At 37.8% G+C, this 60,123-nt stretch overlaps 2 protein-coding genes across 3 annotated transcripts; one reads left to right on the top strand and one right to left on the bottom strand.

Moving 5' to 3' along the window:
• Window positions 1-5,319: 5,319 nt before the first annotated feature.
• On the top strand, window positions 5,320-19,747 carry slc25a32a (solute carrier family 25 member 32a). 2 transcript variants are annotated; one of them, XR_013795143.1, is made up of 8 exons: window positions 5,337-5,749; window positions 6,731-6,881; window positions 10,632-10,717; window positions 13,061-13,215; window positions 15,287-15,400; window positions 16,078-16,223; window positions 18,074-18,460; window positions 18,846-19,747. XR_013795143.1 is itself a non-coding variant. In XM_079591533.1 (7 exons), the coding sequence occupies exons 1-7, from the start codon at window positions 5,554-5,556 to the stop codon at window positions 18,198-18,200; spliced, it is 975 nt and encodes a 324-aa protein (XP_079447659.1). In that variant the 5' UTR covers window positions 5,320-5,553; the 3' UTR covers window positions 18,201-19,474. The 2 variants fall into 2 exon arrangements, 1 of the variants encoding a protein (XP_079447659.1); XM_079591533.1 differs by having other exon boundaries at window positions 5,320-5,749; window positions 18,074-19,474.
• Window positions 19,748-21,020: 1,273 nt separating this feature from the next.
• Window positions 21,021-27,886, bottom strand: cthrc1a (collagen triple helix repeat containing 1a). The gene is made up of 4 exons (XM_079591534.1): window positions 27,615-27,886; window positions 25,520-25,738; window positions 23,243-23,459; window positions 21,021-21,995 (listed from the first exon to the last, which is right to left on the bottom strand). The coding sequence occupies exons 1-4, from the start codon at window positions 27,732-27,734 to the stop codon at window positions 21,853-21,855; spliced, it is 699 nt and encodes a 232-aa protein (XP_079447660.1). The 5' UTR covers window positions 27,735-27,886; the 3' UTR covers window positions 21,021-21,852.
• Between the last annotated feature and the right edge of the window lie 32,237 nt (window positions 27,887-60,123).

Below are 60,123 nucleotides of genomic sequence, written 5' to 3'. Positions count from 1 at the left end.
TCCAATGGCGCGGCGCACGATCCCTTATTGCGGTTATCGGCGTCCTCGCTCGCAACCTTCCCCACGATTCCCTCCTGGTTGCTGCTGCTAACTCCAAGAGATTTCTTGAATGCACAAAAATGGATGCGGTAGGGGAAACGGTCTGATAGGAGAGCGAGGCGGAGCGACGGTCTTACGTAGGATGAAGATCAGATGGTCCAGTCTCGCGGGCGGGGGCAACGGAAGTGCGCGCGCCCGGACACATTCATACATTCATTGACAGGAGGCGCGAGAGGCGCGAGAGGAGCTGGAGCTGTGATGTAGGCTATGGTGACAAGTCATCATTTTTTATGGTTAATGTCTCAGATAGTAATGGATTAAATACTCTGTCTATTAGTTTAAATTCAGTTTTTTCCCCTCAGACCTCTCTAAGAAGCATGTTAGTATACTTAACTGCATCAAATTAATGTTAAACCAAATTCTGGGAAGACCATTACGAAACTGAAAAACCCCCAAACTATTTGATCTCAAATTTGCTGTCAGTACGATTAATGTTGTTGTTTTTTCAGTAGGGATGCATTATATTGATCAAAAGTTACAGTAAATACATTTCTGATATTTTAATTCGTAATTTGAATCTATCATCAAAGCATCCTCAAAAAATGTGTCAAGGTTTCCAAAAATAGGTTTCCAAAAATATTATGCAGCACAACTGTTTTCAACATTGATAATAAAAATAAATGTTACTAGAGAAACAAATCAGCATATTATAATGATATCCAAAGGATCATGTGATCCTTCCAAAACTGGAGTAATGACTAATGAAAATTCAGCTTTTCCATTACAGGAATAAATTACATTTTAAAATATTTACAGTATAAAACCGTTTTTTAAAATTGTATTAATATTTGTTTTCACTGTATTTTGTATATAAAATTAATAAATAAATGCAGCCTTGGTGAGCATAAGAGACTTCTTTCTAAAACATTTTATTACTGACCCCAAACTTTTGAATGGTATAGTTTCATACAATTTAAACAATATTAGCTCACTGAGTTAATAAAATAAGAAACAATGTAATTATATTATATAATGCAAGTTTCATGACTGACACTGGTCAAGCTATTTGGTGACTTGTCTGTGCCATTTATTTCTTTACCACCAGATAGTATTGTAGTCAAGACCACCTAAACCGAGACTAAGACAAGATCAAGACCAGTGTGTGTTGAGACCAAGACTTTGAGGGGTTGAAAACAAGACAAGACCAAGACCAGTGTGTGTTGAGACCAGGACTAGACCAAGACTTTGAGGGGCTGAGACCAAGACAAGACCAAGACCAGTGTGTGTTGAGACCAAGACTAGACAAGACTTTGAGGGGTTGAGACCCAGACAAGACCAAGACCAGTCTGTGTTGAGAGACCAAGACAAGACCAAAACTTTGAGAGGCTAAGACCAAGACAAGACCAAGGCCAGCATGTTTTGAGACCAAGACAAGACCAAGACTTTGAGAGGCTGAGACCAAGACAAGACCAAGACCAGTGTGTGTTGAGACCAAGACTGGACCAACCATGTTAGGGGTTGAGACCAATACTAGACCAAGACTTTGAGGGTTGAGACAAAGACCAAGACTTTGAGGGATTGAGACCAAGGCAAGACCAAAACGTTGAGGGGTTGAGACCAAGGCAAGACCCAAACTTTGAGGGGTTAAGACCAAGACAAGACCAATACTTTGAGGGGCTGAGACAAAGACAAGACCAAGACCAGTGTGTGTTGAGACCAAGACTAGATCAAGACTTTGAGGGTTGAGACAAAGACCAAGACTTTGAGAGATTGAGACCAAGACTAGACCAAGACTTTGAGGGTTGAGACAAAGACCAAGACTTTGAGGGGTTGAGACCAAGGCAAGACCAAAACGTTGAGGGGTTGAGACCAAGACAAGACCAAGACTTTAAGGGGTTGAGACCAAGACAAGACCAAGACTTTAAGGGGTTAAGACAAAGACTTCGAGGGGTTGAGACCAAGACTTTGAGGGGTTGAGACCAAGACTTTGAGGGGTTGAGACCAAGACTTTGAGGGGTTGAGACCAAGACAAGACCAAGACTTTAAGGGGTTGAGACAAAGACTTCGAGGGGTTGAGACAAAGACTTCGAGGGGTTGAGACCAAGACTTTGAGGGGTTGAGACCAAGGCAAGACAAAAACTTTGAGGGGTTGAGACCAAGACAAGACCAAGACTTTAAGGGTTTGAGACAAAGAGTTTGAAGGGTTGAGACCAAGACTTTGAGGGGTTGAGACCAAGGCAAGACACAAACTTTGAGGGGTGTAGACCAAGGCAAGGCGAGACTGAGTCAAGACCAAGACCATAATTAAATGCATATTTGGAATTATGCTCATATTTGTGAAAACAGCTATTTTGCTTTTGTAATATTGCTTAATGGTTATAATATAAAAATCAATATCTCGTACTTTTTTGCAATCACATCTTGAATTTTGTGGGCATTTGTACTACCATTGGTGAAATTTTTGTCAATCCCTTGTTGATTTCTGACCCAGCACATCAATAAAAGTAAGAAATCAATTCATTAGAAATAAGTTATTGATTCCATTTGAAGCAGGAAGTTTTACATCCAATCACATTAATGATGTTAACAAATAAATCAGACAATGCATTGGCAATTAAGTGATATCCCCGCAGTTGTGGTCTTGACCAGTCTTGAAATCAAATACTGAGTCCTCTTAACCCTTAAAGGACAAGTTCGGTATTTGACACTTAAAGCCCTGTTTACAGATCGTATCTGATGAAATAGAACGGTTAATATTAAAATTTGGACACATGCTCCTGTCCTGAGAATTTTAGGTTTATTTCGCTTCCCCCCCCCACCCCACCCCCACAATGGTTGTCTATGTGCACTGGAACATTCCTTCCTAAAACACATTAAACTTTCGTTTACAAAGACGTGAAACTCACCGAGTGGTCAGGGGTGTTCACTGGTATGCTCACTCAAAAATCACTGAAAAAGATGCATTCCAACAGGTTTTATCATAGTTTTTGTCCAACTCCATTGAGTTGTATTGGATTCGCTGTGTGAGGTACGGTATTACTCCGCCGCGGGAAACAGAAATGGGGTTGTTTGTATGCTTTTTGTAGTCTTATGCAGTCGCGGACGCGGTTTCATAGGCTAAGCTATCTAAACATTTTTACAAGATCGAAGCTATCTGTGTCAACTTAGAAATGGATTCCGAGACATTTCTATGGGAGGATGACTCCGTTGTCAACTGTCGTTCAAACTCTGCCTTTCTTTGCAGAAATTCCTCCTCTGAATATTCAGGTTCAAACCTGTAACCGGATTTTGATGGACAGGGTTACAGGTTTGAACCTGAATATTCAGAGGAGGAATTTCTGCAAAGAAAGGCAGAGTTTGAACGACAGTTGACAACGGAGTCATCCTCCCATAGAAATGTCTCGGAATCCATTTCTAAGTTGACACAGATAGCTTCGATCTTGTATGGAATGTTCCAGTGCACATAGACAACCATTGTGGGGGTGGGAAGCGAAATAAACCTAAAATTCTCGGGACAGGAGCATGTGTCCAAATTTTAATCTTAAGCGTTCTATTTCATCAGATACGGTCTGTAAACAGGGCTTTAAGTGTAAAATACCGAACTTGTCCTTTAAATCCATGAATGTTTCGCCAATCATAATTACATATTCAGGTCTTTAGCGACCCGGATCTATATCTAACATGTCATGGATGGATCTCTACTTGTCACGATAACATAATCTTATGCAATTTTATACCATCATCACTGTCCTCGTCAGCTCTTTTCCCAGTACATTCAGCTTCTGGCTCGAGATCTCAAACATATTCTCAAAACTATCATTTTCAACTTCTTCAAAATCAATATTTTTATCGCTGACAGCTTCTTCACCAGATCCACCATCAAGTGACAGTGACACTAATGTTTGATTACGTTACTTGCTCTGCAGTAAATCTCTGAGCCATTTCATTGATTACTTATTGTGGCTTGTCTGGTATTTCTGAATGTATATTAGCTTTATATTAGTCTTTCTTTTATACTTTGTAAAGCACTTTGGTCAACCTCGGTTGTGTCTTAAACGTGCTCTATAAATAAATGATTGATTGATTGATTGATTTCAAGTTTTGCTGATGGTACTTCCTATTCTTTTGCTTTCTGCCTGCGGTAACTATGAGTAAAACATCACTTCATCATTGTGTATCAGACATTGACACCTTGTGAAATAAAGGTGAACTACACTTATTCAGCCATCAAAGATACTATTATTGTTGTGCAGATAAAATATACTTGCACTGTTACACACCAGGGTTCCTTAGTGACTCTATACAACTTTTACAAAAAAATGAATGGGAAAACAGGCATTATTTTATGATTTAATTGTTTTCTTGTTATATTGTTTATAATGAATTGATTGAGGAATACTAAGAGGGTTGATGTCTATCCTTAAAAAAATGAATGAAGAGGAGAGTAGAGAAAGACGTCCCAGGTCTGAAGATGTTTAAGGGTTAATCTGAGACCCAAACAAGATGCAGTGCAAATGCAGCTGAGACAGTGAAGACCAAGACCTTCAAAAAATGGTCTCAAGACCAGTCTCAAGTACTACAACAGTACCACCAGATAGATACAGTAATCAATGATCACTGACCATGTTTTTTTATATAAACAAAGAAGATGTACAGGTAAGACATTAATTCTCTTAACATGAGGTTCAAATACGGGATGCTTTTAAGGAGTTCATCTGGTTATTAGCAACTTTTTCTTCTCTCCATTATCATCAATTAAGAAATGAATACCACTTTAGTTTTCAACTTAAATTAATTTGTAATTTATAGCATAATTGTAGCCTAGCCTATTTATTTAACTCATTTTAAACATTGAATAAAGGTCAAAACACATCAATGGTCAGAGGAAACATAAATTCTGTAAAATGTGTCCAAACCTGATGTAGCCTATATTGGATATTTATTTCAGATTTATTTGTTTGTTTTTGGTTTTCATTTATTAATCATTAATTTATGAGTAGGCTACGTAATAGCCTAGGCTATGGTGTCGTATTAGAATATAATACAAAACCGTATGCATAGTTAATTTACATATAAACATTTAAATAGTAGGTTGTGATAAATATAGTGTAATAAGTCGTCGTTAAATATAGTCGCTCACGCTTGGTCTCAAAACAAAGCTCACATGCACAGATTTGTAGAGCCCGTGGAGTGGTCTGATCTTTGAATGACGTCATATGACATGTGATGGAGATCCGCTGCTGGGATGCGTGCGTGTTGCTCCGCCCACTTATTTGCGTCATCACGCTTTGTTATTTACCTTCTCTCACAGTGGAGAGGAGTGGAGGTCAGACGTTGAAAGAAATGATAGCGCTCAATAATGGCCCAGCGGTGGTGGCTATTGAATTTAATAGGGGAATTGGTTACTTGACATTTTTTCTTTAACAACTGGGTTAGTGTATCGCTGTCTGCACTTACATTGTTTTTACTGCCTCTTGCGCACGCAGGGTGTCCGTCTTTAGTACGTAAACAAACATGACTGCTACCATTTCTAGGCAGAGAAATGCTGCAGTCGCTGCAGACTCCTCTGGTTCTTCTTTTTCCATTACAGCAAGCCTCCTGCGACTCTCTAAACACATCAAATATGAAAATCTTGCAGCTGGACTCAGTGGGGGTGTTATTTCCACAATGGTGTTACACCCCCTGGATCTGATCAAAATCAGGTTTGCAGGTAAGTAACGTCCTTTCTCCTTATATAATTGCAGTGTTTCTCAAAACCTATAGAGCTGCCTATCTAGACAGCATGTTAAGGCATCATTAGGTGAATGCATTATTGGAAAAAAAATACTGTTTTTTAATGAAATTACAAAATAACACAATAACTGGTTAATGTTATATGTTATAACAGAGCACACTCAGAAAATGTTAATAATATAAATATATTTAATTAATGAAATGTAATATAAATATGTACATCAAGTTTTAGGAACAGAGAACAAGGCACTTGCTTTTTCACTGAATAATAAAATTAATAAATGTTCCATCACTATTCCAATTATTTCTAATAATGAATGAAACATTTAGAATGTTAAGTTGGGTTGAGACTTTTCTTCCCTATTTATCCATATCTGAGTGAAATAGAGTATCGAACAAGAAAAAATACAGGGCTGGACTAGATTTTGGATGGGGAATTGATTGGATCATTTTGGTTTGTTATTGCTGTGATCTCATGTGAGTGACAGGTTGTCCTGCCCTCTCATCGATAAATGTCAGAGAAGAGATGTTGTCGCAATAGGGAGGGGAAGATGTTTTTATTTAACATTATGGAGACGAAAAATAATAATAATGATGCACAAATAAATTATTTATAATAAATACTGCGGTATTCCAAAACAATAATTGTCAATTTTGATTTCATGGTTACTTAACCCAGTTGTGCTTGTCATCAAAAAAGTCTATACAAACATTATAGGAATAAACGAGCTGTTGATCCAGTTTCACAATCACCCAAAAAAAGCATGTTGTTTTCATGCTCAGTAGGTTTTGAGACACAGCCAAAAAACACTAGAAAAACAAACACAGAGGCCACAACACAGGTAGTTGTACTTTTGCACTGGCCTCAGTGGCTTTTTAAGGATATTTTTAGATAACATTGAAGCAAAAGTGGGAGTGTGTTGTTATCCCCACCCACACTGTTTCTTACTCTTTCCAGTAAGTGATGGTTTGAAAATGCGACCCCAATACGATGGCATGGTGCACTGCATGAAGACCATCTGGAAGCTGGAAGGAATTAGAGGTCTCTATCAGGGTGTGACCCCCAACATCTGGGGGGCTGGGGCATCATGGGGTCTGTACTTCCTCTTGTAAGTAGTCGAAGTTGTGTTAAAAGGGAAGCACAGAATGGAATTTCCTGTTTGAATCTACTTCTAGCTTCCGTATTCACTACCATTCAAATGTTTGAGTCAGTACCATTTTTAAAAAAAGGAATTAGTACCTTTATTCAAAGATATTAAAGATGCATTGAATGGATCCAAAGTGACAGTAAAGACATTTATAATGGTACAAAAGAATTCTATTTCAAATGCTGTCGTTTTAAAGGGCACCTATTATGACATTTAAAATGTTCCTAATGTTGTTGTGGGAGTCCCCAACAACAGTTTTACATGCATGCAATGACAAAAAACACTTTTGTTTTCGTATAATATGCATTTATTTTTACCTGATTTGCTCACCGACTCCCAAATGATTCGTTCAACGACTCGTTTTTCAAACCCCTCCTTTGCGCGACGCTAATCTGCGTTGATTGGTCAGATGACCCAGCAGTGTTTACAGAGATAATACTTATTTTTAACACGGAGTACAATGATGCTTTTATCAATTAAATTGTATCATAATAATGATTATAGTCCACTGCTTTATAGTTTGTAGTAAAAAACGAAAAATAAGATAAAGAATTTAATGTTATGTTAGCGAGCATAGCCCAGAGTTCATATTGTAAAAGCACAATCAGTCTTTGTTTGCGTTAGCCCGATGCATAAACACGTTTTTACAAAAAAAAAAAATGCAGTTACGTTACTACGAGGTATTACTCTATTCTTTAGACAACTCCGAAAACAACGACAAACACTTCACATATCTCAATACAATTGTCATTGAAGACCTAGAAGCTAAACGGTGCTTACACAACAAACTAAATCATTATTAAGCATGCTACATAAAACATAAAAGCAACAATTATTAATAACACTTACAGGTGGTGATACGGAGGAGGAAGCTGATGCAAATACACTTGGAACTGAACCTTCCTTCAATATCAGCCCGGCTCGCGAATCCAAGTTTGATTGCATTTAAAAAGCAATCGTCTTCAAAATGGCGCGAGCAAAGCACATGCAAGGCTCGGACTATACTTCTGTGGTATAGTGAATTGTAGCCACTTAGTCTTCAAATGCTCCTCCTTGGGCAGATGAAAAAAGTTTGCTTTTGAGCCGCACTTCAGAACACAGCGTCTCGTCGCCATGATATTTTCCCTGGCCTTGGAGTGCAATAAGTGGGCGTATCGTATTCAAATAACTTGACAAGTTGACGTCATCTAGTCAGAGAAAAAGCTTCGGTCTTCTAACGATTCATAAAAATGACTCAGAGTCGACTCTCACTTTTGAAAGACAATAACTTTATATACGGTGCACTTTCATATTTCAAACTTTGCAGGATGTTTTTGTTCACTTAGATCTATGTTACACACTACATGAAAGGTAAATTTCAAAATTCCATAATAGGTGCCCTTTAAACTTTCTATTCCTCAAAGAATCCTGAAAAAACGTATTGTATTTTCCACAAAAAATATTATTAAACTGTTTTCAACACTGATAACCAAATCATCATATTAGAAGGATTTCTGAAAGAACATGTGACACAGAAAACTGGAGTAATGATGCTGAAAATTCTGCTTTGCCATCACATGATATTGATATTATATTGGAATAATATTTCACAAGATTACTGTGTTGCTGTATTTTAATCAAATAAATGCTGCCTTGGTGAGCATGAGAGCCTTTAAAAACTTAAAAAAAAAAAAAAAAACTTTCGATCAGTAGTGTAAACGGCATTGATATTGACTATTTTCACAAAAAAAAAAAAAAAGAATAAAGAATAGAAGTTAACTTTTTTTGAAAAGGCATCATGTTCACAGGCCAAAAAAAGAAGCAGCCAACAGTGCTGTGTCAGTTGATACTGTACGAGTTATGAAGATACTCCACAAAGTTATCTGACCGATTTTGAAGGGGAACGGGAGAGCTTCACTCCGACGAGGCGAGTGAAGATTATCTATACTACGGAGAGTATAGAGGTTCGCTGTTTGTTTAAAACAGCAAAAGTGAAACGTGCTCTGTGGGGGCCCAGTGGGGCAATACTGGTGTGGTACACCACCCCAGCAGAGGACGTCCCTGGATTGTAGGTCCAGTGGCACCGCAAACCTGCTCAATCGCTTCCATCTCAGACACGGTTTTAATTATTCTTATTTCTTTTGATTATTTTAATTTCTTCTATGTAAAGCACTTTGAATTACCACTGCTTAGCTTTGCATTTACTGAATGAGCACTGTGCCACTGTTCGTCCGACTGTTTGCACCGTATTTTATTTTCTAAACTGTTTTAATTATTCTTATTTCTTTTATTATCTATGTAATTATTTTTATTTTTATTTCTTCTATGTAAAGCACTTTGAATTACCACTGTGTATGAAATGTGCTATATAAATAAACTTGCCTTGCCTTGCCTTGCCTTGACCTAATTTCAGATCAGGATCACTAGCAAACAAAGTGTGCATGTGCAAGAACATTATATGGGTAGCAACACTGAAATATAAGTAGCAAGAGCCTTGTTGATTTGTTCTTTGTCCTTCAAAATCAGTTGAAAAGTACGCTTTTCTCCTGTGTGTAAGAAAAATTAAGCAAGGTCATATTACTCAGGAGGTAAAATCAGGCGATCTGGCCATAAAAATAAATCTGAAAAGATTTAACTCCACAATCTTCACAATCAGTGTAATCGGGTCCTTCTCGGCCTGCTCCGAGTGGGATTCAAAGCAGGGTCTCTGGTGTGGGAGGCGGGCGTGCTAACAAGGATACTAAAGACCGCAGCTTCTGGCGCCAGTTGCTAGAGCGTCTCTTGAGATCAGGGGAGTGAGGTTTACATGCACAGCTATTACTGGCCTACATCCGTTACACTCACCCACCTAAACCTCACTCCCACATGGGTCACGGCACCAAATGTAACCGGTCCCACTCAACCCACTCCGAGCGGGATTCGAACCGGGGTCTCTGGTGTGGGAGGCGGGCGCTAAAGACCGCTGCCTCTAGCATCAGTCGCTAGAGCGCCTCTTGAGATCGGGGAGTGAGATTTACACGCATGGCTCTTACTGGCCTATGTCCGTTACACTCACTCCCTCACTCCCATATGGGTCACGGCACCAAATGTAACCTGTATTACTCACCCCTCCCCGAGACGGATTCAAACTGGGGTCTCCGGCGTGGGAGGTGGGCGCTAAAGACCGCAGCCTCTAGTATCAGAGCACCTCTTGAGATCAGGGGAGTGAGGTTTACACACACAGCTCTTACTGGCCTACGTCCGTTACACTCACTCCCCTAAACCTCACTCCCATCCGGGTCACGGCACCAAATGTAACATGTCTTACTCAGCCCTCTCCGAGCGGGATTCAAACCAGGGTCTCTGGCGTTGGAGGCGGGCATAAAGACCGCAGCCTCTAGTATCAGTTGCTAGAGCTGCTCTTGAGATCAGAGGAGTGAGGTTTACATGCACAGCTCATACTGGCCTACCTAAACCTCACTCCCATCTGGGTCACAACACCAGCAGCGGTTTAAATACAGTAGCATTGACCCAAAAATAAAAATTAAATGATGTGATGATTTACTCAAGTCATACAGGGAGTAAATGATAAAAATGAACGTAAGCCTTCCCTCACTAAAATCCCCTTGTGGATTCAAAAACAATTATATAAAGGATGCTCATTGTACAGCACTGTATTGCACTGTACAATAGATATCCATGTGCTATATGGCTCTCAGGAATATAATGTGGTCCCTTTTCATCTTCCCACAGTTATAATGCTATTAAAGCGTACACACAGGAGGGACGGCAAACAGAGCTGAGTGCTGGCGAACACCTGGTGTCTGCAGCGGAGGCGGGTCAGTATGAGAAAAGAGCCACCTGTGAGCTTGACAAAACTAAACACAGCTAAATCTGTAGCTCAGTTATGAGACTGGAACAACTGGAATGTCAGAGGCCTTGGAGACTGTGTGTTCTTCTGTGCAAGCTGGCTCGTTCCTTTTATGGCTGTTATATCCCGTTCCTCTTGGATGTGCCTTCCACTCTGTAACTACCAACTGTGAAATGAGTATGCTCCATATAATATTTACCAGGCTGTATATCAAACCCGGACACTTAAACTTTCTTAATTATAACTTAATTTGTACACAATAATAAGAAAACAAAGAGGATGGAAATACCTGTAATTTGCCACTGCTCATTTACATCTCCTGAGGGCATTAAGTTTATTTTAATGTAAAATAACTTCAAGTTCGTTTTGATATTGTGTTAACCACTTTTTAAAATGTTTTTGGTAATGTGGATACATTTTTATTTTTAACAGGATATAATATTTTGTTGACATAAACCAGATAATACCATAAAACTTTAAATTCACTTCTTCCTGGAGGATGTTGTCATTAAGGAAGTTTAAAACAAAGGAAATGTTACAAAATACTAACAGAATGGAAAGTGATATTGTGGACATATACATTATTAACCAACTTAAAACAATATTCCCAAAAACTTTAGAGAAAGGTAAAATATTAAGAAGCACCTGGAATATTTCTTAATACATTTACCCTTTGCTATGCCCTGTCTTGACAAACATTCTTGACCAATCCTACCTAAGCAAATGTTGCTTAGTTGCAATTAGTTAACAGTTTGGGGTGAGTAAGATTTTGTTGTTGTTTTGAGAAAAATTAAATACTCAACATTTTTATTCAGCAAGGATGCATTAAATTGACAGTAAATACATTAATAATGTTACAAAAGATTTGTATTGCTAAATGCTAATATTTTTAATATTCGTACTGATATATTAGTAATTTGATAATTATTAATCATTTAATTAAAACAAGTGAACAAATTCTTAATTACTGGTCACAATATAAATATTTTATTGTCCACATGTCATGTGCTAGGCTACGTAGTTTTTTTTTTTTCACTGTATTTTTGATTAAATAAATGTAGCCACTTCTATCAAAAATCTTTTTTTTTAAATCTTACCAACCCCAAACATTGAACGTTAGTTTAATTATATGAAGGATTTGTGTGTTTGGATGGTTTTAAACCCAGTTTTACAGAAATTATCCAAAAGTATGGTAAAGTGTTGTTGCCAGGTCACTAACTTAAATTTAACATTCATTACATATTGATTCAGGTAACAGCAGAGGAAATAGTAACTCAAGAGTTCAGAGTAGCATAGTAAACTACGTTCTCTTCACTCACACTAACGTCATGAGCTTTCAGTTGAGACTTCTCGGTTTTTAGTTGACTGTGTGAAGAATTGGCCTTGATTCTGATTTGCAGTCTCTGCGGATTTTAATCACATTAATGCGTCATTTGATTTCTTTGAAGAAATATGGTAAAGATGCTTTGCAATGTCACAGTTCATTCCAGCCCATGCAGGAATAATATGCAGTCAGTTTTGCCACTCAATGAGCAATTTTACTGAAAATAATGCCGTTTCAGATCAATCTTCAAAGCCTTCAACAGTCTGTAAAGTGTGTCCTAGCGACTTTCCTTTACAGTTAACCTGTATGTTGAATTAAAGTACGGAAATCTGTTTCGGCCTCAGATTAAAACAGTAATCACTACTATTTCAGGTAATTGCAACTTTATTTATTTGAATTGCATCTTTATATCTTGTAATTGGGACTTTATATCTCTTAATGTGATTTTATTTCCTATTTTAAATTTGCCTCATAATTATCTTGCCTCACAATTAGTTTTTACTTGAAGTTTGGAATGGGCTTTAATATTTGATCCTGTATATTGAGATACACATAATGGGGATATGGAAATATATTACATAACAGGAATGTACACCAACATCAAAACTGTTTTCTATGTGGATATGTTGAAACTGACAAAAAAAAAAAATTGTGGAAAATAGAGAAGCAGCAAAACTGTGGTCTCGACTCAGGAAGTGAAACAATCAGCTTTTTCCCAATTAAACAGCAAAGATTGAGGGACAAAATAGTCCTACAATATCAGTACAATACAATGTTATCACTAACTAATAGGAAGTTAGCACACTTCAACCTTCACAATATTACCTAAACACATTCTATATTAACCTCAGCCTGCATAAAATAATACGGGTCCGAATTATTATTCTGATTGGTATCTTTTACACGTAAAAAGATCTCATACAGAGCACTAACGAAGAATGACTTCGTTAAATGTTGGTGTGAAGGTCCCCTGTTCCATGTTTCCAGGCATTCTGGCGCTTTGCCTCACCAACCCGGTCTGGGTGACAAAGACCCGGCTGGTGCTGCAGTACAATGCAGACCCGTCACGGAAGCAGTACAAGGGAATGATGGACGCCCTCGTGAAAATATACCGTCACGAGGGCATCCCGGGACTATACAGGGTACATCTACAGATTTTAAACTAACCTGAGATCCTGTTACAGGTGTAATAGAGCTTTCATGTGTGCTAATCTCAAGATTAAAGTCAACATGAAATCAAAATGTTACTGTCTTAAACCAGAGGTGTAAAGACATGACAACATACAGATACCTTACAGTGAAAATAACTCACTGTATCACTGTAAGTTACAAGGCACAAATTCCAGTAAAATCTTACACCCGGTTTCACAGACAAGGCTTAAGCCTAGTCCCAGACTAAAATGCATGTTTGAGCTGTTTTAACTGAAAGCAACAGTATTTTAAAATAAGTCCGTGCCATTGTTTTGTCACAAGATGCACACCAGTAATGTTTATAAAAGCTACTTAAATGTCCTAATTGAACTAAGGCCTAATCCTGGCTTAGTCTAAGCCCTGTCTGTGAAACCGGGCCAGTGCAAAACAAGAAACAAAAGATTTGTGAAGAGAGCAATCACAATATTATTTTCTAAAATCAACTCAACACCTCAAAATTGCAATAAATCAAGGTTGTCTCTTAAGCGTCTACAAACACTCAATCTCAGTCAAGCTCGAGTGCTCAAAAAGGGAATGAGTAAACCAACATCCTTCAAAAAGGTCTTCAATATAACGGATAAATAAAATAATGTCAAAAGCCTACTTGCACTGGACACTGGTTTCGGCCTCGTTGCCGGCTGCAGGCACGTCCTCATCTCATTTATAAAACTCAAATATGCACAAGATATAGTATTTTAAGTGCCCTGTAGATGGCTATCACTTATTTTTCAACAGAAATAAACTGTAAAATATAACTAGTAATTGCATTCCTCATCACAAATGTATTGGAGTAAAGAGTACATATACTTATTAAAAAAATATAGTCAAGTAGAGAGTAAAAGTTGCTAATATCTTAGATACTCAGTAAAAGTAGCCAAAAAGAAGTGATGGTTAAAGTGTGCTGCCGAATGTAATGACAAACATTTAAACTAAAAGATACTTTAGCATCATTTGTATTGAAACTTGGGTTACACTTATTTTTAGGTGACTTAGTTACATTGTACTTATTCAAATAAGTACTGAGTAATATTAATTAACTACACGTAGCCTACTTACTATAGAGTTACAGTTAGGGTTTAGTTTAGGGTTAGTTATTTGTAATTATGCATAATTTACTGTTATTACTATAGTAAGTACATGTAGTAACGTGTAACTACGTCTCCTCAAAATAAAGTGTTACTGAAACTTGTATCATATGTTTTCAAATACATTTGTAATAATACTTTTGTGATGATGAAGTTGCAATTTAGTACATTTAAAATACAGTAACTTTAAATTAAATTGTACACTCTGCAGTTAAAATGATAATCAAGTACTTTACATGTACTTTAGTATGTTAGTCAACACATCAAAATAAGTGTACTTTAAAGCACAGCAAAAATATGAAATCATAATGATTTATAATGTACTTTGAAGTAAATACAAAGACTTGTTAAATGTATACTTAAGTGTGTTAGGAAAACAGTCATGAAAGTGTACTCTCTTTAAGTACACTTAAGTGGCCTTTTATTTCATTAATATTATATTATCTGCAAGTCCAGTTTTTAAATAAGTTTTCAAGCACTTGAAGTACAATTCAGCGCGCTTCTTTTTCATGTGCAAAGAAAAAATATTTTCTTTCTTAATGTTTGTTTAATAACTTGGTCCCTTATTTTTATTGAATATCATGTTAACTGATATAAGTCACATTATGGTCTTAAATGTGTTTCATGTTGACTTTAAAATAGTGTAGTGATCCATCCTTTTACATTGTAGTTCTTTGTAGAGCCACAAGAGGGTGTGATTGAACTATATTTGACGGATTGATACAGCTTTTAATCGGTGGTTCAAGCTAGCCCTAAATACAGTATAAGCTAAAATCTTTGTGAGACTCGCCACATTGTCCTAACATTATTACATATTGTAGTAAAGTTCACTCTAGTTTAATTCTAGTCAAGTTTAGTTGCTCTTAGACTATGAGGTAACTGTGTGATTGTGGCTTTGTATGTTTGTGAGCCTCATTTTGTTGTTCTGCCACTGCAGGGTTTTGTGCCTGGGCTGGTGGGGACTTCCCATGCTGCATTGCAGTTCATGACCTATGAATGGCTAAAAAGAGAGCAGAACAAATATAAGAAGATGCCGTCTGAATCCCTGCTGGTGAGGAAATAAAACCAGCCTTATGTTTTCAGGATATAGAGGAGGAACAGCACTGCATGACTTTCATATCTCTTTTTCTATACCTGTGGTAGATTTTCTTGCTTATTCTGCCCAAGTACTGACCAATTTCGACAGGAAAGGGTCATGTGACTGTAAATTGTACAGTACATTATGTACACGCACCGGTTTTGACCAATAAATTGAAATGGTCCAGTCCTTCATGATAACTAGAAATAAAAATATATGATATATTAATATATATATAAAAATATATGATATATTAATATATATATATATATATATAAATTAATAAATATTGCTAAAGCAGTTTATAGCTGATTTTAATAGTTTTGAGTTAAACAAAATATACATCATATATATCCATGACTTTTTCAGGTTTAGATATATAACATGTAACATTTTCAGACCTGGAAATCTTTTTAGAATAATAACAGCCAGAATCCCAAACTCTTGAGCTCCACCAGTGTCTTGAACTATACATTAATTCATTTTATAAGGTGGAAAAGCACCACATCCAAAGAATGACCCGCACGATTATGTGGCTTTTGACTGTATTGTAACCTTTAGAAAGAGAGGTTTATGTGTACTGGAACCAGTAATGATCTTTGTTTCATGGATGTGAGTCAGTCTCTCCTTCCTGTCTGTCTCTGCTTCAGTCTCCACTGGAATACATCACCATGGCAGCCATTTCCAAAATATTTGCTGTAGCAGTGACCTACCCATATCAGGTGGTGCGCGCGCGCCTGCAGGACCAGCACAACAACTACAGTGGAATCGTGGATGTCATCAGGAGAACATGGAGGTATGAAACCACACGGCACATAAACTCCCTTCAAACTCCATCACAGAGCACTTAGAGATTGCCTTTACCAATATGCCCTACCTCATCTCAGAAAAAACATGTAACATAAAATAAAATGAAATTAGATCAATTCGTTCTGAAAAAAAAAATTCACAATTTATTTGAATCCCTGCTGATGAGGAAATAAAATCAGCCTTATGTTTTATGTTTTCAGGATAGAAGCACAGCATGACTTTTATATTTGAAAACATTTTCGGTAACACTTTGGAATAAGGTTCATTAGTTAACATTAATTGATGCATTAACTAACATAAACTAACAATGCATTTTTTACAGTATTTAATAATCTTTGTTAATGTTAGTTAATACAAATCCAGCTGTTCATTGTTTGTTCATGTTAGTTCACAGTGCATTAACTAATGCTAAAAAAGATGCTCTATACAGTAAGTATGGTTCATTCTTTGTTCACGTTAGGTACGGTAGTTAACTAATGTTAACTAATGAACCTTATTGTAAGTGTTACCACTTTTTCAATGCCTCTGGTAGAATTTGCAGCGTATTTTGGCCAAGTACTGCCCAATTTGAATGGAAAGCTTCATATGACTGAAATTGTACTGAACATTATTTGTATATAGTACATATTATTTGGATATTGGCTATTTATTAGTACTTATAAAGCAATTACTAATGCCTTATTCTGCATGACCCTGTTCTACAACTCTTAATCCCACCCAATTCCTTCACTTTACAACTACCTTGCTAACTATTAATATGCAGTAATTAGGAGTTTACTGAGGCAAAAGTCGTAGTTAATCACTAATCTTAAGCCCTGTGACCCTTCATGATAACTGGAAATAAAAACTTAAAGCTTGCTAAAGCAATTTCTAGCTGATTAAACTATTTTATTAAAATTGAACAAAAAACAAAACATTTATATTCAATATAGACATAATCATTAATTGAATTAGATGTTTAATACATTGGTTTGACTTGTTTTTTACTCTCCATAATTAAATAAATTCGTTTATATATATATATATATATATATATATATATATATATATATAGTACAATTCAAAGTTTGGGTTCAGTAAGATGTTTTTAATGTTTTTGAAAGAAGTCTCTTATACTCACCAGGGCTGCATTTATTTGATCACAAAAACAGTAAAGTTTTTTTTTTTTGTGCTAGAATAGATTATTACTTTTTTGAATATTTACAAGTCAGTGATTTATAAGAGTATTCATGATAAAGACGATAAAATAAATAATAATAAAAATAAAAAATACAAGTTCAAGAAAAATATATTTTTTAAATCTACCGGTAGTTTAAAAAACATGTGCCAAGTTCATCGAAATATATTCTTTATATTCATTTTGGTTCCCCATAATTTTGAAAAAGAACATTTATTGACTCCAAAAATGTCATGTGGTGTAATCATCAGATCAAATAAATATTGTATATAAATATAAATAATATATTTACTGATATTTTTCTTACAGCTTGAGTACATTTGAGAATACACATCTTAATCATTACTTTATGAAAAAGTTATTAAATACATTTTAAGGTAAAATGTCATTATGTTTTTGGGGAGCCACACCCCATGACATTTTACAACCTAAACTAACCTTGTATTGTCATAAAAAGGTCAGACTATTAGATATTTTTAGAGGTTTGACCATGACACAGTCATAAGGGTCCTCTCTATGCTGTAATTTCCTGATTTAAGAAAATTGCAAATCCGCATGTTGGTTTCACCATATGACTTTGTTTTGGCATCTAATTATTTTTTATATATCATTTCTAATAACAATAATAATAAACATGTTTTGTGTTTGTCTCTCTCTAGCAACGAGGGGATCGAGGGCTTTTACAAAGGGATGATCCCCAACTTGGTGCGCGTCATTCCATCGTGCTGCATCACCTTCTTGGTGTTCGAAAATGTGTCACGCTTACTTTTGGGCGAGTATCACTAAACCTTCAGGAGTCACATGCGGGACCAAAACAACACAATATGCCAGGACTATGTATATGTGTTAGAGACGAGCAGGAATATGAAACATTTCCTGTTTAACTCTGAACTCAACAAAACTAGAATTTTAGCGTGTGCACTGAATGAAAAAAAGAAAATAGAGGTGCATATATATGAGATTTAACAGTTGTTGTATTGTCGAGTTTATTGAGAGATGTTAAAGCAGCACTAGGTTACTTTTCAACCTTAATAATATATTTCCAAGTCTCTTGTGATGGTACATCGACTTGCAATAGGTTGAATGACACGTCTGCCATAGCCCGACGGGGTCTGTAGCGTTTTTAATCGTACTTTTAAACTTCGGGTTTCGGGTAGTAACCGGCGAACAAAGAGAACTACAAAATTCGACTGCTTTACGGCATATACGTCACTTCCACCACCACCCCCACTTCCTTAAAGTCGGACGTGCGAGCCAAACTAGCGTTTGTTTGCCAAATGTTATAGTCATAGCCGAAGCAGACAGAAAAGCAAGAAAGCAAAGGTTTTGTCAGAGGAAAGCAACAAGAGGAAACGAGAAAGTGATCGTATTAAAGGCAGAACGAGGATCAACATTGGGCCAGCGTTTCCTCGCTGGCGTGAGCTGAAGGAGGAGGAGGGGTGCCCGATTTCAAAATTTGAATTGATGTCAAGTAGTCAATGGCAAGAACTGATTTTGTGGATTCAAGCGGATTCAAGCCATCCTGTGACAATGCAACCAAACACAGTGTTCACCAAACACAAATCTTAAGATGTTTGTCTTTTTTTACGGTATTTTCACTAAACAGCTGCTATATTTGCTGAGCTATGCGAGAGAATGAACCCATTTACCTTTACCCATAAGCAGATCTCCGCTGGCTGTAGTCCCTGGGTTGAAACTCACTGGGCATGCTCAGGAAATGATGTAACGCTACAGGATAATGGCACACAGGCCCGGGAGAAAACGATACTTTGCTGGAGGATAGGAGCAGATTTTAACCAGATGTGTGTATGTAGATGACATCTACTGGAAGAGAGGAACGCTTTAACTGGAATGAAAGGAGAAATATGAAAGAAGTAGTGTATGTATATAGAAATGTGCTGTTGTCAATGACGCACAAAGAAGAGCTGATGTATGTACAAGCCATTTTTACACATCTAATAAAGGAATATATGTAACAGACAAAGGACCCTGAGCTATTGTACACACTATGTTTTTAATAAGAACCAACAGTGACCCTATAAACTATTTGGACACTTCTAAACTGTTTGGGCTTTTGACTTTTTTAAAATGTCTTATTGTCATAGCATTCAATGCAAAATGTCAAACCAATTTCAATTTACTCTCAAATACTGCTGGTGCAATCTGCCACTAAAGTGTGCTTGATTGTATTGATTGTGCACTTGTAGTGTACTTAAAGAGATTAGTACACTATTAAGTACACTTTTAAAAATGGGTTTTAATGGGTTTCAAATTAATGGGTTTATTACAACATTCTTTTGTCATGCTTTAAAGAAGCACTTATTTTGATGTGTTGACTAATACTAAAGCACATGTAAAGTGCTTTATCATAATTTTTACTGTAGTGTTATTCAGTATTCTACTTAAAGTTAATATATTTAAATATATATATATACTAAATTGCACCTTCATTACAATTGTGCAATTAAATCTTGTTTAAATGGATGATTTTTTTTTTCATAAATGCTACTCCTACTTAAGTTCTATTTAAGTAGGTCTGAAAAATCCCTCTAAAGTTCAGCTAATTGCATTTAATATCAATTTAAAATATAATGACTTTCAATAATTTGGTGTTTTTTAGTGAATGTATCAAGTCAGGTCTCAAGTGCACACTGGAGTCACAGCAGATATACTAAATCATTAGCTATCCACATGATCCCCTAATCTTTGAAAACCACAAAGTGTCAAAGACGATACTTTTTCCTTTTTTTTGCCATTTTTTATGCAATGACAGCCATTGACACATTTCTAAGTGAGTATAATGTTGTGGGTCAGTGTATCTTAACCTGCTCTACCAGTAATCTGATTTCTCTTTATATTGAGTTCTCAGCAGCACAACAGCTGCAAAACTACTTCAATACCTCACCAGACATTCCAAGCCTTAGTCATGCTACACAGTGCAGTTCACTGCATTTTCCCATCTACACCCCATTTTATGTGGTGCTTTTTGGTCTCAACTAGTTTTATTAACAAGCCGTTTAATATGTATAAATCTGTTTTATTTTTTCAACGTGTGTGTATATGTGGAAAAATGTGTATATGGTGTAACGGGTTAATCAATGTCAATTAAGCGTATTTCTTATTAATATAATGCAAAATCAGACCCAATGGTTTTGTAGACAAAATATATACCATGATATATACTTATAATTATATTGTAATATATATATTGTGTGTTGGGGGGTGGGGTAGCAATAGCAAAATATATGTAATGAGCAATATATTTTTACAGCATAAAACTTGTCATACTCATGTTAGTTCACAGTGCATTATAATGTTAATAGATACAACTTTGGATCTTAAAATATATAAGTAAATGTTGAGATTAACATTAAGTATAATGCTGTAGAAGCGCAGTTCATTATTAATTCATGTTAACTAATGTAGTTAACTAATGTAAACAAATGAAATCTTATTGTAAAGTGTTACCTTGGTTTTTAACGTTTTTGAAAGAAAGCTCTTATGGCTGCATTTATTTGATTAAGAATACATTAAAAGCATTAATATTGTGAAATATTGTTTTAATAAAAAAATATTATTAAATATCTTAAAATGTAATTTATTTCTGTGATGGCAAAGCTGATTTTTCAGCATCTTTACTCCTGTCTTCAGTGTCAAATGAGTTGATATTTCTTATAGTTATCAATATTAAAAACAGGTTTGCTGCTTCAAATTTTTGTGGAAACCACATAACATTGTTCAGTATTATTAGATGTTTCTATACATGTAATGCCTCCTTGCTGAATGAAAGTATTAATTTATTTTAAAAAGAAACAACTTTTGAAAAGTAATATATTACATTAAATGAATTGAGATTTATTTCCACATTCAATTTTTTAATAGTGAGATGAAACATGACCCTGACTTTTCTTCATATTTTTTAGTCATGTACACACACACAAAACACAATGGATACAAAAAATATGTTGAGTTCTAGTCATCCAGGCACAAAGAAGAACCACTAAATAAATATTAGCAAAGCACGGATCATCTTTGTTGGACTCTACGTAAAAAAATTGATGGCAATAACATGGTACAGTGATGACATCTTAGGGTAACAACATGGTACTGTTTCAATACCATATTCATTTACCATGATATATACATAGTACAAGGTACTTTTTCATCATTCAAATTTGTATCATGGTATTGTCCAAAGAACCATAGTACTAACATGATACTTATTCCTCTCTAATTGTCTGTACTATCTAAATTGAGCATACTGAATCCCTCTGAGCCGGGGAATCATAATCTAATACATGAGAGTTGCACAGACTCAAAGCAACACTATTAGCTTTAATTTGTCCAATTTCTATGAGGAAGGTCCTTTCTGTGAAGGGAACATGATGTCGCTGTCTTCTATTGCCATGGTGACAGCGACAGTGATCAGAAGAGATGCTCATTTTGGAAGCTCTTCGATGATCACCCTGGATACAGAGTTCCATCCTGTAGATGCGTCACCACGAGGGTAGTCGGCACAAGTGCCCACCCATATCCCAACATCCACCAGACCAGCCTGGATCCCATCACAGAGCCCCTCGACTGGCAGAAAAAAACACAAGCAGTAGCGCTCATCAATACTGTATAATGGAATAAATGTTGTTATAGAGGCAGATGCAAAAAAAGTCCTTGGATTTTTTTTATCATTAGTATTTATTTGTAATATAAATGAATTATATAGGCATAATAATTAAACTTAATTATAAACACACAAACATATATAGCGCAAACAAATATTTAAAGAAATACATATATAATATAATAATAATAAGACAAAATTGTTCACTGGATTGTGTGTGTGTGTGTGTGTGTGTGTGTGTGTGTGTGTGTGTGTGTGTGTGTGTGTGTGTGTGTGTGTGTGTGTGTGTGTGTGTGTGTGTGTAGTTTTGCTAATGAATTAAAATCGCTGTATATAGATACGATGAGTTAGTGTATGCTGAGATGTGAGCTGGTGAGAAACCACAAAGAGCTTCTCAAATTCCTCTGGTCTCTCTGTAATTGCAGCATAGTTATGAAAACTGCCAAACTGCCTTCGACCACACACAAGAATATACTCAAAGGAATCCATGTGACAACGATATCTGCATGAGAGTCTTTTTCTGCGTTCAAAAAAATGAAATGTGTGAATCTTATGTGTACGATAGTGGATTGTGGTTATGAAAGAATGGTATTTCAAACAGAATAGTTTTTTTTTTTTAAACAGTCTGTGATCGTTAGAAAGTGTCAGTCATGTGATTAATGAACGTGGTTCAAAAATTACGTTTTAAATAAACACATTCTTGTAATACACAATATATGTGGAGTGTATATTTTAATGGAATGTATATATTGGTGGTGTTGAGTCCATTTTATGTTTGCTATGTGCCATATTTTGGAAACCACAAAGCCATAAATATATGTGAAATGTATCTGCATAATTGCAGTGTCTGATTCACACATGCAGCCATAAACAAGTATAATGGTTTAAAATATTTTTTATAACATCAAGCTTTTTATTTTAGAATATATGGGAATTAACAAGTATATGTATATTTAAGTAGATAATTATAAGATCCAAGCGAATAAGTTTGAAATATGTTATTAATAATTTTACTGGCTACATTTTACAATATTTCTATCGCACAGATACATTTTAACATGTTAAGTTTCTTTTTAAGTGTCTAAGCAGTGTTTATCTTATTTGTCTATGTAAATGTTTTTTATATTTTTTGCAATTTACTGACTAAAACTAAACAAAAAAGAATGACCTTATCTTACGGTAAAGGATGCGGATATTTTGTAAATGATACCTGTGGACGTCCTGTGTATGTTTATGGTGGAGTTGAGTTCAGGGCTGCCCTGGTCCAGGTAAATGATGGACTCTATGGGTAACGGTCCAGTGCATTCTGCCCCGTTAAAGGTGAAGTACCAGCGCTGACAGCAGGCCGTCTTACACTTAAGCCTGAGCGAACCGCTGAACAGCACACGTAGAGCACTGTCTGGACGCTGCTTGGTGAATGTGCACTCCTGTGACAGAGAAATCAAGACATTTCCATTGTTAAATCACTGAATAAATGTCTGAAGAGGCAAAAATATATGTCTAGTATACTATGTGTTATAGACCATTTGGGTTTGGCAACAATAGAGTGCTGCATGTGTTAATGTAGGTTAAATCTCGGACACAAATTTCATTTCACCACTTCCTGTTCCAGCACCTTGAAGTCAATGAGTTTTTTAATGGATTTTTGGTAAAATGACTGAAATGAGGTCTGTGTTTAATCCAAACTCAAGATATTTTCACATGTTAGTCCATGACATTAAATACACCAGTAAGACACCAGTTATTAAATTTAAAGCTTTTACTTGTCTCGATAAAGGCAGTTGCTAACAAGTGTCTAAATGGGACTACAGAGGTTGTCTGAGACATTAAAGTCGGCATGAAATCAAAATTGACCATATTTAATTTGTTAGTGTATAGTGTATGTAGTATGTCTTGTGGTGAACAATTAATCCGTGCAAGTTAATACACCGGAAAAAATTGTTTGCCGTGGTAATCTTTAATCAAAATCTGAAAAGTTACTTCCGGTCTGGAATGGCGTTCCTTTTCTGATGACATCAGCTTGACGGCTTGGGTTGAAAACACTTAACCACTTCCCTCAAACCGTTAGTCTGCTATGAGCAGAGATGGAGAGGAGGAGCGCTAAAGTAAAACCCTGCCCTCTGTTCAATATTCCCTTTCACTTGGAAATACGTCACAACACTGGAGAAAAGTCGTTTGCAACTTCTAGTTCACGCGGACTTTAAACATCATCATGCTAGTCTGCTTTCACAGCCTTATTATGTTTATGCAAACAATTCTAACTCAAACTTTTAGAGAAAATGTTTTTAAAGAAAGTCTGAAAGAGCTGTCGGAAGCTTAGAGATGGTGACGCTGAAGTCATGCGAATGTAGTCAGGTTGTTTATAGGCTACATTTTACTTTTAACTTCTGGGTATTGTATTTCAGAATCCCCCAAAAATGTGTTCAATTGTGAAGATTATCATGATGAACAAATTGTGTAAGAATCATAAACTTTCGTTGGTCACATTGCTTATTTTCTGCAATATTCCAAAAGCCAGTTTGCAGTTCAGTCGGATGTCAATGGCAAGAAAGTAAAATGAGGCATGTATTATTAACGTTAACTGACAGTATGTATGTATATATATATATATATATATATATATATATATATATATATATATATATAGAGAGAGAGAGAGAGAGAGAGAGAGAGAGAGAGAGAGAGAGAGAGAGAGAGAGAGAGAGAGAGAGAGAGAGAGAGAGAGAGAGAGAGAGAGAGAGACTTCTCTCTTCTATTATACACTTCTATTGCATGCTCTGGATTGCTGATCGTTCACTCAGCGCACGTGTCATTTGGATTCAAACTAAATTGTATATGTAAGTAAAGCATGAACTGTTACCTGATTATGTGTAACGATTGGATCCCTACATTATTACAGGACGTTTGCTGTTCAACAAGTTTCATGAACGCAAAGATCCGTAGCGCACACCCCAAAAACACTCGTCTCAAGACAGCACGCGAATACTGAATTGAATTCTCTTTCACGTCTTGTGCTTGGTACAGATGAATTCACATAAAATGATGTAAAATCACCGGTCTTGGCGAGTATCTTAGTAAACATAGTCGATTACATAATCTCAAATTAGTCAAGTTAGTACACAATCTCAACTGCACATAGACAGTTTTCATATTATACCCGTGCATTCGGTCTTAAAGGGACAGCAGCCTAATAAACCTGCAAAGAAATCACTCACTGCTCTTGACTAAATACCTTTTGTTAGCCATGTTAGCCCCTTCTTATAGCTTTTTCACTAGCAAAGGTTTTCTGTTTATGTTATTCCAGGGTTAGGGTTAGCCAATCAGTGTTGTGATGATGTCATTTCCTGAGGTTTCAGAGTCATTAGTCGCATACCATTTATGACTGATTCAAAACAACATGGCAGCAAAACTGAGCACCCATGAGCAAAGTACATTGAGAGAATATAAGGGAGTTGAATAGCTCTTCCTTTAAGAACATAATACTTACAGCTATTTTGCCTAGATCAATGCCGTAGTTCAATGAATTCCAAGCACACTGTTTGAAGTTAGGTTTCCAGGGATCATCAAACCTTTCTGTCACACACTCTCCCTTCTCGCCTTTAAATCCATCTCTCCCAGGGATTCCTGGTGTTCCTGGAATGCCATTTATCCCCGGGTTCCCATCCCTGCCTTGCACTCCAGGTACACCCTGCATGCATGGCTGGTACTAATGACAAAAACATGAAGAAAAGAGCATGGAACTATTTCAGTACTTTTCAGAGTCTTTTGGCTTGTTAATGAGGATGACAGTGATTCACCATGATGCACAGTCTGCTGTGGGTGGGAGAGCACCATGACCCTGTTCTTGAAGACGGATACATTTGTGCCGAGATGGCAAAAACAATGAAAACATCAAACTGGACGAATAACTTGTGTTAAATCCCCTGACCACAGTTACAGCCTGTTCACTTGATTTAAAGGGATAGTTCACCCAAAATTATTTTTTAATAAAATTTACTCAACCTCGAGTTGTTCCAAACCAGTATGAATTTCTTTCTTCTGCTGAACACAAAAGAAGATATTTTAAAGGGAAAGTCTGTAAACAAACAGTTAATGGGCCCCATTGACTTCCATATATATATATATATATATTTGCATTCTATAGCAGTCATTGGGGCCCATCAACTGTTTGGTTACCGACATTCTTCAAAATATCTTCTTTTGTGTCATACAGGTTTAGAACAACTTGAGTGTGAGTAAATGATGGCAGAATTGTAAAAAAAAAATCAACTATCCCTTTAAGCTCTTATATAAGACATTAATATTTACAGGTATTCTGGCAGACTTTTGAAAAATTTTAGGATTTTTTCTTACACTGTAATCCTATACAGTATTACTGTTTGTTGAAATAATAATAACAATAAAATATCGGAGTTAAGACCTGTTCACACCAAAAACAATAACTATAAAGATAACTATAATAATAGCTATTTGCATCCACACCAATGGACAATAACTTCTGTTTGTTATAAGTTGTATGCAGTTAAGCTGTCTGCCGCTTTAAATGTTCAAGCTCCTTAAAATCAGGTGGATTCTGATTGGGTAAATGTTTGTATAATTCATGAGCAGGAAAAAAAAGTGCCCTTTTTATTATATTTACACTTGGCCATTGTGGAAATTATACATTGATACAATGATACAAATGTACATTCTTACAATCGAGTCGTTACAAACGGTTTGCGAATCGATTTAACTGAATGAATACCGAATCAATAACATGAAGGTTAGTTAGCGATTCGAACATCACTACAAAACCCAGACAACAACATTGCGTTACATGTGGATTCCATGCGTAGGCCTACCAGATATGGGCCAGATCTGGACCGACACTAAAGTTGCAGTCTGGGACGCCATTAACACACCAGTGGGGCTTCACGTGTCTGTGTGTGTGTGTGTGTGTGTGTGTGTGTAGGTTTATATTACATGACCAAATGAAAAACCTGAGATCACCTACTTTGTGAGGAAATGGATTAATAAACATACTAAATCATATTTTTTTGAAAATGTAAAAATGCAGAAAGTTTTCTGTGATGGGTAACGTTAGGGGTAGGCTATGGGTAGCTACCGTTAGGGAATAGAAAATACAGTTTGCAACGTATAAAAATCATTACGCCATTATTATGGTGAGTCCCCACAAATTTTGCGAAACCGAGTGTGTGTGTGTTAGAAAAAAAAGAAAAGAAAAAGAAAAAAACCCCACACAATTAGGCTACCATACATTATTTAATTATAAACATATTCTCTGAATCCATTAAGAGGCTGAATTCTGCCGTTCCCCTATGAGCTAAACTTTTATTTAAAATTTCAATCAAACGTAATCAAACTAATCATAAGAAAATCAAATTACAGTCGGTAAAAATGCACTTTACCAATGGCAATAATTTAGTCTTTTATCCAAATTTGAATCTTTCCGAATCAGCCTGACTATCTGAAACACAAAATTACAAGAAGGGGACACTAAAGTGTTTATCATCTGGTACGATACATCTTATCTTTGACCTGGGTTTGCATTTAACACTTCTTAAAAAAACGTATCAGCCTACCTTGTCAGTAAACTCCGCGTCTCTTTGCCGGGCGCTCCTTTCTTTAGTTTTTTCGGCGAAGCAGAATGGCAAAGTTATCCAAAAGCAAATGAGAAGCTGAGGCAGTATTTTAACCATCATTGCTAAACTGCAGAGGTTTACAGCGTGCACGCGCCTGCTCTGATCCAACTGTTGCCAACTAATAACTTTTTCTAAGAGAAAGGAGACTATTCTGTATTCCTGCAGGGGGCGCGTGACAACGAAGAAATATCTATAGACCAGTGTTCAAACGTAGGGACGTGTATCATTGGTGATATATGTAGGCTGTACTTAGATTTCGAGGATTATAACTAATACATACATGAAAATCCGTCCAATAATCTATAGCTATTTTATGCATAGCTTCATCATCTAATCACAAACGACTGTGATTGATCCTTCCAGACCAGCGATGAGAAAACTATGTACCACGTGGCAACACACCTAACGATAAACTTTATCTGAGTGCAAATAGCTCTCTGACTCCACCAACAATTGCTCAGATGTTAAGATTAAACAGCATATTATTAACCTAGAGATAGCCTATTCACTAGTGTGACGACAGTAGCCTACTATATAGTCTGTCTATGCACTATTTGCACTTGTGAAAACAATGTAAACAATATGCTTGGCTACACACATTTTTTTTTATACTAAATGTAAATCTGACCATTCAGAATAAGGTCATTTATTTTAATTTTAACAGGAGTGATTTAAAAATGTAACCTGGTTGTATCACAAAGTCATATACATTCATGCATGAAAGTCATGAAGTAGCCTATCAACATAAAACCAGCAGGCTACTTTAAAGTTTAGTATGTTTTTGAGCTAATAAAATGGCGTTGGGTCTCTTAGAGTGACTTGTGAAACTCATGCATGAGAATTTTCTGATGATCAGCTATTATGATTTTAAATAACACCCTTTAAGGTGAAGACAATGAATTTTGTTCCTGAACAAGTAATCTATTCATTCAGTGAGGGGCCGTATGTTTCTTTTTCCTCTCTTGACCTGGAGGCACCACAGAGACAGGAACTGTAGGGGGTCTCAGACCACAGCTGAGGTATTTCCCTGTCAACATCCCGTAAGCCCGCCTCATGCCATATGAAAACACAGACATCAGCCATATTCATAATGTTATCTGAGGAAATAGCAAACATTTGCCTTCAAAATAAATCTGTCTCAATTTAGTCTTGAGATGTCCTCTAACCAAGGGCGTAGATTTGGTTTGAACATTGGGGGGGTTTTGATGTGATCATGGTATAAATACTGTGGGGGTTGTGGGGGGGTTGTAATGCATAGATTTAAATATTGGGGGGGGGGGTTATCTCCCCCCCAACCCCCCCACAAATTACGCCCCTGCCTCTAACTGGTCATTATTTCACATTTAAAGCAAATTGTGCTAATCCTAACCATTATACAGAAACATATCTTATTAAATTAAAATTACATTTAGTGTTTTTTTTATTTATTAAAATTAAGCATGATTTATAAATAATTTTCAAGAGCTAATGTGAACAAAAATGTTTTGCTACTCTTTTCTGAGTACATCTCATTACTATTTTTAAGGTAGATCATTTACATTTAACAATTTAAATGACTTAGTATATCTATTTCTACATGAACACAGAGAAAGGAGCCAGTAGATGGCAGAAGCGCTTTATTATAAAACTCATCCTGTTCAAACATGGTATACATCCACACCACTTATAAATTGCACTTTCAACATGATAACTAATATCAGTAAGAAATCAAAAGTTAGGAGCAAAGCATAGGCCTACCTGTACAGGCAACACTTCATTTAGACAGTACATTTATGTTTTATTATTATGGCTTTTAAGACAGCTTCACCTCCTCTAACAAATATTCCAATTAAGTTATTAAACTGTTATTTCTTAATGATCTCTGAAAGATCAAAATGTGCAATTTACTACATATTAAAAAAAACTAAAACAAAAATCTTTGTTATAAAAATGTTACGGGAATATTCAATTTTTATAATTTTGCAAACATTATGAGAACGTTATGAAAATTAACCATGTTTTTAATTATAGTAAAAGTGTAGTAACCACGTTTTTTTTTTTGGCGGATAGATTACGAGTTTTAGAACCACAGTTTTACTACAAATACCATGGTTAAACTATGGTTAGTGTAGCAAACCATGGTCAATTTGTGGTTACCATGGTTTAACTACAATAACCATAATGTTTAATGCCAAAAAATAGTAACATTTATAAAAAGATATTTCAGGACACATTGTTCCATGAATAATGTATAAATTAAGTTTTTGCGCTAACATTTTGGGAACATCATGAAAGACTAGATAACTTTTTCTGTTAGCATTACTGACTATTTGTTCATAACTTTGAGAGAACCTTGCTAGAAAGTTCTGACAACGTTCCCTGTTAGCTGGGCTATTGCTCATATTTGTTGGATCCGACCAACAGAAAGCAACCACCCTAGCATAATGGTGTCGACTTATGCACTGGCAAACACCACTCATATTCTTTCTCAGAAAACTTAAAAAATCTGCTTCATAAATCACACTGCACATGAGCTATTAGTATGTATCGTGTGGTGTGTCCATGTGTCTAGCTCTATATGAGCCAAACCTCTCCTGTCCACTGCATGACTCACAATAGGCAATGACAGAGTGGGAAGCCGTTGCTTAAGAAAAGTAAAGCCTTGCTGTAATATTGTTCCTATGCAACAAGTAGAGAACAGACAGCTTACTTTGCATTTAAATCACAGGCGCCCATTTTAGACAGCTTGTTAGTCTAATTACAAGCAAATACAGCCACCCTTACTTCAGTTTGCTAGAATTCAAAGTGACTTGGTTTGTTAAATTCAACGAAGGGGAAGCACAATAAGGATAATTAGAAAGTAAAAACAAAATGTTATTAGTTCTTTTGTTACCACAGAGGAGAGGTGGAAAGTCTATCACTAGAGCAGAGCTTGTTCATTTGAGTAAATAGAATTACCATAAAAAGAAATTAGAGGCAATTAAATAAGACGCTCCTAGCTGCCTTTTTTTATTGTTCTTATTTAATTAATATGATCAGTGCACTTACTTAGAGTTTGCTTGTTTCCAAACTCCTGCTGAGAATAAACCCTTTCAAGTGATTTGGAACTTCTCATATAATTGTGTTTTTCATGGAGAGGATGGACAACACAATTATAAGATGCTGATGACATGTTGAAAATGCCAATTTAGGCTGTTAGCCTAGTCTTACTTTGTTCTGCTCAGTGCAAAAGCATATAAAGTAAGGATTTTAACCATTAGAGAGAATATTGTTTTGAACGTTTTGGGTTACTTGACTGTAACCCTGTTCACTGAAAAAGTGGGAAAGAAATGTTGCGTTGTGTACTATGGGAAATACATCTTTGCATGACCAGCTGGACCCCTCACAGTTGTGTAGTTTGTGCTGACAAACACGCAAAAGGTCTCAGACATGAGCTTGTGATGTTACACTCAAGGACGTGTGAGCCAGGAGTAGCCTGAACATCCAAACTATAAAATCTTATGACTGTGTGCGATTAAGACCACCGCATCAAAAACCTGCTGTAGGGGAAAGCTTGAGAGGAAGCAACCCTTAAAATGAACCCTAATGCCTCAGGGCGAAGCTTGACCGTGTGCCTCATAGGCAAGGACAATGTCATCCCTCACCCAATGTGAGAATGTTTGTTTGGTGGCAGCCGCCCCCCTTTTTCGGCCTCCATGACAAACAAATAGATGCTCTGACCTACGCCACTGGCTAGTACAGTGAACATAAGTCTGAAGAGCACAGACTGGGCACAATCGGTGAGGTTTCTCCTGATCCGGCGTTGTGAACGATGGAGGGCAGAAGGCTTCAAGAGTGACCAGGTTTTCGGTCGAGAAAGGAACCTTAGGCAAGTAGTCAGGATGAGGATGCAAAATTGCCCTATGGCTAAGCCACGCCCCCTCCACTCACTCGGACTTGTTAACTTTCCTTAGAGCAGATGTAGACATCCTTGTTTAATTTATCCACGTTTAGTTGGTATTGTGGTTGTTGTGGCAAAAAATCTTGCCATGACATGGTCTACCGCATAACTTAATCCAGAGCAGACACGTATCTCGGTTGACATGTGGCTTGGGAAAGGGTAAAAAATACACACCGTCGCCCAGCCTCTTGGGATACCTAGTGTCGGAGTTGCATGTACCCCATGCACACTGTTTGACCATTTTAAACTTAAAAATTACAAGAAAAACATAAAAACTAATGAAACCTGACTAACTGCAATGCATTTCAATGGATATGGAAGCAGACAATGTCCGAGTGTATTGGGTTAGCTATGCGGACTGTGATTGGCTCATCGCGTTTGGGAGTGTAGCTTAGCCATAGGTCAATTGCTTTCACCAGGGGCAAAGTCTAAGCAGGATGGTGAGATAGACAGCGCCTGCAAATCCCCAATTCTTTTTAGAGAGGTGATAGCCATAATAAAAAAAATGTTTAGAGTCAGAAGCTTGTCAGGCTCTGACTCTAGAGGTTCAAAGGGGGTCTCTACCAGCCCCTTAAGGACAATAGCTAAGTCCCATGAAGGAATCTTGGTTCTAACGGGAGGCCTGTCGCATGGCCCCAATGATGCAGCCAGCGAGCATAGGATGTTTCCCCAAGTGGTAACCCATCAATGAAGGCATGGCAAGCCGAGAAAGCGGCCACATAAACCCTGAGAGTGGAGGGGTATGTGCCTGCTGAAAACTTTTCCTGCAAGAATTCCAGAACTGAGACAATCTGGCAGTCAACTGGATCTGCATGATGTGCAGAGCACCACCATTCAAAGACACTCCATTACTGGTGTAAATTCTTCTAGTTGAGGGAGCTCTAGCACTGAGAATGCAGATAGGAGTTTTACTTACTCAAACATGTTCTGAGGGCATAAAGGAAAATTATTGGTTTACAGCTTCAACCAATGAAACTGAAGCAAAGGCGGGGTCAAGAAGTTTGAACGTGCAGAGGGATATTAGGACAAACAGATGTTTGTGGGAGAACGCATTTATTGCAAGGTAAGTGATTTTACTATATATTTATTTTGTTAAAATTCATCATCCAGACCCAGGGGGACATTGCGCTGTCTGTTCGGAGGTGACGAGGTCCACCTCTGCTTTATAAAATCTTTCCTAGATTTGTTTCAAAACCTCAGGGTGGAGTCTCAACTCCCCCATTGGTATTTTCTGTTTGGACAGTAAATCTGCTCCCACATTCAGGGATATAAACTGATTTGAGTGACAGGAACTTGTCCTGAGCCCAAAGAAAGATCTGCTGTGCTAGCTTGTTTTAACGACGTGAACGCAGACCACCCTGGTGATTTATGTAGGACACTGCCGCCGTGTTGTCCACCCGCACTAGGACATGGCAGCCTCTCAGCTGCTGGAGGAAGTAGTTCAGGGTCAGAAAACAGCCATCAACTCGAGGCAGTTGATGTGCCAATAGATCCCATACCCCTTGGGCTGGACGGCCACCTAAGACCGCTCCCCAGCCAGACAGGGAGGGATCTCTGTCTGATTAACATTTTGTGATGGCAATGCGCACCTAGAGTGGGACCCAAGGCGAGGAACCTTGGTCTGAGCAGAGGGAGTGGCTGAGAACGATGACATTGAGGTTGTGTGCTTGAGTTGTCATTGGTCACGACCAAACGTTAGCGATTGGTTATGGCAGATCCAGAGTGACTGTGGGCAGATCCAATAGTTTTAAAATTCAACAGAGGACCCGCCTTCAAGGAAGTTTGTCAATGGAGAGAGGCCAGACTCTCTGTACAAATGAAATGTACGAGAGTCTGGTAGAACCAGGCTAAGATAATTCCACATCAGCAACATAAATTCATCAATTAACCCTTCAGAGACGTCCTGTTGCATTCTACTTGTTGTCACTTCTTCTTGAGACTCTCCATCTTTGTCTGACTCCGTTTTAACATTAAAGGCAGAACAGTTTCTGTCATTTTAGTCTTTAGTCATTTTAGTGTCTGCGTGAGGTAATCGCAGCTGCTAACACACACACACACACACACACACACACACACACACACACACACACACACACACACACAAGCTCTTGAAACCCCGCCCTCTGCAGCAGCTCATTTGCATTTAAAGGGCCAGGCACAAAACCGTGCGTTTTTGAAAACCCTCAAAAACTTTAACATGCTATATACAAATATCTGTGAGTTATTTTGTGCTAAAACTTCACACACACACTCTGGAGACATCAGATATTTATTTTACATCTTTTGAAAAGGGCATTTTACCACCCCTTTAATAATAAAAGTAGGCCTTCTCTAATAGTTATACAATAATACTAGTAATAATTTAATACATACATTGGAAATGCTAAATACTCTTGATACTGATAGCTGACAACATCTCCAGATACATGATATCATGGTCTATTGGCGCAATTAGATGACTTTAACTAGATTTAGGGCTGTGATATTGTCCTGGGGATTTAGATAGTTATATTGTATTTATAATGTTGTCCAGTAACGCATTTGGGCTTTGCTGTGCATTTCCCCGGTTTCTAAATCACATATAAACATAAGGGAACCTGATTCCTGGAAACAGGTAAATGTCCCTGGTCTATTCGTTCTTTGGTTAGTTGTAAGGATCACTTTCAAGTTAAACTGCCTTAATTTAAGCAGGTAATCATCTGTCTTACTTCCTTGTGTGCATTTACCCCCTTAGCACAAGCAAATTTGCAAGATGTTGTGCCGCTCAGTCCGACTGAGGGGGTTGCGTTTTGTCGGGAAAGTAACGCCAATGCCTTTATTAACTTGAGGTTTGTATCCAAAATAAACCTATAAATCTATGTTCATCTTGGTGGTTTATTTGGCAAGTTACAGATATTTTTTTCTCAGTAATAGCTTAGGAAAGTGTCCTGGAATCATACCAGTCTTGGAACAAATTACTAAAGTTGGACTAAGGATGTGCAGTGCCAAAACTTCTGAATTCAGCCCTTAGTCTATTTGGCTTATCTTTCTCATACCTCCTAAAACTTATCCAAAAATGCATGTGAACTTTTGGATTTGTTTCTCTGTAGAGGCTTTTCTGTCCCTGACATGTGCTTGTTGAGCAATAATCAGTTCAGATCATGATTGTATTATCTCAGAGAGTGCCCTGTATTTTATACAAATTGCACAAGATTATACAAGTTGCTTGAATCAGACATCATGGCGTAATGTTGCAAAAAAAAAAATTCAAAGCACACAGCAGTTTCACATTTGACATATGACTGGATAATTTATGTTTTGTCATGTAAGGTGAACATAAATTAGTCAAAAATGAACCGCAAAAAAGAAACCTAACCCATCCAAATTTCTGGAGAATGCCCATGTCAAATTAGCACCATGGGTTAGACTACACTTTGATAAATGAACAGCTCTATTTAAGCTCCCCGTTGTGCTTGTGCACTCTCTTTTCTCACATTGAGTGGAGCAGGAAGCATGTTAATCAAATGTTGAATTTAATTCTCTTGTAAATATGATTATAAATATTAAAATATGTATTATTTACTCATGTTTTATTTTAGGTATATTTGGCATATTAAGGTGCGGTCAAAGTTTTATGGTTAAATTTTGTGATTCCTCTAGGAATCCATGCAATTGAGAGTTTCACTACCACTTTCAAGGCCCAGAAAGGAAGTACAGACATCATTAAAGTAATCCATTTGACTCCAGTGATTTAACTTCAATTTTATGAAGCAACGGGAGTGCTTTGTTTGGACAAAAAAAAAACAATGTACCAGTTTATTTACAAATTATTTATCTCCAATGCGCGTTCACAAGGGCACCACAACGCATATGTGCTGTGTTGACGCGAGAGCAGACACTGTTGCATGAACGAGTGTTGGAGATTAATATTTTGTAAATAAATATGGTCAATTATGTTTTTTTTAATTGCTTTAATGAGGTCTTTTACCACCATTCTGGGGCCTGAAAGTGGTAGTTGCGTCAATGGAAGGGAAGGAAGCTCTCAGAAATGAAAAAGATCTTCATTTGTGTTTCGTAAATGAACGGATGTTGTATGGGTTTGGAACGACATAAGGGTGATGTCACAGTCACCAGTTAATCATCAGCTCTGTCAGGGATCACCCTCATCATTTATGTCACCTGGTTTCTGTTAATCAATGTTTTTAGATCCTTTCAGTTCAGCCATTCTTGGTCCGTTGTTAGTTCTATTTAGTGTGTGTTTGTTCATCCTGCCTGTCTGTACCTGTCTGTTGGAATTATATTAGAAGTAAAAGTTTGTATTGGAGCCTTTTGACTCATCGTCTTCATCGTCCTACACCACACCCTGACAGAACAACGGAGTGCCCAAAATGGACGATAGGGCAAGAATAATCGTCCTAGCTCAGGAGAGCCCTAACCTTTTTTATTTTGTTAAAAACTTGTTTAGTCTTGCCGTCACCAGCACCCTCGATGACGTGAGCCTGAGCACCTTGTTCCGGATCGGGGCCACATTTAACCATTCCATGGACCTCCCAGACACCACTGGACTGGACTGGAGGGAGACCGGTGTCTGGAGACTGTCGTGCCTCGATCCGTAACACAGCCGGACCCAGGGAATCTTCACGTCCTGCCTGACCAGCCTGATCTTTACGTCCCGCCTGACCAGCCTGATCTTCACGTCACTTCTGACCGGCCTGATCTTCACATCATGCCTGACCACCCTGATCTTCACTTCATGTCTACCGAGCCTGAGCTTCTTCATGTCATGTCTGCCGAGTCTGGGTTCCTTCACGTCATGTTTACCGAGCCTAAGATTCTTCACTTCATGTCTGCCGAACCTACGCTTCACGTCAGTCCTGCCGAGCCAGCGCTTCACGTCAGTCCTGCCGAGCTTGCGCGTCAAGTCAGTCCTGCCGAGCCTGCGCTTCACGTCAGTCCTGACGAGCCTGCGCTTCACGTCATGCCTGCTGAGCCAGAGACGGTTCACGTCATGCCTGCCGAGCCAGAGACTGTTCACATCATGCCAGCCGAGCCAGAGACTGTTCACGTCATGCCTGCCGAGCCAGAGACTGTTCACGTCATGCCAGCCGAGCCAGAGAGGGACGCCCGAAGGGTCGACTCCGCCCTGGCCATCTGCTCAGCCTTACCCGTCCTGGTCTCCCGGACTGCCGGTACCGTCCTGGAATCTTCAGTCTATGTTAACCCGGCTGACCCTCCTGAGGAAGACTCCAGGACGCCAGTTAATCATCAGCTCTTCACTACATTTCCCAGCATCCTCTTTGGCCCACACCTGCACCTCCTTCTTAATCACCTGCACCTTTCAGCGATCACCCTCATCATCTATGTCACCTGGTTTCTGTTCATCAGTGTTTGTATTTAGTTCCTTTCAGTTCAGCCAGTCTTGGTCAGTTGTTAGTTCTATTTAGTGTGTATGTTCATCCTGCCTGTCTGTACCTGTTGGAATTATATTATAAGTAAAAGTTTGTATTGGAGCCTTTTGACTCATCGTCTTCATCTACCTACACCACACCCTGACAGGTGAGTAAATTATGATAACATTTAACATTTACAGGGGGTATAAATACACAGGGAACTTAAAGGATTAGTTCACTTTTTAAAAAAACTTTTGCTGATAATTTACTCACCCCCATGTCATCCAAGATGTCCATGTCTTTCTTTCTTCAGTCGTAAAAAAATTAAGGTTTTTGATGAAAACATTTCTCCATATAATGTACTTCACTGGGAACCAAACGGTTCAAGGTCCAAATGACAGTGTCAGTGCCGCTTCAAAGGGCTTTAAACGATACCATACGATGAATAAGGGTCTTATCTAGCCAAATGCTCGGTCATTTCAAAAATAAATAAAAAAGTTTAAGTTTTATAAGCACAAATGCTCGCCTTGCTCTGTTCTGTGATGCGCGTTCGTGACGTCATGTAATACGCAATTACGTTAAAGGTCACGCTTCACCGAGTCAGTGTTTACAAATGTGCGGAAGGACCATACACATAGGCTATTCAAATGTCTTTGTGTCAGTTTATCGTTTAAAATGCCCATTGCGTGTGCGTATCCTGGGTGTTGTAATATTAAAAAGCCTAAAAGAAAATTTTCGTCAGGACAGAAATGTTTTACTTTTCATAGAAGCGTGACCTTTTCAACGTAATTGCGTATTACGTGACGTCACGAATGCGCATCGCAGAACAGAGCAAGGCGAGCATTTGTGCTTATAAAACTTGAAGCGGCACTGAAACTGTCATTTGGACCTTGAACCGTTTGGTCCCCAGTGAAGTACATTATATGGAGAAATGTTTTCATCAAAAACCTTAATTTCTTTTCGACTGAAGAAAGAAAGACATGGACATCTTGGATGACATCGGGGTGAGTAAATTATCAGCAAAAGTTTTTTTAAAAGTGAATTAATCCTTTAACTTGACAGCTGAATGTAATCTGTAACAAAGGATTCTAACTAGCAGGTGATCAAGACTGAACTGGAGCACATGAAACAAACACACAGGAATGAAATAAACACACGACAGAATTAAACTGTTACACTGGCATGCAATACATATTGGGACAGGCTAGGCATAGGGAAAGAAGGACACATTATAGGACATTCATACTAGAAGCAGCCATATCACCCTGTAGCCCAAGACCGGTTGTCCACTGAAGCTGCAGGGCTGAGCCTGGTTAGTACCTGGATGGGAGATCTCCTGCAAACCAGGTTGCTGCTGGAAGAGGTGTTAGTGAGGCCAGCAGGGTCTGTATGGGTCCTAATGCCCCAGTATAGTGATGGGGACACTATATACTGTCAAAGAGCATCGTCCTTCGGATGAGACGTAAAACCGAGGTCCTGACTCTCTGTGGTCATTAAAAATCACATGGCATTTCTCGTAAAGAGTAGGGGTGTATCCCCGGTGTCCTGGCCACATTCCACCCATTGGCCCTTACCAATCATGGCCTCCTATCCCCATCCATTGAATTGGCTCTATCACTCTCTCTCCTCTCTCCACCTATGGCTGGTGTGTGGTGAACGCACTGGCGCCGTTGTACTGTGGCTGCCGTCGCATCATCCAAGTGGATACTGCACACTGGTGGTGGTTGAGGAGAGACCCTCTGATATGATTGTAAAGCGCTTTGGGTGTACAGTAGTACATATAAAAGCGCTATATAAATGTCTCATTCTATTCTATTCTATTCTATTCTATTCTATTCTATTCTATTCTATTCTATTCTATTCTATTCTATTCTATTCTATTCTATTCTAGAAGCCTTCGAATTTGGACAGCCTTCGTCGCACTGCTGTGACTGTTGTGTTTCGAATGCAGCATACGAAAGACGCAGCTTCTGGATTGAAACGCAGCTATTGAGTCAGCATATGTTTATTGCTTAACTTATGGATTGCCAATTATGGTTAAGGCTGACCAACTAGAATCTCCAAGTATCTCTTAAGGAGGAAAAAAGCTTAAACTTTTTTTTTAATGTCTGGTCAAGCTGGAATCACAACAATTTTATGAGTTTTATGAGTCTTTTGATTTTCCTCTTTGAATCAGACAAATCTTTCTTGAATTCTGTTGTACATTAAATTATTGAACATTAATTATCTGCAATTCATTTATGTTGATTCTGTTCTGTTTATCCTAAGGGGGGTTTATGCACCCTATGCTAGGCTGCATGGATGGGCTGGGAGTTCTTGCCCAGAACAGAACCATACCACAAAGCCAAACTGTATGCTAATTGTCAATCATCTTTGACGATAGTGGTCCTGACAGAAATGAGATTGTACGAAACGTAAAATGGTTATGAATTGTCATGAGAGGGTGTTGGAGGAAACTCAACTTCAGAAGCTGATGCTTTATCAATTAGGGCCAACCCCATTAGTCTATTATTCACTGTCTCCATGCTGTTCTGACGTCCTCTTTTCCATGGCCAATTAGCAAAACACAGTTCCAATACATCACTTTATCCCACAGATTTGCAGACTGTTTTGCCACGGTCCATAAGCTCAGCAGAAACGTCACAGCTTCGACCAAGGTCTTAGTATAGTTAATTAGCACTTCTTTGTCGAGAGAAATTTTGGCACAGCTAGCCGGGGAGAAACAGAATAGAGGGAGGAAAATGTTAAATCAGCTCTAGACATTATGTTATGGTGCTGCTGAGGCTTTGTACTTTGAAGTATGATTGCTAGCTGTCTCACATCCATTAATGGAGCTTTCCAGCATGTAGTCAGAACTCAAACTGTGTTGGGTTTTGTGGGTTTGTGTTTGTCCATGTAGGAAATGTACTTCCCCCACATCTTTCTTTAGTAAGGTATTTGTTTCATAAAATGTTTTGTATTGTACTTGTTACAAGAATTGTTGAAAATGTATCATTTACTTCATGCAGCTTTTCTCACATAACAACACTCACAGGGTGTGAATTACACAAGCTTTGGCATAGAGAACAGGACAATGAAGGCCACCATTTAAAAGTCAATTAATATTTTTATTCAGCAAGGACCAAAAAAAATTATCAAAAGTGGCAGTAAATGCTTTATAATGTTTGCATGGCTTCAATTTCGAAAAAAAAATGTTCTTTTGAACTTTCTATTCATCAAAGAATTGTGAAAAATTTATCAGTTTCCACAAAAAAAATTAAGCAGCAACTGTTTTCAACATTGATAATAATAATAATAAATGTTTCTTGGTGCACCAAATCAGTATATTACAATGATTCCTTAAGTGTCATGTGACACTGAAGACATTTTCCTTTTTCCTGATTAACAGCAAGTCATTTGCTGTAATGTTTCTGTTTTTATATGGATAAAAGTTAAGTAAAATAATGTAGAAGCATTTAGAAAGAATAGAGAATAGAGAGGTCTTGGTGGGTTGAAGAATTACAGTGTTGAATGAGAGGAAAGTTAACGAAACCATGCACAAAAACACACCTGCATCCGTGACAGGCCGCCTGAATGCGTGTTAGCCAGAAAATGCTGCCAATGGTGTGAATTTTGGGACACCTGTTTATCTGAATAATGCAAGAGGGTAGCGTTTGAGAAACCTAAAAACAAATCATTTGTTAAAGTCCATGTGGTGACACTAGTGGCACACAAGACACAGCTTTAAGATTAAACTGTCAAAAAAATCTTCCAACCATGAAATGCCACTTGTTAACTAAACCAAACACTTTCGCTTTCTACTGATAGCACTATGGAAGAGGATGTTTTTGGATCGTTTGAATGAATGAAGTTATTTTACAAATAATTTACCTCAGAGGAACATGTAGTTAAGAAAAGCTATGGACAAAACGCCTACAAAGGAAATAAAAAAATCATCAGTTTGGGGAATTGTTCTCAATGGTAGTCTTCACTTCCTTTCCTTGTGTTTTAATTAATCCCCAACCAATCTGGAGTAATAGGCTTAAAGGAAACCATCTGTGTAACACATTCAGGGTTAGCACTCAGTCCAGCCCTACATGGTTCTTACAGCATCTTCCAAAAAAATCAGCAGAAGTTAAAGCCAGCTCTCAGCGTGGACAACCACATTATTATACATCATTGTTCAAACTTGCAGTGAGAGATTAAAAAGAGCTGACAGTCCTGAGTCCTTCACCTTCACATAGCGTTTATACTGCCTCATTCAGCTGTGTGAATAGGGTTTGAGAGTCTTGCAGAACAACTGCTCATTCACAATATTCATTCAACATAAAAAAAAAACAGTTATATAAAGAGTATATATCCATATATACTGATGAGCCAAAACATTATGAACAGTCATAAAGCGAATATCACTGATCATCTCATAACAAGGCCACATATTAAGGTATGGGAAAAATAGATGGTCAGCAAACAAGCAGTTCTCGTAATCAACGTGTTGGATGCAGGAGAAATGTGCGGGAATAAAGATAGACTTTGACAAGGGCCAAATTGTTACGGCTAGGCAATTGGGTTAGAGTATCTCTGAAACGGCAAGGCCTGTGATTGCTCTTGGTCAGCAGTGGTGAGAATTTACCAACAGTGGTTTGAGGAGGGACAAACCAAAAAACAACGACATGTTTACCCAGATCTCAAATCGTTTGAGTATCTCTGGGATAATGCTGGATCAACAAGTTCAATAAATGGTGGCTCCACCTCCTACATGACTTCATATTAGTCATAATGGTGGTCATAGTGTGTGTGTGTTAGTCTGTGTGTGTGTGTGTGTGTGTGTGTGTGTGTGTGTGTGTGTGTGTGTGTGTGTGTGTGTGTGTGTGTGTGTGTGTGTGTGTGTGTGTGTGTGTGTGTGTGTGTGTGTGTGTGTGTGTGTGTGTGTGTGTGTGTGTGTGTGTGTGTGTGAATAAATGGATAAATTATTTGTATTCATATACTGTATATTTGTATTCCCAGAAAATGTGGGTGGGGCTTAAACCAAGAGTTTGCCCAAATATAGCCTATGAAATGCCAAATTTAAATCAACATTAGATGCAATACAGAAGTACACAGAACGTATTAAATATGGTATGTACACAGAAACGTCACCTCAAAAATATGAAATAAACAAAAATAAAATATTAATACAGACCTCTTAAAGGTAACATATTATGCCCCTTTTCACAAGTTGTAATAAAAATCTATGGTGTCCCCAGAATGTGAAATTTCCGGTCAAAATACCCCCCAGATCATTTATTATAGTTTGTCAAATTTGCCCCTTTTGGGTTTGAACAAAACTGCTTTTTTTACATGCTTGCAGAGAAAGGCTTACCAAAACAAAGTTACTGGGTTGATCAAGAATCTGAGCAAGATCAGGAATAATTATAAAGGTTTAACCCTATAGCTTGAAAATTTAAAGTTGGCCGATATACATCTTGGCTTGGCTAGCCGCTAGTCCACCATCTTGACCAGCACCTGACCACCAAAAAAGGTCTTTGGGATGTGTTGGAGTACACTTTACAGAGTGCTTACCTTTACATTGTCAATACAAGATCTTTATCAAAAATGGATGCACCTCTTGATGGAAATAAATATCTCCATCAAAATGTGGATTAATATAAAAATATGAAATTAAGTGTTCAAGAAATATTTCCAAGACAGTTGTAATGTGGCCTTTATATAATGATGAGAAAGAAAGTCACCCCTAGAACATAAAAGTACACACCTCAGATGGAATAGTTTAAAGTGTGAGTTTCTCCCTCGGTTCATTCAAGCTGTCTTCTGTCAATTTTCAGTCATATAAACTGACAGCTTTAGTCTCCTCTCTAACAGGCCCGTCTTCTGTCCAACTCATCCATATTCATACAAAGCATGTCATGGAAGTCTATGCACTGGAGCTTTTTGTGCCTGGAATACACATTGAGTGCCACATCCTTTTTTGTTGTTGTTTAGTTTTAGGCCCATTTTTGCTATAATTTGGTTTTATGCTAAATAAATAAATATTTCAAATTATATATAGCTTCTACTAGAATAGGGAAAGACCAAAATCTACATATCTGTTGAAACGTTTCAATAACATATTTCAAATCAGAAATGAAATCTGAAATGACACCACTGTATATTACTGTACTGTATATTTGCATATTAGTCCCAAAAATATGCAGAAAAAAAGGATTTCCAGCCTAGTCCAGCTAATACGCATGAGCATGCAAGACAGAAAAACAAACAGATGATGCATTTAAAAAATAGGCAATTGGCCATATTGATCATTACAATTTCACAGATTGGTTTTATATTCGTGGACGTTTCCTCCTTTTAATGTCTCTGTTTGCATTCACAAACATATTTTAATCCATGGAAGATGTCAAATATGATCTGATGCCCCTGACTCTATTTCAGTGTTGTTCAGAGGCTGACAGAAATACGCGAGAGGGACAGGACTGTTATGGCACCGTTGCCAATGCAAGCAGCGTGAGTCTGGCAATGAAGATACGCATGCTTGCATTTCTCACCCACATCATCTCAGTCTCTCCACTAGCACACTCTTAACGCTGTTAAATTTGCCAACAAAGACCACTGAAGCAGAACAGCATATGGTGAATCATACATAAGACAAACATAGTGCTGACGAGTATTGTACCATTTTTGTTTCTGAAGATCCAATCAACGATCAATCAATCAACATTTATTTATACAGCCCTTTACAACACTCAAGGTGAACCAAAGTGCTTTCCAAAAACAAAACAAAATGTATGCCACAAAGAAAACACAAAATGCCACAACAACTGCTATTAATTAAAAGCCAGTCTAAATAAATAAGTCTTTAGCTTAGCCTTAAAAAGGCCCAAGTCAGTAAATCACCTTACAAAACAAAGATATTTGGGATTTCAATTCAGCAATATTTTTCAATTTGAAATGTTTTGTTCAGACAAATGTGTCTGACTATTTGGAACAATATTTTGGGGAATTATTTTGTTTTAACATGACGGTTTTTGTAGTAATTGACATTTCTTATAAGGACCTTTGAAAGTTTCTAGTAAACTGGAACAAATTTAGTTGTCCTTTTTACACTGTAGGCCAATGTGTGTTTTTTTTACTGATTGTTTGCTTAAAGGTGCATTGTTCTTTCTTTCTTTTGTGAAACATTAAAGAAGATATTATGAGAAACCAATGTCCATAAGGAAAGTTATGAGGTACAATGTTGTTTGGACCTCAACATTCTTCAAAATATTTTCTTTTATGATCCACATAAGAAAGAAAGTAATTTAGGTTTGGTAGCCTACGACGTAGGGCGAGTATGACAGAATGTTCATTTTTGGGTGAGCTATGAATATCTATGGCTTTAGCTCAAGTAAAACTAATGAAGTGAAATTCTCATGAACCTATCCATAAGTTAAAACATATTTGCATACAATTTCTGTACTTTTCGAAACAGCACCTCAATGCTTTTTTTAGTTTTGAGCGTCTGCACACTCAATGCAGCGTGTTGTAAATGTCTAATGCTCCTTCACCTATAAAGTGCAATCAACAGTAGCTAAGGTACAAATGTGGTCTTGTCCAATTTTTGGCCATGTTTTCAGTCAGGGATAATGGCAGTGGAGGAGTAAATTACTATGTTTATCTGCTCTGATGGAGTAACTGGCCGCGCTCTGCAACTGTAGGCAAGACTTTTTTTGGTGATAGCATGACCTCATCCTTGTAGAGAAAATTGAATTCTGTCCTATAAATGAATTTTGTTTATAATGTCTTGCTACGTTTTGTCACAAATGCCAAGTTCACTGTTTACTCTGTGTAATGGGGTGGCCATTTCAGTGTGTACACAGCTGCGCTGGTATGTGGATATTTACAAGGAAATCCTAGCTAAATTACTTTCTTATTTCTGTGGGCTTCTTTTTATTGTTGAAAGCCACTGTGGGACGAGTTCTAGTGAGGTAATACTACTAGGTGCTTAGAGTATTCAGACAACTGGGTATGATGGCAGAGTCATTGAAGTGGGCACTTTGGAATGAGCAGGGAACTTGCATGCCATTATGTAGCTGTTTGGAACACACTTGGCGAAAGGAACAATGACAGACAACATAATTTCCTCATTATCTTCACCTGGGGTATTCTCATGACAATGCAGCACTGTGTCCATCAGCTGTTCTTACAACAGAATTGTCTTATTAGACAAAGGGGAACCGGAGCGCTGAGTGCCTGGACTTGGATTTTTTTCCAATTCTTCTTTAGAATTTTCCTATTATTGCTGATAACATAACATAACATAACATACCATAACATAACATAACAACACACACACACACACATACATATTTATATATACAGTGGGGAGAACAAGTATTTGATTCCCTGCCGATTTACAGGTTTTCCTACTTACAAAGCATGTAGAGGTCTGCAATTTTTATCATAGGTACACTTCAACAGTGAGAGACGGAGTCTAAAACAAAAATCCAGAAAATCACATTGTATGATTTTTAAATAATGATTTTGCTTTTTATTGCATAACATAAGCATTTGATCTCCTACCAACCAGTAAGAATTCCGGCTCTCACAGACCTGTTAGTTTTTCTTTAAGAAGCCCTCCTGTTCTCTACTCATTACCTGTATTAACTGCACCTGTTTGAACTCATTACCTGTATAAAAGACACCTGTCCACACACTCAATCAAACAGACTCCAACCTCTCCTGCACAAGGCTGGGATGGGCTATAGGACAATAGGCAAGCAGCTTGGTGAGAAGGCAACAACTGTTGGCGCAATTATTAGAAAATGGAAGAAGTTCAAGATGATGGTCCATCTCCCTCGGTCTGGGGCACCATGCAAGATCTCACCTCGTGGGGCATCAGTGATCATGAGGAAGGTGAGGGATCAGCCCAGAACTACACGGCAGGACCTAGTTAATGACCTGAAGAGAGCTGGGACCACAGTCTCAAAGAAAACCATTAGCAACACCATACGCCATCATGGATTAAAATACTGCAGAACATGCAAGGTCCCCCTGCTCAATCCAGTGCATGTCCAGGCCCGTCTGAAGTTTGTCAATGACCATCTGGATGATCCAGAGGAGGAATGGGAGAAGGTCATGTGGTCTGATGAGACAAAAATAGAGCCTTTTGGTCTAAACTCCACTCGCCGTGTTTGGCGGAAGAAGAAGGATACAACCCCAAGAACACCATCCCAACTGTGAAGCATGGAGGTGGAAACATGGAAACAAAAAACCATGTATCGCGAGATCTTGGCCAACAACCTCCTTCCCTCATTAGTGTGTGTGTGTGTGTGTGTGTGTGTGTGTTCGTTTGGAACGCCCCTACAAATGGCGTCCCCTTCCCAAAGTGCCCTTCAAGGGCATAAAAATGCATTTTGGAATTTGCCCTACGTGTTCATAGGCAGTCTTTAAGGCACGGCTTACTCCTTCTTTACAAATTACATTACTACAGTTACTACTGGCCTGACAAACATACTACAGAATTTTTGTCGTTTTTGCAGATTCGCGTCAACAGTGATCGTTTTGAAAATGCTGTCGTCTGTACGCGAAAAATGCAAAGTTTACCATACGCTGCTAAGTTTTCTTAGCTTGGAGCAGGTGTTTCTGAAGTTTCACCTTGGATTGTGGATGTGTGCACAGAAAAATGAAAATGCTTTTGAGTAGGCTGAGCTGATTGGTGTAAGTAAATGAAATGGCAGTTTTACGCTTGTTATTGTCCTCTGCATGCGTGTGCGTTGGGCATGCATATACAGATAGCTAAACATTGTATAACGTGATGAAGAGACTTCAATGACGACTCAGAGGATGTAAATGTTCTTCTTTACTTGAGTGCAATCATGTTACTTCTCTCAATGTTACATTATTTTGTGAAACTGAAAAAGAAATACAAAAATGCTTACTTAAATATAAATAATCAAAATACAATGTTTACATTAACATAGTTAAATTACATTAGTTGTTACGAGATCACATGGCGATCTTTTGAAATGTCCGTACAAAGCACGTGGAACTGCTAATGTGCGTCTAACATATCCATCTTAATCCCCTTAAGGGGATCTGCCAAAAGTCAAAGTAGTGATATTTTATAATTTAATACTGCATAATGTTGTGAAAACGTTTTACCTTGACCAATGTATTTAAAATTGTAAATAATCATTATTATAAAAAAGTTCCACACTGTCACAGCCACACCCACACCGTGCTGTCCCCCATCTGCCACACTAGGTCTAGGTCACCTGATTTCTAATCATACACATTATACTCATGTGACTGAGCAGACTCGCAGACATCTTCCTGTTCCAGATCCTTACCTGATATTGTGTTCATGTTGTTCTCCGTGTGTGATTAGAAATTGTAGTCTGCCTCAACCCAGATTCCACTCCAAAGTATATTTTTTTAGAGAATGAGCTCATACCCAAAATGACTCAATTATCATAGAGACACATAGAAACTGCCCTGGTTTCAGTAATATATGAGAAGAGTACCACCGGAATGATATTCAATCAGTTATGACGTGAGAGCAGCAGCAGGACATCATGAACCATCTTGTGACAAAGAGTTTGTGACAGTGATTACCAGTCAGATTAAGGTACAGTGGGGCTAAAGGCACATGTAGCAACTCATAATGTAATAACTGCACATAATGTAATAAGTATTACATTATTATTGTAACAAAATGCTCATAATGTAATAATTTTCTCAAAACGTAATAAAATGTAATAATTTGGATTGTAATAAAATTTGTAATAATAATAATCCATGGACACTAATCTTCATCACAGCTGTTCGTCATATAGTTTTTATCACCATGTGTATGGGGCTGTTTACACAACACAATTTTCAACTAAAAACGTAAAACTTTTTATGCGTTTGGCCGTTCGTTTACACGCCAACAGCATTTTGGGTGCCTGAAAACGCAAACTTTTGAAAACGTGCTGTACCTTCCTCTTCGGGCTCTGGCTCAGGCATTGCGGCAGGCGGTCGCTCTCCATCTGCGGGAGGCTCAGGCAAAGTCTCCGCGGTCGAGGGGTATGGTGGGCTGGGCTTTGGAATTTCATTAGAAAGCATGACATTAGTTTTCACTGTTATGCTGATGATACTCAGCTCTATATTTCTTCACGCTCTGACGAAACTTACCAATTCACAAAAGTAACGGAATGCATAGCTGATATAAAAAACTGGATGCTTCGTGGTACTACAGAAGTTTCGTTTCAGATCTAAGACTTCTAGTGGGGAAATATAAATGGAGTAAGTCAGACAGATAAGAAGGTGCTAAATCATTTAAAGGTTTATACACCAGTAATACAATTTTATATTTAACTCTAAAATTTATCGGTAACCAATGAAGGGATCTCAAAAGAGGGGTGGCATGATCAAATTTCCTCTTTCCCTTCAGGAATCTCGCCGCAGCATTTTGAACAACCTGTAAGCGTGCCTTTTGGACTTTGATACACCAAAATAAAAGGTGTTGCAATAGTTCAAACTCGAGGTAATAAAAGCATGGATCACAATCTCCATCGAGCGTTTGGGAAGATAAGATTGGATTTTCGCTTGAGAGCGAAGATAGAAAAAGAGGTTAAGGAGGTTAAAGAGCTGGCTGTCTGGGGCAGTTATAACAACCTGGAGCTAAACATGCTCAAAACAGTAGAGATTCAGGAGAAACACCCTAGGCTGCGTTCCAGTCCACTTTTAGACACGCTCTTGCGAACTCCCCTAAGCACTTCCCCTCGGGGAATCCCTGCCGCCATTTTTAAGTGCGCTCCACTTCGTGAAGTGGACGAGGAAATTTTATATGGACAGACACTTTTTCCCTCGATTTTGACAGCGAGCGAGTCTACTTCATATGTACACTTCAGGCAGCTCCATATACCACAATGCAACATGATTGTGACGTCACCGCAGATCTCGTCTAATTTAATTTAAAACAACCCAAACACACCTATATACATTTGGATGCTGCATTAAACAAATTCTTAAAGGGAAAAAAAAATCAACTCCATTGCTGATTCCAAGTGATCAAGGGCTTAGGACGTTCCAATTCAGCCCATTGCAGTTTCCGTCAGTAGTGGGCACTCATGCAACGTAAGCAATGACGTACATCCGAGTGAACGAGACGGAGGGAAGTTAGCGAGTGAAGGGCATGACAATTTTGGACTGGAACGCAGCACCAGTGTTATTCCCACTCAACATCATGGACAGGACTGTGGCAGCAGTAGAGTCATTCAGGTTCCTGGGCACCACAATTTCCTAGGACCTGAAGTGAGAGTTCCACATAGACTCCATTGACAAAAAGGCCCAGCAGAGACTGTACTTCCTTTGCCAGCTGAGGAAGATCAACTTGCCACAGGAGCTGCTGATACAGTTAAACTATCAGCTACCAAATCAGAACTCAGAAGACTACAGTGGATAGTCCAGGCTGCTGAGCGAATCACTGGTACAACCCTCCCCAATCTCCAAGAACTGTTTGAACTGTTGCCGGTCGGCACTACAGCGCACGGAACAACTGAACAACCAGGCACAGGAACAGTTTCTTTCCCCAGGCAATCCAATTTATTTACAGATTGTGCCCCCACTTGGCAATAAACATGTGCAATACACAATCCTATTTACACATTTATTTATTTAACACACCATATTTTTACATTTCCTTGCATTTGTACATACATGCATAAACCATCTATTGTCTACTTTTGTATATATCGTGTATTAAACAAATATATATATATATATTGTTATTTTCTATTTACTTATTCTATTTTTATTATTATTATCTGTGCCCTGTCACTGTCCTTCTGTTTGCGCTGTGGAAGCTTCTGTCACCAAATCAAATTCCTCATATTTGCAAAGTACAGTATAGGCCTACCTGGCAATAAAGCTCTTTCTGATTTCGATTCTGATTCTAATACTGGGTCTCTCCTTTGACTCTATAAGCATGTTTATAAAGCTGAGTCCTTAGACTGTTTTCTTATAGGATAATGCTTGTGCTTTTCATGTGCTAATTAACATAAGGTGCGTGCGATTGAGAGTGGATAATGCCATCACTGGCCTGGAGTGAAAAACAATCTGCATGCTCAGCACATCATGTGCGTTTAGGATCATCAAATCAGAACTATCTACTTCTGATTACTATTAATCAATTTTAACATGCTTTTTCATATCTAAAAATAAGGGAAACCAGAAGCAGTTACAAATAAAGAGTGATGGCATTACAGTTTTATTCCAACTGCTTACACACGCTTTCAAAACTATGTCACCTTTTTTCAAAACTCAACACACAATTCCCAAAACTACACACACAAAATGCAAAACGCCTCACATCTCCTTCAAAATGTAACACTGCATTAAAAATGCCATACACACATGTCAGAATAAAGCATTTGCATCAAATGGCAAACACTTCTTTCATAATAGTACATTTTTGGATATACCATGTAAACACTGTTGGTCTTTCGGCTTATACGTTTCAATACAATGTTTTACAGTGAAAGTAATCTGATAACAAGTACACTGCAAACACCAATGCAAAACAGAACATATTTATCAGGCCAAACATTACTGTATACAGTAGCATACAACAAAATCATAAACATATGTAAACCAAAAGTATTTTCTTTAGAATACAGTAAAGAACACAATTGTGTGTGTGGGGTCTCTGTCCCTTATTGGCATCCATTGTTCAAAACAGGTAATCTGACCTTTGACCTATTCATAGGTCTATACTACAGTAAAGCAGTGATTGGTTAGTGATCAGTAAATCAATTAGTGTTTGCACATGTGAGGAGTGTGTGTGTGACCTGGTGAATCAGTGTAGCATTTTGATTGGTTGTGTTTAGAAAAGGAAAGTAAAGTCACTTCTTGTTAGATTTTTGTGTTTTAGGTAGAGAATTGTGTGTAGTGTTGTACGGCGAACAAAGTGTTTTATGCAATTGAAAAAAAGTCAAAGGCTGGGAAATAGCTCATGGTTTCTGTGATTTGGTGTGTAGTTTTGCACTTTGAGCGAGAGGTTTCAAAAATCGTGTGACATGAAAAGATTTTGTGTGTCAGCAGTTGAAAAAAAACTGTATTACTGCACTCTTCTTGGCTGAGCAAAGTTTTATCACATCATTTTTTAAAAAAGTTTGACAACAATGTTTTTGCTGTGTGACAGTAATTTTTGGATGTCCAATATGTGACCCTATCACAAAACCATGCAGTCACAAGTCGCACGGGTATACTTGTGGCAATAGCCAACAATACATTGTATGGGTCAAAATTATCGATTTTCCTTTTATGCCAAAAATATACAAACAATATTTTTGTGAGTGGATGCAGCACAATCGCGAACATAAATGGACAATTTTAAAGGCGATTTTCTCAATGTTTAGATTTTTTTGCACCCTCAGATTCCAGATTTTCAAATAGTTGTATCTCGGCCAAATATGGTAACAAACCATACATCAATGAAAAGCTTATTTATTCAGCTTTGAGATCATAAAAATTGTCCCTTTAGGTTGGTTTTGTGGTCCAGGGTCACATATTTTATTTTTTTGTCTGGTGTTTAAAGTTGTGATGTCTTTTACAGTTTTTCTACAGTTGCTTAAACACATTTCTTGAAACTATGCCTCGTATTCTCAAAACAGTAAACAAAAATCCATAACATCTAACCCAATTCTCCAAACTTCCTATTTTCCATAAATGATGACAGAATTTTAATTTTAAAGTGAACTATCCCTTTAACGATCGATCAATCAACAAATAAACTCACTCATACTGTCAGAAATGACTAAAACGTCATTTGAATTTAACAAATAATAAATTTTCTTGTCCCTAATAGTCAACATAACGCAGGGGAAACTGTAAAATGATCTGCAGCAGTGTTAAACTTGCATCATAAAATTACAACACTCGAACTATAAATGTATGAATTAAACTCACTGAGACTGTCAACGGTTTCTTTTCCATGCATAATTTTATTATGTATGTGGTTACAGTCAAATAATATAAAACAGTGAAATCGCCCTCGCACTCTTCTGTCTTGCCTGCACTCGAGACGGTGACGTGAGCTCCACTGAAAGTCTTCTTTCCAACTGGTTGTCGCTTGCGAAAATCGCTTCTCATTTGCATAAAGTTGAAATGTCTGAACTTTTGTCGCGTCTCGCCCACATTCTGTCGCCAGCGGTCACTGTCGCTCGTGTCGCCGGAAGCCGCCAGCGGTGTGAACGGTGTGCTTGAAGCTGTGATGACTCGAGTGAACAATATTGAATGCTAGTGCTTTCTAAATGACAACATGGTGTAGGCAATGATAAATTAAGGGATTTGTGTGTAGAGTTTTGCAGTGATAATTCAACAAATCTGACTTATGTGTCAAAACAGGGGAATAGTATTCATAGGGTAACACTTTATTTCGATAGTCCACTTTAGACGTTCTACTAACTATAAGTAACTTACATGTCAACTAACTGTCATTAGAGTATTAGTAGTAGACTATCAGCTTAATATCTGCTAACACTTTATTGTGATGTTCGCCCAACAGACATTAAACTGACTCTAAGTAACTTGGCAACTACAAGTCAACTTATTCTACTAACCCGAACCCTAACACCCAGGGTGGGAAATTAGCACCCGCCACCCGCCGAGGGCGGGTACTTTTTCAAAGTGGCGGGTCACTTTGCCGTGTATACCAGCCACAGTGGCGGGTGGATTATAATAATGCTGCGTTCGCACCAAAAGAGTTCGCAAAAATTCGCATCCACCGGGGGACCAGGACAGGACCACCAGACGCGCATAAACGCGTCTTTACATTGACTTAACATTGAATGTATTAAGTAGTAACCAATAAACACATGCTGCGAGTGACTTCATTGTACGGATTGGACAGCCTTTGTCAAAGAATGCGGTTGCTAAGTAACAATAATACACTTTTGTCGAGTAACTCTTTTGATTGGTTTTCAGCGCTGTGTGTCACGGCGCTGAAGAGACCGTTATACTGTATAACTTATACACATAGCTAAGCTGAGAATAAAAATAAAATAAAAAGTGTATATATATATAGCTGAGCTGGTGCAGAAGAAAGGGAAATTATTTTTAACCATGCGCGCGCGCTCTCTACACTGCTGAAGAAGCGCGGATGATCTGAAAACACAGACAAGCTGGAGTTCAGCGATCTTTATTTGAGATTTTCTTCTTAAATTAAAGTGTCATTCAGTCAGTCTGTGTTCTGTCACGAGCCGCTTGCGCTGTTTGTGCGACTAAATCTGCGATCAAAATGCAGGCTGATATCCAGCAGTGTTTTTAATGTTGATCATATATGAGCAAGAGTGCAATGTTTCCCGAATATCCACACGATTTCAAATGTGACATTGATTTTATACAACAGTAAAAAAAAAAGGGTAACATTTAAGTGATGTACTGCATTTAAAACCGTATAGTCAGGCTTATTGCTCTATTTTGCAACGAAATCTGTGGCTTTGAACGAATCGTGAGCACTCGATGACCGCCACCTACTGGCTATTTTAATATAATATTTTTATTAATATTAAAAACGTTTTTTAACATTGCATATTTATTGAACATTGTTTTATTTAAAGCATTATTTATTTTTAAAAGGTATTATAAAGGTTAAAAATTAAATGAAAAAAATGTATTAAAGGGGGCGAATATTGACTGCAGGAACTTAGGAAAAGGGATATGTAGAATTGCACAAGTGCTACTGCTAAAGAGTGCAATGTAAATAATTTTTCATAAGCTTAATTGAATGGCCTAGAGAGAATAATTATGACATTTTCTGTCTAAAGACTACATATAAAATAGCTACCTAGAGTAACTGCAGTTTACTAAAAGTAATGACTAAAAGTTTGCATTCATAAGCATTTTCGTCTGAAGATGAAGACTAAGACTAAATCAAAAATGGTTGCCAAAATGAACACTGGCCTACACACACCAAGCGCACTACAACGCTGTTGCGTATGTATTAAATATGACTGATCATTTAAATAAAATGTTTTATTTAATTCAAGTAGCCTACATAGACTACATAATTATTTTCCAGGGTTTAAAATTTATACAGATTTGATATTTTCCCCTCATACTTATGTTGGAATGGGTACGAAGTTGGCATTGAATTTCATTTGAAATGGTATTAAAAAGGTCTTAAAAAGCCTTGAATTTAAGCTGGAGGATGCTGGGGGTACCCTGAAATAAATAAAAAACGTATTGAAGCAATTTCTTTCTTGCAATTTGAATTCCGGAAAAAGTGGCTGGTAAAAAATATAAGTGGCTGGTAAAATTGGGCATCCACCAGCCACTGTGGCTGGTGGACAAAAAAGTTAATTTCCCACCCTGCTAACACCTAACCATAACCCGTGTGTGTGGGCGTGTGTGGGCGTATGTGTGCGTGCGTGTGTGTGTGTGTGTGTGTGTGTGTGTGTGTGTGTGTGTGTGTGTGTGTGTGTGTGTGTTTGTGTGCTCTTGTTTATGTGATTTTTTGAGGACACAAATCTGTATAATGACATGTGTATTACACTGGTATTACAACTTAAACGTGGTTTATGAGGACATTTCATGAGTCCTCGTAATTCAAATAGCTTAAAAAACATAACAAACAAACAGTGTTTTTATTCTAAAACAATAGACTGTGTGTGTGTGTGTGTGTGTGTGTGTGTGTGTGTGTGTGTGTGTGTGTGTGTGTGTGTGTGTGTGTGTGTGTGTGTGTGTGTGTGTGTTTGTGCGTGCGTGCGTGCGTGCGTGCGTGCGTGCGTGCGTGCGCGTGCGTGCGTGTGTGTCTGTGTCTGTGTCTGTGTGTGTGTGTGTGTGTGTGTATATCCTTTAACCTGTGCACTTAGTTGAGATAGTCGGTTCAAGTGTTGAAATTGACCCAGCACTGTTCCACTCTGATATATTAATTTAAAGCATTTCTCTGTGTAAATATATTAATTGTACTTTATTATTTCTGGTGAATATATTCCAAAAGATGGCAGGCAAATGAGGTAATCTTTCAGCTGAGAATAAAAACATAAAATATTTTATAGTTGACCCTGTCTCCAGTCACGACGACACACAACTTTTTAAAGACATATATAATCAGTGAAAGGTTTCAGAATCTATGGCAACCATAATGTGTTTTGTTGCCACTGCAGCTGTAATGTTTATGTTTACTCTGTTAAGTTTCCCCTGTTCTGGTTTGCTTGTGTTCCCTGTGCTAGTTAGTCTCCATGATTGTTAATTTAGTACCACACCTTTTCTATTTTCCCTTGATTGCTCCATTGTATGTATTAGCCTTTGGGTCATTCAGTTCTTGATCTGGTATTGTTTGTGTTTGTGTTACGTGGTTGTGATTTATGTGCTACACCCTGTGATTCTCCTGAGTGTTTCGTGTTGGATTTACAATTAAAGACGTGGTGATCCTTGTCATTTTGTGCTTCATTACAGCCACTCACGTTTGACAGTAGCAGTGAAGTGGAGGTTCCCTGTGGCGCTTTTGTGTAGAAAGGTCTGTTTTGGTTTTGCGGTAAAGATCTGTTGCCTCCTCTGTTTAGCACACATTAATGAACTAGTGCTCAGACACCTCATGAAATCTCATCATTAATGCTGCTCTGCACTGCCACAACCCCCCAAACATCAGGGCGCATGTAACTCCACTGTTGACTCTTTGAAGCAGTGATAAATGTTGCCATGGGCAACCAAGACCTTGCACGGCTCTACACACTGCCTCTCTCTCACTGGCTGCAGACTTTTGAAAATCAGTCTAAACATGTCACACATTTTTTTGCTCATACATTTGTTACACAGTGAGCCTCCGACAATAATCTGTTTTCCATTTAGTCCTTGTTTTTTTCTCTCTATCTATTTAACTCTAGTGTTCTAGAACAGCATTTAGGCTATTATTTTTTTTCTTTTAACGGATTCAGCCCACCATGTCTTGAAGCTTTCAGTGTGCAAAAACACTTATATCCTTTTAAAGCTAGGTAGGAGTGTGGTGTGTTAAAGGAATATTTTTTCTTGTTCTTTTCTTTTTCTTTTTACTCTAGAAGACAAAAAGAGATTTTGGTCAGTTCCTGCCAGATCAAAAATGGTAAAAAAAAAAAAAAAAATTACAATGAAATGGTCAATACAGTGTGTTCTTTGTGAGAAGCTCAGCAAAATGTAAATGCACTTACACATTAGAGAAAACTCTGATGCAGCTTAAATAGCAATATTTAACATTTGTTTTAAGAGTGTCGAAAGAGCCATACCGTTTTGAAATCAAGTGGGAATACTGCAAGTTAGATTTCTGAAAAGTTTCCTCTACATTTATTGAATGTGCACTTGTAGTGTGATTCATATCTTAATTAAAAAAAAATATATTAAAAAAACTACTCACACAATCGGATGTTTAACCTGTTGACAACATTGTACATTGCACATGCATTATGATAGAAATTACATTCAGGAAGCTTCAGTAGTCCATGTTTATGGAAGAGAGCATTTGTATGAGAGTTACGTGTGGACCATGAAATAGCTCTTATGGCTTTCTTTTGTAATATCAACAATTTCTCAGTGTAAGTAGGGTAAGTATTATTCCAAATAATATTACAATAAATCAAATGAGGCTCAAACAGAGTCCTATATAGGGAGAGAAGCACGTTTTGATTTACCGGTCAATCTACGTTCCTACTCTCAGCTATGGTCATGAGCTGTGGGTCATGACCGAAAGGACAATAGGCCTATCCCAGATTCAGGTGGCCGAAATGAGCTTTTTCTGCAGTGTGGCTGGGCGATCCCTTAGAGATAGGGTGAGGAGCTTGGTCACTTGGCTGGAGCTATAAGAGTAGAGAGGGGTCCTCCACATCGAGAGGGGTCAGCTGAGGTGGCTCGGGTATCTGTTCCGGATGCTTCCTGGATGCCTTCCCAGGGAGGTGTTTCGGGTACGTCCCACTGGAAGGGAGACCCCCGGGGAAGACCTAGGACACGCTGGAGGGATTATGTCTTCCGGCTGGCCTGGGAACGCCTCAGTGTCCCCCCGGAAGAGCTGGAGGAAGTGTCTAGGGATAGGGAAGTCAGTGCATCTCTGCTTAGACTGCTGCCCCAGCGACCCGGCCCCCGGGTTAAGCGGAAGAAAATGATGATGATGATGATGATGATGATGATGATGATTTGAACGCTCTGTTTAAAGGGGCGTGTCTGCTGTGAGACTTCAGTGTAAACGCCCACTGCTGTGATTGGCTGACATGCTTGCATATGAAATAGCTACATGTGGAACTCTCTCGAATACTTTTACTATTACAGCTATTATACGTTTTTACTATTACAGCTATCGAGATCCACGAATCCTGAGACATTTTTAAAGTATTTAGATATATTCCCTTCACATAAAAGGTTGATGAGGACAATGGCCCTCCCAACGTTCCCCACCCCTGATTTATAGCATCAAATTTGACATGAATGAACATAAGAAGAAATGTTGTTTTAACCACGGAAAGACGTCAGTACACTCTGTTTTTTCAAGTTCAAATCCTCCAACGTTAATCTACTAACTCTCCTGACTGCTTTGTCGGACAAAAATGGCGGATTATGATTGGTCAGATCACCTGTCAATCAAACTCCCTGTGAAGGGTCAATTCGCTGGGCGGGCAAAGCAGAGAAAGGGGAGGTAACCTTTCCCCGTATGACGACATACGGGAAAGATTCCAGATTCGCCCATCTGAACTTTAATTTTCTCAAAGGCGGAGCATGATACCCAGGGCTAGCCCATTTCTAGCCTCTGGGGGACCATAGGTAGGCTAGGGGAACTCATATTAATGTTAAATGACCTCATAAAGTGGAATTTTCATGCCGTGGGACCTTTAAAGCTTTAACTGCATTGTCCTGAAACATTTTGGTCTTCCGCATTTTACATTTCTGTTGAAAAGTGTGTAATTAAATGGCGTGAGAAGATTTCCTGTAAATAACATTAATTTGTTTCTGTTGCTTACACAAAGCTATCATATGAATTCACTCTACTTGGAATATTGAGTATGAGTCGCAATGAACAATTTTATGATGTTTTTGTCCTTTTTGGAGCTTGCATTGACTGTGTCATTTAAAGTGCATTTTTATGATGGTCTAATGGTTTATGGTTTGATCCTGTTTTGTTCAGTTTGTCTGAAAGTAAATAACACTCCCCATAGAAAAAGCTAAAAGAAACTATTGTTTAAACTATTTTTCCCTGACACCAGAATGCTGATGTACAGAACACATACTGTCTAGCTTTACTGACTGCAGAAAGTAGGCTTCAATATTTTTTAATAACAGATTTGTTTTAAAAATGTTAATTTTTGTCATTATTGTGATAGGACAGTACATAAATGACTGGAAGCAAAGTGGGAAAGAGAGGGAGATGCCGGGATTGGGAAAGGTCCACGAGCCGGGACTCGAACTCTGCTTGCCCGAAGCGCAACCACGATACATGTCGGACCGTTGCTCATGAGGCTATTCGCTCTGACGATATTGTGTGTGTGTGTTTGTGTGTGTGTGTGTGTGTGTGTGTGTGTGTGTGCGTGCGTGCGTGAGTGCGTGCGTGCGTGAGTGCGTGCGTGCGTGCGTGCGTGCGTGCGTGCGTGCGTGTGTGTGTGTGTGGAAGAGAGCTCCATGAACGTTCTGCTAAACATCTTTCAACTACAGAATCTAAATGGAACAATATTAGGGTATTAAAAAAAATACTTTCAGAAAAAGCAGTGACATGACAAACTCATTACATGCCATATATATTGTATTACACTTTGTATTAATGTAAATGTTTAAAATAATATGTTTTATGATAAAGTCCTCTTACCAGCATGTTGGCATGTATCATGTCACTTTGGCTTTTTTAACACACACACACACACATATATATATATATATATATATATATATATATATATATATATATATATATATATATATATTCTACATTGATTATTATTATTTAATGCGTCTTACGTGCATTTTGGAGTACAAAAGTACAGATAAATAATATTAATGCAGATACCTCATACATCGGCAATATGGAAACGTTACATTAACAAACATTTGTGCTTCACATTAGATCTAGGTAGCGTTCTTCCCACACAATTGATCCTATCATCACTTGTGGCAACGTGTGATGAAGGGTCACATGCTTCAGGCTGCTATTACCATTGAAGGTCATTGTAGAGCTTTCAAATAGTGCTTTGTGGACCTCATGCCCTGAAGCACGAACGACGTGCAGAAATGATGATGGCTCGTCTACAGTAAGATACATCAAAGGAAGAGTCCACAGGGAAAGAACACACACGGAGACATCTTGCTACTGCAAATGAAAGGGGGATGTTTACTCTTTTTATTACGTTGACATAACTCACATGATGTCTTCTCAGGAGAGTGCTTATCTGACGCACAGGAAAAGAAGGAAAGCAGCATTTCTGTGAAATGTAATCACCTTCTTATTATAAGCAGTCTAAAAGGTCTTGCAATATAGAAAGATCTGAAAAGTGTATATAGGAGAGGCCGTGATTTGATTGTAATGCTCAGTAGGAACTTAAAAAATGATGCAATACACAATTTAATTAGTCTTAAATGAGATTCTGCTCTGTTCACCAGGCTGTTGAATTCTTGAAAGTTGAATTTGAAGTGGAAAAACAAGTCGAAGACAATGAACTGGCATGCACCAATACCTTGAACAACAAATGAAACATAACAAATACTTGACTGCACTGATGTTTTTTGTAGCGTGATTGTCATATTCCTCTGACACCATTTTACACTGGCTCTTTTCTCATGAAAGGCTCCTTTTTCTTATTATCATGTCATCTCCGAAGTGGAAAAAGTTTATTAAATTCATTTCATGGCTTTATTACTGTACCAGCAGTTCAGAGTTTGAACCCCCTAATGAGTAACCAAGAGCAACCTTTCTGTACAATGTAAAGCCCTGGTGTTGTTCACGAGTAATAATACGTGTCTATCATATCATAATGATGAGAACATGTTCTAACAAAATCATATTCATGCTCTGAACATATAATTGGTCAAGCTCTGACCCCATTAAGACTTTAACCAAGGACGTCTATAAAAAAAAAATGAAAAAAATCTTGCTTAAATATCAGAAAAGCTTTTGATTTAAAAAAGCCTAACTAATGTTTTTACACACTTACATGGTTTTCAGTGATTTAAATCAGCTGATGCTTCATGGACAAGAAGAACATTCATTTAAAAT

Source organism: Phoxinus phoxinus (assembly GCF_949152265.1).
Source record: "Phoxinus phoxinus genome assembly, chromosome: 19".
Taxonomy (NCBI): Eukaryota; Metazoa; Chordata; class Actinopteri; order Cypriniformes; family Leuciscidae; genus Phoxinus; species Phoxinus phoxinus.
This window is presented reverse-complemented; position numbering and strand designations above follow the sequence as displayed.

Coding starts and splice junctions, on each gene's coding strand:
- cthrc1a (XM_079591534.1), bottom strand. CDS start 27,734: ATGATGGTTAAAATACTGCCTCAGCTTCTCATTTGCTTTTGGATAACT. Junction 25,739..27,614: donor ACGCGGAGTTTACTGACAAG/GTAGGCTGATAC, acceptor TTTTGTCATTAG/TACCAGCCATGCATGCAGGG. Junction 23,460..25,519: donor TTGATCTAGGCAAAATAGCT/GTAAGTATTATG, acceptor TCTCTGTCACAG/GAGTGCACATTCACCAAGCA.
- slc25a32a (XM_079591533.1), top strand. CDS start 5,554: ATGACTGCTACCATTTCTAGGCAGAGAAATGCTGCAGTCGCTGCAGAC. Junction 10,718..13,060: donor GGTGTCTGCAGCGGAGGCGG/GTCAGTATGAGA, acceptor CCATGTTTCCAG/GCATTCTGGCGCTTTGCCTC. Junction 16,224..18,073: donor GTCATCAGGAGAACATGGAG/GTATGAAACCAC, acceptor GTCTCTCTCTAG/CAACGAGGGGATCGAGGGCT.